The sequence below is a fragment of the Schistocerca serialis genome, chromosome 3 (assembly GCF_023864345.2).
Source record: "Schistocerca serialis cubense isolate TAMUIC-IGC-003099 chromosome 3, iqSchSeri2.2, whole genome shotgun sequence".
NCBI classification, from domain to species: Eukaryota; Metazoa; Arthropoda; class Insecta; order Orthoptera; family Acrididae; genus Schistocerca; species Schistocerca serialis.
In genome coordinates this window covers 971,418,345-971,490,433 of record NC_064640.1, presented here as the reverse complement: position 1 = coordinate 971,490,433, position 72,089 = coordinate 971,418,345, and positions in this window count along the sequence as shown.

Sequence of the window (72,089 nt, the reverse complement as noted above, 5' to 3'; positions counted from 1 at the left end):
AATACATCGGCAAACTCGAGAAGCTCACGGCAGGAGTACTGTGAAAGACATTAGGTTGACAGACAATGGCGTATCGCGTCAGGTGAACTGGCTAGAGGAAGCTTGAAAATGTGACTGTGGTAATACGGGGAGCAACTGACAGGAGTAACTATGACTCTCTTAAGGTAGCCAAATGCCTCGTCAACAGGCGAAATACATCGGCAATCTCGAGAAGCTCCCACCAGGAGTACTGTGACAGTCTATAGGTTGACAGAAAATGGCGTATCGCTTCAGGGGAACTGGCTAGTGGAACCTTGAAAATGTGACTGTGGTAAAATGGGGAGCAACTGACAGGAGTACTATGACTCTCTTAAGGTAGCCAAATGCCTCGTCAACAGGCGAAATACATCGGCAAACTCGAGAAGCTCACGGCAGGAGTACTGTGAAAGACATTAGGTTGACAGACAATGGCGTATCGCGTCAGGTGAACTGGCTAGAGGAAGCTTGAAAATGTGACTGTGGTAAAACGGGGAGCAACTGACAGGAGTAACTATGACTCTCTTAAGGTAACCAAATGCCTCGTCAACAGGCGAAATACATCGGCAAACTCGAGAAGCTCACGGCAGGAGTACTGTGAAAGACATTAGGTTGACAGACAATGGCGTATCGCGTCAGGTGAACTGGATAGAGGAAGCTTGAAAATGTGACTGTGGTAAAACGGGGAGCAACTGACAGGAGTAACTATGACTCTCTTAAGGTAGCCAAATGCCTCGTCAACCGGAGAAATACATCGGCAAACTCGAGAAGCTCCCACCAGGAGTACTGTGAAAGACATTAGGTTGACAGACAATGGCGTATCGCGTCAGGTGAACTGGCTAGAGGAAGCTTGAAAATGTGACTTAGGTAAAACGGGGAGCAACTGATAGGAGTAACTATGACTCTCTTAAGGTAGCCAAATGCCTCGTCAACCGGAGAAATACATCGGCAAACTCGAGAAGCTCCCATCAGGAGTGCTGTGAAACTCTTTAGGTTGACAGATAATGGCGTATCGCTTCAGTGGAACTGGCTAGTGGAACCTTGAAAATGTGACTGTGGTAAAACGGGGAGCAACTGACAGGAGTAACTATGACTCTCTTAAGGTAGCCAAATGCCTCGTCAACAGGCGAAATACATCGGCAAACTCGAGAAGCTCCCACCAGGAGTACTGTGACAGTCTATAGGTTGACAGATAATGGCGTATCGCTTCAGGGGAACTGGCTAGCGGAACCTTGAAAATGTGACTGTGGTAAAACGGGGAGCAACTAACAGGAGTAACTATGACTCTCTTAAGGTAGCCAAATGCCTCGTCAACAGGCGAAATATATCGGCAAACTCGAGAAGCTCCCTCCAGGAGTACTGTGACAGTCTATAGGTTGACAGATAATGGCGTATCGCTTCAAGGGAACTGGCTAGTGGAACCTTGAAAATGTGACTGTGGTAAAATGGGGAGCAACTGACAGGAGTACTATGACTCTCTTAAGGTAGCCAAATGACTCGTCAACAGGCGAAATACATCGGCAAACTCGAGAAGCTCACGGCAGGAGTACTGTGAAAGACATTAGGTTGACAGACAATGGCGTATCGCGTCAGGTGAACTGGCTAGAGGAAGCTTGAAAATATGACTGTGGTAAAACGGGGAGCAACTGACAGGAGTAACTATGACTCTCTTAAGGTAACCAAATGCCTCGTCAACAGGCGAAATACATCGGCAAACTCGAGAAGCTCACGGCAGGAGTACTGTGAAAGACATTAGGTTGACAGACAATGGCGTATCGCGTCAGGTGAACTGGATAGAGGAAGCTTGAAAATGTGACTGTGGTAAAACGGGGAGCAACTGACAGGAGTAACTATGACTCTCTTAAGGTAGCCAAATGCCTCGTCAACCATAGAAATACATCGGCAAACTCGAGAAGCTCCCACCAGGAGTACTGTGAAAGACATTAGGTTGACAGACAATGGCGTATCGCGTCAGGTGAACTGGCTAGAGGAAGCTTGAAAATGTGCCTTAGGTAAAACGGGGAGCAACTGATAGGAGTAACTATGACTCTCTTAAGGTAGCCAAATGCCTCGTCAACCGGAGAAATACATCGGCAAACTCGAGAAGCTCCCATCAGGAGTGCTGTGAAAGTCTTTAGGTTGACAGATAATGGCGTATCGCTTCAGTGGAACTGGCTAGTGGAAACTTGAAAATGTGACTGTGGTAAAACGGGGAGCAACTGACAGGAGTAACTATGACTCTCTTAAGTTAGCCAAATGCCTCGTCAACAGGCGAAATACATCGGCAATCTCGAGAAGCTCCCACCAGGAGTACTGTGACAGTCTATAGGTTGACAGATAATGGCGTATCGCTTCAGGGGAACTGGCTAGTGAAACCTTGAAAATGTGACTGTGGTAAAACGGGGAGCAACTGACAGGAGTAACTATGACTCTCTTAAGGTAGCCAAATGCCTCGTCAACAGGCGAAATACATCGGCAAACTCGAGAAGCTCACGGCAGGAGTACTGTGAAAGACATTAGGTTGACAGACAATGGCGTATCGCGTCAGGTGAACTGGCTAGAGGAAGCTTGAAAATGTGACTGTGGTAATACGGGGAGCAACTGACAGGAGTAACTATGACTCTCTTAAGGTAGCCAAATGCCTCGTCAACAGGCGAAATACATCGGCAATCTCGAGAAGCTCCCACCAGGAGTACTGTGACAGTCTATAGGTTGACAGAAAATGGCGTATCGCTTCAGGGGAACTGGCTAGTGGAACCTTGAAAATGTGACTGTGGTAAAATGGGGAGCAACTGACAGGAGTACTATGACTCTCTTAAGGTAGCCAAATGCCTCGTCAACAGGCGAAATACATCGGCAAACTCGAGAAGCTCACGGCAGGAGTACTGTGAAAGACATTAGGTTGACAGACAATGGCGTATCGCGTCAGGTGAACTGGCTAGAGGAAGCTTGAAAATGTGACTGTGGTAAAACGGGGAGCAACTGACAGGAGTAACTATGACTCTCTTAAGGTAACCAAATGCCTCGTCAACAGGCGAAATACATCGGCAAACTCGAGAAGCTCACGGCAGGAGTACTGTGAAAGACATTAGGTTGACAGACAATGGCGTATCGCGTCAGGTGAACTGGATAGAGGAAGCTTGAAAATGTGACTGTGGTAAAACGGGGAGCAACTGACAGGAGTAACTATGACTCTCTTAAGGTAGCCAAATGCCTCGTCAACCATAGAAATACATCGGCAAACTCGAGAAGCTCCCACCAGGAGTACTGTGAAAGACATTAGGTTGACAGACAATGGCGTATCGCGTCAGGTGAACTGGATAGAGGAAGCTTGAAAATGTGCCTTAGGTAAAACGGGGAGCAACTGATAGGAGTAACTATGACTCTCTTAAGGTAGCCAAATGCCTCGTCAACCGGAGAAATACATCGGCAAACTCGAGAAGCTCCCATCAGGAGTGCTGTGAAAGTCTTTAGGTTGACAGATAATGGCGTATCGCTTCAGTGGAACTGGCTAGTGGAACCTTGAAAATGTGACTGTGGTAAAACGGGGAGCAACTGACAGGAGTAACTATGACTCTCTTAAGTTAGCCAAATGCCTCGTCAACAGGCGAAATACATCGGCAATCTCGAGAAGCTCCCACCAGGAGTACTGTGACAGTCTATAGGTTGACAGATAATGGCGTATCGCTTCAGGGGAACTGGCTAGTGAAACCTTGAAAATGTGACTGTGGTAAAACGGGGAGCAACTGACAGGAGTAACTATGACTCTCTTAAGGTAGCCAAATGCCTCGTCAACAGGCGAAATACATCGGCAAACTCGAGAAGCTCACGGCAGGAGTACTGTGAAAGACATTAGGTTGACAGACAATGGCGTATTGCGGCAGGTGAACTGGCTAGAGGAAGCTTGAAAATGTGACTGTTGTAATACGGGGAGCAACTGACAGGAGTAACTATGACTCTCTTAAGGTAGCCAAATGCCTCGTCAACAGGCGAAATACATCGGCAATCTCGAGAAGCTCCCACCAGGAGTACTGTGACAGTCTATAGGTTGACAGAAAATGGCGTATCGCTTCAGGGGAACTGGCTAGTGGAACCTTGAAAATGTGACTGTGGTAAAATGGGGAGCAACTGACAGGAGTACTATGACTCTCTTAAGGTAGCCAAATGCCTCGTCAACAGGCGAAATACATCGGCAAACTCGAGAGTCTCACGGCAGGAGTACTGTGAAAGACATTAGGTTGACAGACAATGGCGTATCGCGTCAGGTGAACTGGCTAGAGGAAGCTTGAAAATGTGACTGTGGTAAAACGGGGAGCAACTGACAGGAGTAACTATGACTCTCTTAAGGTAACCAAATGCCTCGTCAACAGGCGAAATACATCGGCAAACTCGAGAAGCTCACGGCAGGAGTACTGTGAAAGACATTAGGTTGACAGACAATGGCGTATCGCGTCAGGTGAACTGGATAGAGGAAGCTTGAAAATGTGACTGTGGTAAAACGGGGAGCAACTGACAGGAGTAACTATGACTCTCTTAAGGTAGCCAAATGCCTCGTCAACCGGAGAAATACATCGGCAAACTCGTGAAGCTCCCACCAGGAGTACTGTGAAAGACATTAGGTTGACAGACAATGGCGTATCGCGTCAGGTGAACTGGCTAGAGGAAGCTTGAAAATGTGACTTAGGTAAAACGGGGAGCAACTGATAGGAGTAACTATGACTCTCTTAAGGTAGCCAAATGCCTCGTCAACCGGAGAAATACATCGGCAAACTCGAGAAGCTCCCATCAGGAGTGCTGTGAAACTCTTTAGGTTGACAGATAATGGCGTATCGCTTCAGTGGAACTGGCTAGTGGAAACTTGAAAATGTGACTGTGGTAAAACGGGGAGCAACTGACAGGAGTAACTATGACTCTCTTAAGTTAGCCAAATGCCTCGTCAACAGGCGAAATACATCGGCAATCTCGAGAAGCTCCCACCAGGAGTACTGTGACAGTCTATAGGTTGACAGATAATGGCGTATCGCTTCAGGGGAACTGGCTAGTGAAACCTTGAAAATGTGACTGTGGTAAAACGGGGAGCAACTGACAGGAGTAACTATGACTCTCTTAAGGTAGCCAAATGCCTCGTCAACAGGCGAAATACATCGGCAAACTCGAGAAGCTCACGGCAGGAGTACTGTGAAAGACATTAGGTTGACAGACAATGGCGTATCGCGTCAGGTGAACTGGCTAGAGGAAGCTTGAAAATGTGACTGTGGTAATACGGGGAGCAACTGACAGGAGTAACTATGACTCTCTTAAGGTAGCCAAATGCCTCGTCAACAGGCGAAATACATCGGCAATCTCGAGAAGCTCCCACCAGGAGTACTGTGACAGTCTATAGGTTGACAGAAAATGGCGTATCGCTTCAGGGGAACTGGCTAGTGGAACCTTGAAAATGTGACTGTGGTAAAATGGGGAGCAACTGACAGGAGTACTATGACTCTCTTAAGGTAGCCAAATGCCTCGTCAACAGGCGAAATACATCGGCAAACTCGAGAAGCTCACGGCAGGAGTACTGTGAAAGACATTAGGTTGACAGACAATGGCGTATCGCGTCAGGTGAACTGGCTAGAGGAAGCTTGAAAATGTGACTTAGGTAAAACGGGGAGCAACTGATAGGAGTAACTATGACTCTCTTAAGGTAGCCAAATGCCTCGTCAACCGGAGAAATACATCGGCAAACTCGAGAAGCTCCCATCAGGAGTGCTGTGAAACTCTTTAGGTTGACAGATAATGGCGTATCGCTTCAGTGGAACTGGCTAGTGGAAACTTGAAAATGTGACTGTGGTAAAACGGGGAGCAACTGACAGGAGTAACTATGACTCTCTTAAGTTAGCCAAATGCCTCGTCAACAGGCGAAATACATCGGCAATCTCGAGAAGCTCCCACCAGGAGTACTGTGACAGTCTATAGGTTGACAGATAATGGCGTATCGCTTCAGGGGAACTGGCTAGTGAAACCTTGAAAATGTGACTGTGGTAAAACGGGGAGCAACTGACAGGAGTAACTATGACTCTCTTAAGGTAGCCAAATGCCTCGTCAACAGGCGAAATACATCGGCAAACTCGAGAAGCTCACGGCAGGAGTACTGTGAAAGACATTAGGTTGACAGACAATGGCGTATCGCGTCAGGTGAACTGGCTAGAGGAAGCTTGAAAATGTGACTGTGGTAATACGGGGAGCAACTGACAGGAGTAACTATGACTCTCTTAAGGTAGCCAAATGCCTCGTCAACAGGCGAAATACATCGGCAATCTCGAGAAGCTCCCACCAGGAGTACTGTGACAGTCTATAGGTTGACAGAAAATGGCGTATCGCTTCAGGGGAACTGGCTAGTGGAACCTTGAAAATGTGACTGTGGTAAAATGGGGAGCAACTGACAGGAGTACTATGACTCTCTTAAGGTAGCCAAATGCCTCGTCAACAGGCGAAATACATCGGCAAACTCGAGAAGCTCACGGCAGGAGTACTGTGAAAGACATTAGGTTGACAGACAATGGCGTATCGCGTCAGGTGAACTGGCTAGAGGAAGCTTGAAAATGTGACTGTGGTAAAACGGGGAGCAACTGACAGGAGTAACTATGACTCTCTTAAGGTAACCAAATGCCTCGTCAACAGGCGAAATACATCGGCAAACTCGAGAAGCTCACGGCAGGAGTACTGTGAAAGACATTAGGTTGACAGACAATGGCGTATCGCGTCAGGTGAACTGGATAGAGGAAGCTTGAAAATGTGACTGTGGTAAAACGGGGAGCAACTGACAGGAGTAACTATGACTCTCTTAAGGTAGCCAAATGCCTCGTCAACCATAGAAATACATCGGCAAACTCGAGAAGCTCCCACCAGGAGTACTGTGAAAGACATTAGGTTGACAGACAATGGCGTATCGCGTCAGGTGAACTGGCTAGAGGAAGCTTGAAAATGTGCCTTAGGTAAAACGGGGAGCAACTGATAGGAGTAACTATGACTCTCTTAAGGTAGCCAAATGCCTCGTCAACAGGCGAAATACATCGGCAAACTCGAGAGTCTCACGGCAGGAGTACTGTGAAAGACATTAGGTTGACAGACAATGGCGTATCGCGTCAGGTGAACTGGCTAGAGGAAGCTTGAAAATGTGACTGTGGTAAAACGGGGAGCAACTGACAGGAGTAACTATGACTCTCTTAAGGTAACCAAATGCCTCGTCAACAGGCGAAATACATCGGCAAACTCGAGAAGCTCACGGCAGGAGTACTGTGAAAGACATTAGGTTGACAGACAATGGCGTATCGCGTCAGGTGAACTGGATAGAGGAAGCTTGAAAATGTGACTGTGGTAAAACGGGGAGCAACTGACAGGAGTAACTATGACTCTCTTAAGGTAGCCAAATGCCTCGTCAACCGGAGAAATACATCGGCAAACTCGTGAAGCTCCCACCAGGAGTACTGTGAAAGACATTAGGTTGACAGACAATGGCGTATCGCGTCAGGTGAACTGGCTAGAGGAAGCTTGAAAATGTGACTTAGGTAAAACGGGGAGCAACTGACAGGAGTAACTATGACTCTCTTAAGGTAGCCAAATGCCTCGTCAACCGGAGAAATACATCGGCAAACTCGAGAAGCTCCCATCAGGAGTGCTGTGAAACTCTTTAGGTTGACAGATAATGGCGTATCGCTTCAGTGGAACTGGCTAGTGGAAACTTGAAAATGTGACTGTGGTAAAACGGGGAGCAACTGACAGGAGTAACTATGACTCTCTTAAGTTAGCCAAATGCCTCGTCAACAGGCGAAATACATCGGCAATCTCGAGAAGCTCCCACCAGGAGTACTGTGACAGTCTATAGGTTGACAGATAATGGCGTATCGCTTCAGGGGAACTGGCTAGTGAAACCTTGAAAATGTGACTGTGGTAAAACGGGGAGCAACTGACAGGAGTAACTATGACTCTCTTAAGGTAGCCAAATGCCTCGTCAACAGGCGAAATACATCGGCAAACTCGAGAAGCTCACGGCAGGAGTACTGTGAAAGACATTAGGTTGACAGACAATGGCGTATCGCGTCAGGTGAACTGGCTAGAGGAAGCTTGAAAATGTGACTGTGGTAATACGGGGAGCAACTGACAGGAGTAACTATGACTCTCTTAAGGTAGCCAAATGCCTCGTCAACAGGCGAAATACATCGGCAATCTCGAGAAGCTCCCACCAGGAGTACTGTGACAGTCTATAGGTTGACAGAAAATGGCGTATCGCTTCAGGGGAACTGGCTAGTGGAACCTTGAAAATGTGACGTTGGTAAAATGGGGAGCAACTGACAGGAGTACTATGACTCTCTTAAGGTAGCCAAATGCCTCGTCAACAGGCGAAATACATCGGCAAACTCGAGAAGCTCACGGCAGGAGTACTGTGAAAGACATTAGGTTGACAGACAATGGCGTATCGCGTCAGGTGAACTGGCTAGAGGAAGCTTGAAAATGTGACTGTGGTAAAACGGGGAGCAACTGACAGAAGTAACTATGACTCTCTTAAGGTAACCAAATGCCTCGTCAACAGGCGAAATACATCGGCAAACTCGAGAAGCTCACGGCAGGAGTACTGTGAAAGACATTAGGTTGACAGACAATGGCGTATCGCGTCAGGTGAACTGGATAGAGGAAGCTTGAAAATGTGACTGTGGTAAAACGGGGAGCAACTGACAGGAGTAACTATGACTCTCTTAAGGTAGCCAAATGCCTCGTCAACCATAGAAATACATCGGCAAACTCGAGAAGCTCCCACCAGGAGTACTGTGAAAGACATTAGGTTGACAGACAATGGCGTATCGCGTCAGGTGAACTGGCTAGAGGAAGCTTGAAAATGTGCCTTAGGTAAAACGGGGAGCAACTGATAGGAGTAACTATGACTCTCTTAAGGTAGCCAAATGGCTCGTCAACCGGAGAAATACATCGGCAAACTCGAGAAGCTCCCATCAGGAGTGCTGTGAAAGTCTTTAGGTTGACAGATAATGGCGTATCGCTTCAGTGGAACTGGCTAGTGGAACCTTGAAAATGTGACTGTGGTAAAACGGGGAGCAACTGACAGGAGTAACTATGACTCTCTTAAGTTAGCCAAATGCCTCGTCAACAGGCGAAATACATCGGCAATCTCGAGAAGCTCCCACCAGGAGTACTGTGACAGTCTATAGGTTGACAGATAATGGCGTATCGCTTCAGGGGAACTGGCTAGTGAAACCTTGAAAATGTGACTGTGGTAAAACGGGGAGCAACTGACAGGAGTAACTATGACTCTCTTAAGGTAGCCAAATGCCTCGTCAACAGGCGAAATACATCGGCAAACTCGAGAAGCTCACGGCAGGAGTACTGTGAAAGACATTAGGTTGACAGACAATGGCGTATTGCGGCAGGTGAACTGGCTAGAGGAAGCTTGAAAATGTGACTGTTGTAATACGGGGAGCAACTGACAGGAGTAACTATGACTCTCTTAAGGTAGCCAAATGCCTCGTCAACAGGCGAAATACATCGGCAATCTCGAGAAGCTCCCACCAGGAGTACTGTGACAGTCTATAGGTTGACAGAAAATGGCGTATCGCTTCAGGGGAACTGGCTAGTGGAACCTTGAAAATGTGACTGTGGTAAAATGGGGAGCAACTGACAGGAGTACTATGACTCTCTTAAGGTAGCCAAATGCCTCGTCAACAGGCGAAATACATCGGCAAACTCGAGAGTCTCACGGCAGGAGTACTGTGAAAGACATTAGGTTGACAGACAATGGCGTATCGCGTCAGGTGAACTGGCTAGAGGAAGCTTGAAAATGTGACTGTGGTAAAACGGGGAGCAACTGACAGGAGTAACTATGACTCTCTTAAGGTAACCAAATGCCTCGTCAACAGGCGAAATACATCGGCAAACTCGAGAAGCTCACGGCAGGAGTACTGTGAAAGACATTAGGTTGACAGACAATGGCGTATCGCGTCAGGTGAACTGGATAGAGGAAGCTTGAAAATGTGACTGTGGTAAAACGGGGAGCAACTGACAGGAGTAACTATGACTCTCTTAAGGTAGCCAAATGCCTCGTCAACCGGAGAAATACATCGGCAAACTCGTGAAGCTCCCACCAGGAGTACTGTGAAAGACATTAGGTTGACAGACAATGGCGTATCGCGTCAGGTGAACTGGCTAGAGGAAGCTTGAAAATGTGACTTAGGTAAAACGGGGAGCAACTGATAGGAGTAACTATGACTCTCTTAAGGTAGCCAAATGCCTCGTCAACCGGAGAAATACATCGGCAAACTCGAGAAGCTCCCATCAGGAGTGCTGTGAAAGTCTTTAGGTTGACAGATAATGGCGTATCGCTTCTGTGGAACTGGCTAGTGGAACCTTGAAAATGTGACTGTGGTAAAACGGGGAGCAACTGACAGGAGTAACTATGACTCTCTTAAGTTAGCCAAATGCCTCGTCAACAGGCGAAATACATCGGCAATCTCGAGAAGCTCCCACCAGGAGTACTGTGACAGTCTATAGGTTGACAGATAATGGCGTATCGCTTCAGGGGAACTGGCTAGTGAAACCTTGAAAATGTGACTGTGGTAAAACGGGGAGCAACTGACAGGAGTAACTATGACTCTCTTAAGGTAGCCAAATGCCTCGTCAACAGGCGAAATACATCGGCAAACTCGAGAAGCTCACGGCAGGAGTACTGTGAAAGACATTAGGTTGACAGACAATGGCGTATTGCGTCAGGTGAACTGGCTAGAGGAAGCTTGAAAATGTGACTGTTGTAATACGGGGAGCAACTGACAGGAGTAACTATGACTCTCTTAAGGTAGCCAAATGCCTCGTCAACAGGCGAAATACATCGGCAATCTCGAGAAGCTCCCACCAGGAGTACTGTGACAGTCTATAGGTTGACAGAAAATGGCGTATCGCTTCAGGGGAACTGGCTAGTGGAACCTTGAAAATGTGACTGTGGTAAAATGGGGAGCAACTGACAGGAGTACTATGACTCTCTTAAGGTAGCCAAATGCCTCGTCAACAGGCGAAATACATCGGCAAACTCGAGAGTCTCACGGCAGGAGTACTGTGAAAGACATTAGGTTGACAGACAATGGCGTATCGCGTCAGGTGAACTGGCTAGAGGAAGCTTGAAAATGTGACTGTGGTAAAACGGGGAGCAACTGACAGGAGTAACTATGACTCTCTTAAGGTAACCAAATGCCTCGTCAACAGGCGAAATACATCGGCAAACTCGAGAAGCTCACGGCAGGAGTACTGTGAAAGACATTAGGTTGACAGACAATGGCGTATCGCGTCAGGTGAACTGGATAGAGGAAGCTTGAAAATGTGACTGTGGTAAAACGGGGAGCAACTGACAGGAGTAACTATGACTCTCTTAAGGTAGCCAAATGCCTCGTCAACCGGAGAAATACATCGGCAAACTCGAGAAGCTCCCACCAGGAGTACTGTGAAAGACATTAGGTTGACAGACAATGGCGTATCGCGTCAGGTGAACTGGCTAGAGGAAGCTTGAAAATGTGACTTAGGTAAAACGGGGAGCAACTGATAGGAGTAACTATGACTCTCTTAAGGTAGCCAAATGCCTCGTCAACCGGAGAAATACATCGGCAAACTCGAGAAGCTCCCATCAGGAGTGCTGTGAAAGTCTTTAGGTTGACAGATAATGGCGTATCGCTTCAGGGGAACTGGCTAGCGGAACCTTGAAATGTGACTGTGGTAAAACGGGGAGCAACTGACAGGAGTAACTATGACTCTCTTAAGGTAGCCAAATGCCTCGTCAACAGGCGAAATACATCGGCAAACTCGAAGAAGCTCCCACCAGGAGTACTGTGACAGTCTATAGGTTGACAGATAATGGCGTATCGCTTCAGGGGAACTGGCTAGCGGAACCTTGAAAATGTGACTGTGGTAAAACGGGGAGCAACTAACAGGAGTAACTATGACTCTCTTAAGGTAGCCAAATGCCTCGTCAACAGGCGAAATATATCGGCAAACTCGAGAAGCTCCCACCAGGAGTACTGTGACAGTCTATAGGTTGACAGATAATGGCGTATCGCTTCAGGGGAACTGGCTCGTGGAACGTTGAAAATGTGACTGTGGTAAAACGGGGAGCAACTGACAGGAGTAACTATGTCTCTCTTAAGGTAGCCAAATGCCTCGTCAACAGGCGAAATACATCGCCAATCTCGAGAACCTCCCACCAGGAGTACTGTGACAGTCTATAGGTTGACAGATAATGGCGTATCGCTTCAGGGGAACTGGCTAGTGAAACCTTGAAAATGTGACTGTGGTAAAACGGGGAGCAACTGACAGGAGTAACTATGACTCTCTTAAGGTAGCCAAATGCCTCGTCAACAGGCGAAATACATCGGCAAACTCGAGAAGCTCACGGCAGGAGTACTGTGAAAGACATTAGGTTGACAGACAATGGCGTATTGCGGCAGGTGAACTGGCTAGAGGAAGCTTGAAAATGTGACTGTTGTAATACGGGGAGCAACTGACAGGAGTAACTATGACTCTCTTAAGGTAGCCAAATGCCTCGTCAACAGGCGAAATACATCGGCAATCTCGAGAAGCTCCCACCAGGAGTACTGTGACAGTCTATAGGTTGACAGAAAATGGCGTATCGCTTCAGGGGAACTGGCTAGTGGAACCTTGAAAATGTGACTGTGGTAAAATGGGGAGCAACTGACAGGAGTACTATGACTCTCTTAAGGTAGCCAAATGCCTCGTCAACAGGCGAAATACATCGGCAAACTCGAGAGTCTCACGGCAGGAGTACTGTGAAAGACATTAGGTTGACAGACAATGGCGTATCGCGTCAGGTGAACTGGCTAGAGGAAGCTTGAAAATGTGACTGTGGTAAAACGGGGAGCAACTGACAGGAGTAACTATGACTCTCTTAAGGTAACCAAATGCCTCGTCAACAGGCGAAATACATCGGCAAACTCGAGAAGCTCACGGCAGGAGTACTGTGAAAGACATTAGGTTGACAGACAATGGCGTATCGCGTCAGGTGAACTGGATAGAGGAAGCTTGAAAATGTGACTGTGGTAAAACGGGGAGCAACTGACAGGAGTAACTATGACTCTCTTAAGGTAGCCAAATGCCTCGTCAACCGGAGAAATACATCGGCAAACTCGTGAAGCTCCCACCAGGAGTACTGTGAAAGACATTAGGTTGACAGACAATGGCGTATCGCGTCAGGTGAACTGGCTAGAGGAAGCTTGAAAATGTGACTTAGGTAAAACGGGGAGCAACTGATAGGAGTAACTATGACTCTCTTAAGGTAGCCAAATGCCTCGTCAACCGGAGAAATACATCGGCAAACTCGAGAAGCTCCCATCAGGAGTGCTGTGAAAGTCTTTAGGTTGACAGATAATGGCGTATCGCTTCTGTGGAACTGGCTAGTGGAACCTTGAAAATGTGACTGTGGTAAAACGGGGAGCAACTGACAGGAGTAACTATGACTCTCTTAAGTTAGCCAAATGCCTCGTCAACAGGCGAAATACATCGGCAATCTCGAGAAGCTCCCACCAGGAGTACTGTGACAGTCTATAGGTTGACAGATAATGGCGTATCGCTTCAGGGGAACTGGCTAGTGAAACCTTGAAAATGTGACTGTGGTAAAACGGGGAGCAACTGACAGGAGTAACTATGACTCTCTTAAGGTAGCCAAATGCCTCGTCAACAGGCGAAATACATCGGCAAACTCGAGAAGCTCACGGCAGGAGTACTGTGAAAGACATTAGGTTGACAGACAATGGCGTATCGCGTCAGGTGAACTGGCTAGAGGAAGCTTGAAAATGTGACTGTGGTAAAACGGGGAGCAACTGACAGGAGTAACTATGACTCTCTTAAGTTAGCCAAATGCCTCGTCAACAGGCGAAATACATCGGCAATCTCGAGAAGCTCCCACCAGGAGTACTGTGACAGTCTATAGGTTGACAGATAATGGCGTATCGCTTCAGGGGAACTGGCTAGTGAAACCTTGAAAATGTGACTGTGGTAAAACGGGGAGCAACTGACAGGAGTAACTATGACTCTCTTAAGGTAGCCAAATGCCTCGTCAACAGGCGAAATACATCGGCAAACTCGAGAAGCTCACGGCAGGAGTACTGTGAAAGACATTAGGTTGACAGACAATGGCGTATCGCGTCAGGTGAACTGGCTAGAGGAAGCTTGAAAATGTGACTGTGGTAATACGGGGAGCAACTGACAGGAGTAACTATGACTCTCTTAAGCTAGCCAAATGCCTCGTCAACAGGCGAAATACATCGGCAATCTCGAGAAGCTCCCACCAGGAGTACTGTGACAGTCTATAGGTTGACAGAAAATGGCGTATCGCTTCAGGGGAACTGGCTAGTGGAACCTTGAAAATGTGACTGTGGTAAAATGGGGAGCAACTGACAGGAGTACTATGACTCTCTTAAGGTAGCCAAATGCCTCGTCAACAGGCGAAATACATCGGCAAACTCGAGAAGCTCACGGCAGGAGTACTGTGAAAGACATTAGGTTGACAGACAATGGCGTATCGCGTCAGGTGAACTGGCTAGAGGAAGCTTGAAAATGTGACTGTGGTAAAACGGGGAGCAACTGACAGGAGTAACTATGACTCTCTTAAGGTAACCAAATGCCTCGTCAACAGGCGAAATACATCGGCAAACTCGAGAAGCTCACGGCAGGAGTACTGTGAAAGACATTAGGTTGACAGACAATGGCGTATCGCGTCAGGTGAACTGGATAGAGGAAGCTTGAAAATGTGACTGTGGTAAAACGGGGAGCAACTGACAGGAGTAACTATGACTCTCTTAAGGTAGCCAAATGCCTCGTCAACCATAGAAATACATCGGCAAACTCGAGAAGCTCCCACCAGGAGTACTGTGAAAGACATTAGGTTGACAGACAATGGCGTATCGCGTCAGGTGAACTGGCTAGAGGAAGCTTGAAAATGTGCCTTAGGTAAAACGGGGAGCAACTGATAGGAGTAACTATGACTCTCTTAAGGTAGCCAAATGCCTCGTCAACCGGAGAAATACATCGGCAAACTCGAGAAGCTCCCATCAGGAGTGCTGTGAAAGTCTTTAGGTTGACAGATAATGGCGTATCGCTTCAGTGGAACTGGCTAGTGGAACCTTGAAAATGTGACTGTGGTAAAACGGGGAGCAACTGACAGGAGTAACTATGACTCTCTTAAGTTAGCCAAATGCCTCGTCAACAGGCGAAATACATCGGCAATCTCGAGAAGCTCCCACCAGGAGTACTGTGACAGTCTATAGGTTGACAGATAATGGCGTATCGCTTCAGGGGAACTGGCTAGTGAAACCTTGAAAATGTGACTGTGGTAAAACGGGGAGCAACTGACAGGAGTAACTATGACTCTCTTAAGGTAGCCAAATGCCTCGTCAACAGGCGAAATACATCGGCAAACTCGAGAAGCTCACGGCAGGAGTACTGTGAAAGACATTAGGTTGACAGACAATGGCGTATTGCGTCAGGTGAACTGGCTAGAGGAAGCTTGAAAATGTGACTGTTGTAATACGGGGAGCAACTGACAGGAGTAACTATGACTCTCTTAAGGTAGCCAAATGCCTCGTCAACAGGCGAAATACATCGGCAATCTCGAGAAGCTCCCACCAGGAGTACTGTGACAGTCTATAGGTTGACAGAAAATGGCGTATCGCTTCAGGGGAACTGGCTAGTGGAACCTTGAAAATGTGACTGTGGTAAAATGGGGAGCAACTGACAGGAGTACTATGACTCTCTTAAGGTAGCCAAATGCCTCGTCAACAGGCGAAATACATCGGCAAACTCGAGAGTCTCACGGCAGGAGTACTGTGAAAGACATTAGGTTGACAGACAATGGCGTATCGCGTCAGGTGAACTGGCTAGAGGAAGCTTGAAAATGTGACTGTGGTAAAACGGGGAGCAACTGACAGGAGTAACTATGACTCTCTTAAGGTAACCAAATGCCTCGTCAACAGGCGAAATACATCGGCAAACTCGAGAAGCTCACGGCAGGAGTACTGTGAAAGACATTAGGTTGACAGACAATGGCGTATCGCGTCAGGTGAACTGGATAGAGGAAGCTTGAAAATGTGACTGTGGTAAAACGGGGAGCAACTGACAGGAGTAACTATGACTCTCTTAAGGTAGCCAAATGCCTCGTCAACAGGCGAAATATATCGGCAAACTCGAGAAGCTCCCACCAGGAGTACTGTGACAGTCTATAGGTTGACAGATAATGGCGTATCGCTTCAGGGGAACTGGCTCGTGGAACGTTGAAAATGTGACTGTGGTAAAACGGGGAGCAACTGACAGGAGTAACTATGACTCTCTTAAGGTAGCCAAATGCCTCGTCAACAGGCGAAATACATCGGCAATCTCGAGAAGCTCCCACCAGGAGTACTGTGACAGTCTATAGGTTGACAGATAATGGCGTATCGCTTCAGGGGAACTGGCTAGTGGAACCTTGAAAATGTGACTGTGGTAAAATGGGGAGCAACTGACAGGAGTACTATGACTCTCTTAAGGTAGCCAAATGCCTCGTCAACAGGCGAAATACATCGGCAAACTCGAGAAGCTCACGGCAGGAGTACTGTGAAAGACATTAGGTTGACAGACAATGGCGTATCGCGTCAGGTGAACTGGCTAGAGGAAGCTTGAAAATATGACTGTGGTAAAACGGGGAGCAACTGACAGGAGTAACTATGACTCTCTTAAGGTAACCAAATGCCTCGTCAACAGGCGAAATACATCGGCAAACTCGAGAAGCTCACGGCAGGAGTACTGTGAAAGACATTAGGTTGACAGACAATGGCGTATCGCGTCAGGTGAACTGCATAGAGGAAGCTTGAAAATGTGACTGTGGTAAAACGGGGAGCAACTGACAGGAGTAACTATGACTCTCTTAAGGTAGCCAAATGCCTCGTCAACCGGAGAAATACATCGGCAAACTCGAGAAGCTCCCACCAGGAGTACTGTGAAAGACATTAGGTTGACAGACAATGGCGTATCGCGTCAGGTGAACTGGCTAGAGGAAGCTTGAAAATGTGCCTTAGGTAAAACGGGGAGCAACTGATACGAGTAACTATGACTCTCTTAAGGTAACCAAATGCCTCGTCAACCGGAGAAATACATCGGCAAACTCGAGAAGCTCCCATCAGGAGTGCTGTGAAAGTCTTTAGGTTGACAGATAATGGCGTATCGCTTCAGTGGAACTGGCTAGTGGAACCTTGAAAATGTGACTGTGGTAAAACGGGGAGCAACTGACAGGAGTAACTATGACTCTCTTAAGTTAGCCAAATGCCTCGTCAACAGGCGAAATACATCGGCAAACTCGAGAAGCTCCCACCAGGAGTACTGTCACAGTCTATAGGTTGACAGATAATGGCGTATCGCTTCAGGGGAACTGGCTAGTGAAACCTTGAAAATGTGACTGTGGTAAAACGGGGAGCAACTGACAGGAGTAACTATGACTCTCTTAAGGTAGCCAAATGCCTCGTCAACAGGCGAAATACATCGGCAAACTCGAGAAGCTCACGGCAGGAGTACTGTGAAAGACATTAGGTTGACAGACAATGGCGTATCGCGTCAGGTGAACTGGCTAGAGGAAGCTTGAAAATGTGACTGTGGTAATACGGGGAGCAACTGACAGGAGTAACTATGACTCTCTTAAGGTAGCCAAATGCCTCGTCAACAGGCGAAATACATCGGCAATCTCGAGAAGCTCCCACCATGAGTACTGTGACAGTCTATAGGTTGACAGAAAATGGCGTATCGCTTCAGGGGAACTGGCTAGTGGAACCTCGAAAATGTGACTGTGGTAAAATGGGGAGCAACTGACAGGAGTACTATGACTCTCTTAAGGTAGCCAAATGCCTCGTCAACAGGCGAAATACATCGGCAAACTCGAGAAGCTCACGGCAGGAGTACTGTGAAAGACATTAGGTTGACAGACAATGGCGTATCGCGTCAGGTGAACTGGCTAGAGGAAGCTTGAAAATGTGACTGTGGTAAAACGGGGAGCAACTGACAGGAGTAACTATGACTCTCTTAAGGTAACCAAATGCCTCGTCAACAGGCGAAATACATCGGCAAACTCGAGAAGCTCACGGCAGGAGTACTGTGAAAGACATTAGGTTGACAGACAATGGCGTATCGCGTCAGGTGAACTGGATAGAGGAAGCTTGAAAATGTGACTGTGGTAAAACGGGGAGCAACTGACAGGAGTAACTATGACTCTCTTAAGGTAGCCAAATGCCTCGTCAACCGGAGAAATACATCGGCAAACTCGAGAAGCTCCCACCAGGAGTACTGTGAAAGACATTAGGTTGACAGACAATGGCGTATCGCGTCAGGTGAACTGGCTAGAGGAAGCTTGAAAATGTGACTTAGGTAAAACGGGGAGCAACTGATAGGAGTAACTATGACTCTCTTAAGGTAGCCAAATGCCTCGTCAACCGGAGAAATACATCGGCAAACTCGAGAAGCTCCCATCAGGAGTGCTGTGAAACTCTTTAGGTTGACAGATAATGGCGTATCGCTTCAGTGGAACTGGCTAGTGGAACCTTGAAAATGTGACTGTGGTAAAACGGGGAGCAACTGACAGGAGTAACTATGACTCTCTTAAGGTAGCCAAATGCCTCGTCAACAGGCGAAATACATCGGCAAACTCGAGAAGCTCCCACCAGGAGTACTGTGACAGTCTATAGGTTGACAGATAATGGCGTATCGCTTCAGGGGAACTGGCTAGCGGAACCTTGAAAATGTGACTGTGGTAAAACGGGGAGCAACTAACAGGAGTAACTATGACTCTCTTAAGGTAGCCAAATGCCTCGTCAACAGGCGAAATATATCGGCAAACTCGAGAAGCTCCCACCAGGAGTACTGTGACAGTCTATAGGTTGACAGATAATGGCGTATCGCTTCAGGGGAACTGTCTCGTGGAACGTTGAAAATGTGACTGTGGTAAAACGGGGAGCAACTGACAGGAGTAACTATGACTCTCTTAAGGTAGCCAAATGCCTCGTCAACAGGCGAAATACATCGGCAATCTCGAGAAGCTCCCACCAGGAGTACTGTGACAGTCTATAGGTTGACAGATAATGGCGTATCGCTTCAGGGGAACTGGCTAGTGGAACCTTGAAAATGTGACTGTGGTAAAATGGGGAGCAACTGACAGGAGTACTATGACTCTCTTAAGGTAGCCAAATGCCTCGTCAACAGGCGAAATACATCGGCAAACTCGAGAAGCTCACGGCAGGAGTACTGTGAAAGACATTAGGTTGACAGACAATGGCGTATCGCGTCAGGTGAACTGGCTAGAGGAAGCTTGAAAATATGACTGTGGTAAAACGGGGAGCAACTGACAGGAGTAACTATGACTCTCTTAAGGTAACCAAATGCCTCGTCAACAGGCGAAATACATCGGCAAACTCGAGAAGCTCACGGCAGGAGTACTGTGAAAGACATTAGGTTGACAGACAATGGCGTATCGCGTCAGGTGAACTGGATAGAGGAAGCTTGAAAATGTGACTGTGGTAAAACGGGGAGCAACTGACAGGAGTAACTATGACTCTCTTAAGGTAGCCAAATGCCTCGTCAACCGGAGAAATACATCGGCAAACTCGAGAAGCTCCCACCAGGAGTACTGTGAAAGACATTAGGTTGACAGACAATGGCGTATCGCGTCAGGTGAACTGGCTAGAGGAAGCTTGAAAATGTGCCTTAGGTAAAACGGGGAGCAACTGATACGAGTAACTATGACTCTCTTAAGGTAACCAAATGCCTCGTCAACCGGAGAAATACATCGGCAAACTCGAGAAGCTCCCATCAGGAGTGCTGTGAAAGTCTTTAGGTTGACAGATAATGGCGTATCGCTTCAGTGGAACTGGCTAGTGGAACCTTGAAAATGTGACTGTGGTAAAACGGGGAGCAACTGACAGGAGTAACTATGACTCTCTTAAGTTAGCCAAATGCCTCGTCAACAGGCGAAATACATCGGCAAACTCGAGAAGCTCCCACCAGGAGTACTGTCACAGTCTATAGGTTGACAGATAATGGCGTATCGCTTCAGGGGAACTGGCTAGTGAAACCTTGAAAATGTGACTGTGGTAAAACGGGGAGCAACTGACAGGAGTAACTATGACTCTCTTAAGGTAGCCAAATGCCTCGTCAACAGGCGAAATACATCGGCAAACTCGAGAAGCTCACGGCAGGAGTACTGTGAAAGACATTAGGTTGACAGACAATGGCGTATCGCGTCAGGTGAACTGGCTAGAGGAAGCTTGAAAATGTGACTGTGGTAATACGGGGAGCAACTGACAGGAGTAACTATGACTCTCTTAAGGTAGCCAAATGCCTCGTCAACAGGCGAAATACATCGGCAATCTCGAGAAGCTCCCACCATGAGTACTGTGACAGTCTATAGGTTGACAGAAAATGGCGTATCGCTTCAGGGGAACTGGCTAGTGGAACCTCGAAAATGTGACTGTGGTAAAATGGGGAGCAACTGACAGGAGTACTATGACTCTCTTAAGGTAGCCAAATGCCTCGTCAACAGGCGAAATACATCGGCAAACTCGAGAAGCTCACGGCAGGAGTACTGTGAAAGACATTAGGTTGACAGACAATGGCGTATCGCGTCAGGTGAACTGGCTAGAGGAAGCTTGAAAATGTGACTGTGGTAAAACGGGGAGCAACTGACAGGAGTAACTATGACTCTCTTAAGGTAACCAAATGCCTCGTCAACAGGCGAAATACATCGGCAAACTCGAGAAGCTCACGGCAGGAGTACTGTGAAAGACATTAGGTTGACAGACAATGGCGTATCGCGTCAGGTGAACTGGATAGAGGAAGCTTGAAAATGTGACTGTGGTAAAACGGGGAGCAACTGACAGGAGTAACTATGACTCTCTTAAGGTAGCCAAATGCCTCGTCAACCGGAGAAATACATCGGCAAACTCGAGAAGCTCCCACCAGGAGTACTGTGAAAGACATTAGGTTGACAGACAATGGCGTATCGCGTCAGGTGAACTGGCTAGAGGAAGCTTGAAAATGTGACTTAGGTAAAACGGGGAGCAACTGATAGGAGTAACTATGACTCTCTTAAGGTAGCCAAATGCCTCGTCAACCGGAGAAATACATCGGCAAACTCGAGAAGCTCCCATCAGGAGTGCTGTGAAACTCTTTAGGTTGACAGATAATGGCGTATCGCTTCAGTGGAACTGGCTAGTGGAACCTTGAAAATGTGACTGTGGTAAAACGGGGAGCAACTGACAGGAGTAACTATGACTCTCTTAAGGTAGCCAAATGCCTCGTCAACAGGCGAAATACATCGGCAAACTCGAGAAGCTCCCACCAGGAGTACTGTGACAGTCTATAGGTTGACAGATAATGGCGTATCGCTTCAGGGGAACTGGCTAGCGGAACCTTGAAAATGTGACTGTGGTAAAACGGGGAGCAACTAACAGGAGTAACTATGACTCTCTTAAGGTAGCCAAATGCCTCGTCAACAGGCGAAATATATCGGCAAACTCGAGAAGCTCCCACCAGGAGTACTGTGACAGTCTATAGGTTGACAGATAATGGCGTATCGCTTCAGGGGAACTGTCTCGTGGAACGTTGAAAATGTGACTGTGGTAAAACGGGGAGCAACTGACAGGAGTAACTATGACTCTCTTAAGGTAGCCAAATGCCTCGTCAACAGGCGAAATACATCGGCAATCTCGAGAAGCTCCCACCAGGAGTACTGTTACAGTCTATAGGTTGACAGATAATGGCGTATCGCTTCAGGGGAACTGGCTAGTGGAACCTTGAAAATGTGACTGTGGTAAAATGGGGAGCAACTGACAGGAGTACTATGACTCTCTTAAGGTAGCCAAATGCCTCGTCAACAGTCGAAATACATCGGCAAACTCGAGAAGCTCACGGCAGGAGTACTGTGAAAGACATTAGGTTGACAGACAATGGCGTATCGCGTCAGGTGAACTGGCTAGAGGAAGCTTGAAAATATGACTGTGGTAAAACGGGGAGCAACTGACAGGAGTAACTATGACTCTCTTAAGGTAACCAAATGCCTCGTCAACAGGCGAAATACATCGGCAAACTCGAGAAGCTCACGGCAGGAGTACTGTGAAAGACATTAGGTTGACAGACAATGGCGTATCGCGTCAGGTGAACTGGATAGAGGAAGCTTGAAAATGTGACTGTGGTAAAACGGGGAGCAACTGACAGGAGTAACTATGACTCTCTTAAGGTAGCCAAATGCCTCGTCAACCGGAGAAATACATCGGCAAACTCGAGAAGCTCCCACCAGGAGTACTGTGAAAGACATTAGGTTGACAGACAATGGCGTATCGCGTCAGGTGAAATGGCTAGAGGAAGCTTGAAAATGTGCCTTAGGTAAAACGGGGAGCAACTGATAGGAGTAACTATGACTCTCTTAAGGTAGCCAAATGCCTCGTCAACCGGAGAAATACATCGGCAAACTCGAGAAGCTCCCATCAGGAGTGCTGTGAAAGTCTTTAGGTTGACAGATAATGGCGTATCGCTTCAGTGGAACTGGCTAGTGGAACCTTGAAAATGTGACTGTGGTAAAACGGGGAGCAACTGACAGGAGTAACTATGACTCTCTTAAGTTAGCCAAATGCCTCGTCAACAGGCGAAATACATCGGCAAACTCGAGAAGCTCCCACCAGGAGTACTGTCACAGTCTATAGGTTGACAGATAATGGCGTATCGCTTCAGGGGAACTGGCTAGTGAAACCTTGAAAATGTGACTGTGGTAAAACGGGGAGCAACTGACAGGAGTAACTATGACTCTCTTAAGGTAGCCAAATGCCTCGTCAACAGGCGAAATACATCGGCAAACTCGAGAAGCTCACGGCAGGAGTACTGTGAAAGACATTAGGTTGACAGACAATGGCGTATCGCGTCAGGTGAACTGGCTAGAGGAAGCTTGAAAATGTGACTGTGGTAATACGGGGAGCAACTGACAGGAGTAACTATGACTCTCTTAAGGTAGCCAAATGCCTCGTCAACAGGCGAAATACATCGGCAATCTCGAGAAGCTCCCACCAGGAGTACTGTGACAGTCTATAGGTTGACAGAAAATGGCGTATCGCTTCAGGGGAACTGGCTAGTGGAACCTCGAAAATGTGACTGTGGTAAAATGGGGAGCAACTGACAGGAGTACTATGACTCTCTTAAGGTAGCCAAATGCCTCGTCAACAGGCGAAATACATCGGCAAACTCGAGAAGCTCACGGCAGGAGTACTGTGAAAGACATTAGGTTGACAGACAATGGCGTATCGCGTCAGGTGAACTGGCTAGAGGAAGCTTGAAAATGTGACTGTGGTAAAACGGGGAGCAACTGACAGGAGTAACTATGACTCTCTTAAGGTAACCAAATGCCTCGTCAACAGGCGAAATACATCGGCAAACTCGAGAAGCTCACGGCAGGAGTACTGTCAAAGACATTAGGTTGACAGACAATGGCGTATCGCGTCAGGTGAACTGGATAGAGGAAGCTTGAAAATGTGACTGTGGTAAAACGGGGAGCAACTGACAGGAGTAACTATGACTCTCTTAAGGTAGCCAAATGCCTCGTCAACCGGAGAAATACATCGGCAAACTCGAGAAGCTCCCACCAGGAGTACTGTGAAAGACATTAGGTTGACAGACAATGGCGTATCGCGTCAGGTGAACTGGCTAGAGGAAGCTTGAAAATGTGACTTAGGTAAAACGGGGAGCAACTGATAGGAGTAACTATGACTCTCTTAAGGTAGCCAAATGCCTCGTCAACCGGAGAAATACATCGGCAAACTCGAGAAGCTCCCATCAGGAGTGCTGTGAAACTCTTTAGGTTGACAGATAATGGCGTATCGCTTCAGTGGAACTGGCTAGTGGAACCTTGAAAATGTGACTGTGGTAAAACGGGGAGCAACTGACAGGAGTAACTATGACTCTCTTAAGGTAGCCAAATGCCTCGTCAACAGGCGAAATACATCGGCAAACTCGAGAAGCTCCCACCAGGAGTACTGTGACAGTCTATAGGTTGACAGATAATGGCGTATCGCTTCAGGGGAACTGGCTAGCGGAACCTTGAAAATGTGACTGTGGTAAAACGGGGAGCAACTAACAGGAGTAACTATGACTCTCTTAAGGTAGCCAAATGCCTCGTCAACAGGCGAAATATATCGGCAAACTCGAGAAGCTCCCACCAGGAGTACTGTGACAGTCTATAGGTTGACAGATAATGGCGTATCGCTTCAGGGGAACTGGCTCGTGGAACGTTGAAAATGTGACTGTGGTAAAACGGGGAGCAACTGACAGGAGTAACTATGACTCTCTTAAGGTAGCCAAATGCCTCGTCAACAGGCGAAATACATCGGCAATCTCGAGAAGCTCCCACCAGGAGTACTGTGACAGTCTATAGGTTGACAGATAATGGCGTATCGCTTCAGGGGAACTGGCTAGTGGAACCTTGAAAATGTGACTGTGGTAAAATGGGGAGCAACTGACAGGAGTACTATGACTCTCTTAAGGTAGCCAAATGCCTCGTCAACAGGCGAAATACATCGGCAAACTCGAGAAGCTCACGGCAGGAGTACTGTGAAAGACATTAGGTTGACAGACAATGGCGTATCGCGTCAGGTGAACTGGCTAGAGGAAGCTTGAAAATATGACTGTGGTAAAACGGGGAGCAACTGACAGGAGTAACTATGACTCTCTTAAGGTAACCAAATGCCTCGTCAACAGGCGAAATACATCGGCAAACTCGAGAAGCTCACGGCAGGAGTACTGTGAAAGACATTAGGTTGACAGACAATGGCGTATCGCGTCAGGTGAACTGGATAGAGGAAGCTTGAAAATGTGACTGTGGTAAAACGGGGAGCAACTGACAGGAGTAACTATGACTCTCTTAAGGTAGCCAAATGCCTCGTCAACCGGAGAAATACATCGGCAAACTCGAGAAGCTCCCACCAGGAGTACTGTGAAAGACATTAGGTTGACAGACAATGGCGTATCGCGTCAGGTGAAATGGCTAGAGGAAGCTTGAAAATGTGCCTTAGGTAAAACGGGGAGCAACTGATAGGAGTAACTATGACTCTCTTAAGGTAGCCAAATGCCTCGTCAACCGGAGAAATACATCGGCAAACTCGAGAAGCTCCCATCAGGAGTGCTGTGAAAGTCTTTAGGTTGACAGATAATGGCGTATCGCTTCAGTGGAACTGGCTAGTGGAACCTTGAAAATGTGACTGTGGTAAAACGGGGAGCAACTGACAGGAGTAACTATGACTCTCTTAAGTTAGCCAAATGCCTCGTCAACAGGCGAAATACATCGGCAATCTCGAGAAGCTCCCACCAGGAGTACTGTGACAGTCTATAGGTTGACAGATAATGGCGTATCGCTTCAGGGGAACTGGCTAGTGAAACCTTGAAAATGTGACTGTGGTAAAACGGGGAGCAACTGACAGGAGTAACTATGACTCTCTTAAGGTAGCCAAATGCCTCGTCAACAGGCGAAATACATCGGCAAACTCGAGAAGCTCACGGCAGGAGTACTGTGAAAGACATTAGGTTGACAGGCAATGGCGTATCGCGTCAGGTGAACTGGCTAGAGGAAGCTTGAAAATGTGACTGTGGTAATACGGGGAGCAACTGACAGGAGTAACTATGACTCTCTTAAGGTAGCCAAATGCCTCGTCAACAGGCGAAATACATCGGCAATCTCGAGAAGCTCCCACCAGGAGTACTGTGACAGTCTATAGGTTGACAGAAAATGGCGTATCGCTTCAGGGGAACTGGCTAGTGGAACCTTGAAAATGTGACTGTGGTAAAATGGGGAGCAACTGACAGGAGTACTATGACTCTCTTAAGGTAGCCAAATGCCTCGTCAACAGGCGAAATACATCGGCAAACTCGAGAAGCTCACGGCAGGAGTACTGTGAAAGACATTAGGTTGACAGACAATGGCGTATCGCGTCAGGTGAACTGGCTAGAGGAAGCTTGAAAATGTGCCTGTGGTAAAACGGGGAGCAACTGACAGGAGTAACTATGACTCTCTTAAGGTAACCAAATGCCTCGTCAACAGGCGAAATACATCGGCAAACTCGAGAAGCTCACGGCAGGAGTACTGTGAAAGACATTAGGTTGACAGACAATGGCGTATCGCGTCAGGTGAACTGGATAGAGGAAGCTTGAAAATGTGACTGTGGTAAAACGGGGAGCAACTGACAGGAGTAACTATGACTCTCTTAAGGTAGCCAAATGCCTCGTCAACCGGAGAAATACATCGGCAAACTCGAGAAGCTCCCACCAGGAGTACTGTGAAAGACATTAGGTTGACAGACAATGGCGTATCGCGTCAGGTGAACTGGCTAGAGGAAGCTTGAAAATGTGACTTAGTTAAACGGGGAGCAACTGATAGGAGTAACTATGACTCTCTTAAGGTAACCAAATGCCTCGTCAACCGGAGAAATACATCGGCAAACTCGAGAAGCTCCCATCAGGAGTGCTGTGAAAGTCTTTAGGTTGACAGATAATGGCGTATCGCTTCAGTGGAACTGGCTAGTGGAACCTTGAAAATGTGACTGTGGTAAAACGGGGAGCAACTGACAGGAGTAACTATGACTCTCTTAAGGTAGCCAAATGCCTCGTCAACAGGCGAAATACATCGGCAAACTCGAGAAGCTCCCACCAGGAGTACTGTTACAGTCTATAGGTTGACAGATAATGGCGTATCGCTTCAGGGGAACTGGCTAGCGGAACCTTGAAAATGTGACTGTGGTAAAACGGGGAGCAACTGACAGGAGTAACTATGACTCTCTTAAGGTAGCCAAATGCCTCGTCAACAGGCGAAATACATCGGCAAACTCGAAGAAGCTCCCACCAGGAGTACTGTGACAGTCTATAGGTTGACAGATAATGGCGTATCGCTTCAGGGGAACTGGCTAGCGGAACCTTGAAAATGTGACTGTGGTAAAACGGGGAGCAACTAACAGGAGTAACTATGACTCTCTTAAGGTAGCCAAATGCCTCGTCAACAGGCGAAATATATCGGCAAACTCGAGAAGCTCCCACCAGGAGTACTGTGACAGTCTATAGGTTGACAGATAATGGCGTATCGCTTCAGGGGAACTGGCTCGTGGAACGTTGAAAATGTGACTGTGGTAAAACGGGGAGCAACTGACAGGAGTAACTATGTCTCTCTTAAGGTAGCCAAATGCCTCGTCAACAGGCGAAATACATCGGCAATCTCGAGAAGCTCCCACCAGGAGTACTGTGACAGTCTATAGGTTGACAGATAATGGCGTATCGCTTCAGGGGAACTGGCTAGTGGAACCTTGAAAATGTGACTGTGGTAAAATGGGGAGCAACTGACAGGAGTACTATGACTCTCTTAAGGTAGCCAAATGCCTCGTCAACAGGCGAAATACATCGGCAAACTCGAGAAGCTCACGGCAGGAGTACTGTGAAAGACATTAGGTTGACAGACAATGGCGTATCGCGTCAGGTGAACTGGCTAGAGGAAGCTTGAAAATGTGACTGTGGTAAAACGGGGAGCAACTGACAGGAGTAACTATGACTCTCTTAAGGTAGCCAAATGCCTCGTCAACACACGAAATACATCGGCAAACTCGAAGAAGCTCCCACCAGGAGTACTGTGACAGTCTATAGGTTGACAGATAATGGCGTATCGCTTCAGGGGAACTGGCTAGCGGAACCTTGAAAATGTGATTGTGGTAAAACGGGGAGCAACTGACAGGAGTAACTATGACTCTCTTAAGGTAGCCAAATGCCTCGTCAACAGGCGAAATACATCGGCAATCTCGAGAAGCTCCCACCAGGAGTACTGTGACAGTCTATAGGTTGACAGATAATGGCGTATCGCTTCAGGGGAACTGGCTAGCGGAACCTTGAAAATGTGACTGTGGTAAAACGGGGAGCAACTAACAGGAGTAACTATGACTCTCTTAAGGTAGCCAAATGCCTCGTCAACAGGCGAAATATATCGGCAAACTCGAGAAGCTCCCACCAGGAGTACTGTGACAGTCTATAGGTTGACAGATAATGGCGTATCGCTTCAGGGGAACTGGCTCGTGGAACGTTGAAAATGTGACTGTGGTAAAACGGGGAGCAACTGACAGGAGTAACTATGTCTCTCTTAAGGTAGCCAAATGCCTCGTCAACAGGCGAAATACATCGGCAATCTCGAGAAGCTCCCACCAGGAGTACTGTGACAGTCTATAGGTTGACAGATAATGGCGTATCGCTTCAGGGGAACTGGCTAGTGGAACCTTGAAAATGTGACTGTGGTAAAATGGGGAGCAACTGACAGGAGTACTATGACTCTCTTAAGGTAGCCAAATGCCTCGTCAACAGGCGAAATACATCGGCAAACTCGAGAAGCTCACGGCAGGAGTACTGTGAGAGACATTAGGTTGACAGACAATGGCGTATCGCGTCAGGTGAACTGGCTAGAGGAAGCTTGAAAATGTGACTGTGGTAAAACGGGGAGCAACTGACAGGAGTAACTATGACTCTCTTAAGGTAGCCAAATGCCTCGTCAACACACGAAATACATCGGCAAACTCGAAGAAGCTCCCACCAGGAGTACTGTGACAGTCTATAGGTTGACAGATAATGGCGTATCGCTTCAGGGGAACTGGCTAGCGGAACCTTGAAAATGTGACTGTGGTAAAACGGGGAGCAACTGACAGGAGTAACTATGACTCTCTTAAGGTAGCCAAATGCCTCGTCAACAGGCGAAATACATCGGCAATCTCGAGAAGCTCCCACCAGGAGTACTGTGACAGTCTATAGGTTGACAGATAATGGCGTATCGCTTCAGGGGAACTGGCTAGCGGAACCTTGAAAATGTGACTGTGGTAAAACGGGGAGCAACTAACAGGAGTAACTATGACTCTCTTAAGGTAGCCAAATGCCTCGTCAACAGGCGAAATATATCGGCAAACTCGAGAAGCTCCCACCAGGAGTACTGTGACAGTCTATAGGTTGACAGATAATGGCGTATCGCTTCAGGGGAACTGGCTCGTGGAACGTTGAAAATGTGACTGTGGTAAAACGGGGAGCAACTGACAGGAGTAACTATGACTCTCTTAAGGTAGCCAAATGCCTCGTCAACAGGCGAAATACATCGGCAATCTCGAGAAGCTCCCACCAGGAGTACTGTGACAGTCTATAGGTTGACAGATAATGGCGTATCGCTTCAGGGGAACTGGCTAGTGGAACCTTGAAAATGTGACTGTGGTAAAATGGGGAGCAACTGACAGGAGTACTATGACTCTCTTAAGGTAGCCAAATGCCTCGTCAACAGGCGAAATACATCGGCAAACTCGAGAAGCTCACGGCAGGAGTACTGTGAAAGACATTAGGTTGACAGACAATGGCGTATCGCGTCAGGTGAACTGGCTAGAGGAAGCTTGAAAATATGACTGTGGTAAAACGGGGAGCAACTGACAGGAGTAACTATGACTCTCTTAAGGTAACCAAATGCCTCGTCAACAGGCGAAATACATCGGCAAACTCGAGAAGCTCACGGCAGGAGTACTGTGAAAGACATTAGGTTGACAGACAATGGCGTATCGCGTCAGGTGAACTGGCTAGAGGAAGCTTGAAAATGTGCCTTAGGTAAAACGGGGAGCAACTGATAGGAGTAACTATGACTCTCTTAAGGTAGCCAAATGCCTCGTCAACCGGAGAAATACATCGGCAAACTCGAGAAGCTCCCATCAGGAGTGCTGTGAAAGTCTTTAGGTTGACAGATAATGGCGTATCGCTTCAGTGGAACTGGCTAGTGGAACCTTGAAAATGTGACTGTGGTAAAACGGGGAGCAACTGACAGGTGTAACTATGACTCTCTTAAGTTAGCCAAATGCCTCGTCAACAGGCGAAATACATCGGCAATCTCGAGAAGCTCCCACCAGGAGTACTGTGACAGTCTATAGGTTGACAGATAATGGCGTATCGCTTCAGGGGAACTGGCTAGTGAAACCTTGAAAATGTGACTGTGGTAAAACGGGGAGCAACTGACAGGAGTAACTATGACTCTCTTAAGGTAGCCAAATGCCTCGTCAACAGGCGAAATACATCGGCAAACTCGAGAAGCTCACGGCAGGAGTACTGTGAAAGACATTAGGTTGACAGACAATGGCGTATCGCGTCAGGTGAACTGGCTAGAGGAAGCTTGAAAATGTGACTGTGGTAATACGGGGAGCAACTGACAGGAGTAACTATGACTCTCTTAAGGTAGCCAAATGCCTCGTCAACAGGCGAAATACATCGGCAATCTCGAGAAGCTCCCACCAGGAGTACTGTGACAGTCTATAGGTTGACAGAAAATGGCGTATCGCTTCAGGGGAACTGGCTAGTGGAACCTTGAAAATGTGACTGTGGTAAAATGGGGAGCAACTGACAGGAGTACTATGACTCTCTTAAGGTAGCCAAATGCCTCGTCAACAGGCGAAATACATCGGCAAACTCGAGAAGCTCACGGCAGGAGTACTGTGAAAGACATTAGGTTGACAGACAATGGCGTATCGCGTCAGGTGAACTGGCTAGAGGAAGCTTGAAAATGTGACTGTGGTAAAACGGGGAGCAACTGACAGGAGTAACTATGACTCTCTTAAGGTAACCAAATGCCTCGTCAACAGGCGAAATACATCGGCAAACTCGAGAAGCTCACGGCAGGAGTACTGTGAAAGACATTAGGTTGACAGACAATGGCGTATCGCGTCAGGTGAACTGGATAGAGGAAGCTTGAAAATGTGACTGTGGTAAAACGGGGAGCAACTGACAGGAGTAACTATGACTCTCTTAAGGTAGCCAAATGCCTCGTCAACCGGAGAAATACATCGGCAAACTCGAGAAGCTCCCACCAGGAGTACTGTGAAAGACATTAGGTTGACAGACAATGGCGTATCGCGTCAGGTGAACTGGCTAGAGGAAGCTTGAAAATGTGACTTAGGTAAAACGGGGAGCAACTGATAGGAGTAACTATGACTCTCTTAAGGTAACCAAATGCCTCGTCAACCGGAGAAATACATCGGCAAACTCGAGAAGCTCCCATCAGGAGTGCTGTGAAAGTCTTTAGGTTGACAGATAATGGCGTATCGCTTCAGTGGAACTGGCTAGTGGAACCTTGAAAATGTGACTGTGGTAAAACGGGGAGCAACTGACAGGAGTAACTATGACTCTCTTAAGGTAGCCAAATGCCTCGTCAACAGGCGAAATACATCGGCAAACTCGAGAAGCTCCCACCAGGAGTACTGTTACAGTCTATAGGTTGACAGATAATGGCGTATCGCTTCAGGGGAACTGGCTAGCGGAACCTTGAAAATGTGACTGTGGTAAAACGGGGAGCAACTGACAGGAGTAACTATGACTCTCTTAAGGTAGCCAAATGCCTCGTCAACAGGCGAAATACATCGGCAAACTCGAAGAAGCTCCCACCAGGAGTACTGTGACAGTCTATAGGTTGACAGATAATGGCGTATCGCTTCAGGGGAACTGGCTAGCGGAACCTTGAAAATGTGACTGTGGTAAAACGGGGAGCAACTAACAGGAGTAACTATGACTCTCTTAAGGTAGCCAAATGCCTCGTCAACAGGCGAAATATATCGGCAAACTCGAGAAGCTCCCACCAGGAGTACTGTGACAGTCTATAGGTTGACAGATAATGGCGTATCGCTTCAGGGGAACTGGCTCGTGGAACGTTGAAAATGTGACTGTGGTAAAACGGGGAGCAACTGACAGGAGTAACTATGTCTCTCTTAAGGTAGCCAAATGCCTCGTCAACAGGCGAAATACATCGGCAATCTCGAGAAGCTCCCACCAGGAGTACTGTGACAGTCTATAGGTTGACAGATAATGGCGTATCGCTTCAGGGGAACTGGCTAGTGGAACCTTGAAAATGTGACTGTGGTAAAATGGGGAGCAACTGACAGGAGTACTATGACTCTCTTAAGGTAGCCAAATGCCTCGTCAACAGGCGAAATACATCGGCAAACTCGAGAAGCTCACGGCAGGAGTACTGTGAAAGACATTAGGTTGACAGACAATGGCGTATCGCGTCAGGTGAACTGGCTAGAGGAAGCTTGAAAATGTGACTGTGGTAAAACGGGGAGCAACTGACAGGAGTAACTATGACTCTCTTAAGGTAGCCAAATGCCTCGTCAACACACGAAATACATCGGCAAACTCGAAGAAGCTCCCACCAGGAGTACTGTGACAGTCTATAGGTTGACAGATAATGGCGTATCGCTTCAGGGGAACTGGCTAGCGGAACCTTGAAAATGTGACTGTGGTAAAACGGGGAGCAACTGACAGGAGTAACTATGACTCTCTTAAGGTAGCCAAATGCCTCGTCAACAGGCGAAATACATCGGCAATCTCGAGAAGCTCCCACCAGGAGTACTGTGACAGTCTATAGGTTGACAGATAATGGCGTATCGCTTCAGGGGAACTGGCTAGTGGAACCTTGAAAATGTGACTGTGGTAAAATGGGGAGCAACTGACAGGAGTACTATGACTCTCTTAAGGTAGCCAAATGCCTCGTCAACAGGCGAAATACATCGGCAAACTCGAGAAGCTCACGGCAGGAGTACTGTGAAAGACATTAGGTTGACAGACAATGGCGTATCGCGTCAGGTGAACTGGCTAGAGGAAGCTTGAAAATATGACTGTGGTAAAACGGGGAGCAACTGACAGGAGTAACTATGACTCTCTTAAGGTAACCAAATGCCTCGTCAACAGGCGAAATACATCGGCAAACTCGAGAAGCTCACGGCAGGAGTACTGTGAAAGACATTAGGTTGACAGACAATGGCGTATCGCGTCAGGTGAACTGGCTAGAGGAAGCTTGAAAATGTGCCTTAGGTAAAACGGGGAGCAACTGATAGGAGTAACTATGACTCTCTTAAGGTAGCCAAATGCCTCGTCAACCGGAGAAATACATCGGCAAACTCGAGAAGCTCCCATCAGGAGTGCTGTGAAAGTCTTTAGGTTGACAGATAATGGCGTATCGCTTCAGTGGAACTGGCTAGTGGAACCTTGAAAATGTGACTGTGGTAAAACGGGGAGCAACTGACAGGTGTAACTATGACTCTCTTAAGTTAGCCAAATGCCTCGTCAACAGGCGAAATACATCGGCAATCTCGAGAAGCTCCCACCAGGAGTACTGTGACAGTCTATAGGTTGACAGATAATGGCGTATCGCTTCAGGGGAACTGGCTAGTGAAACCTTGAAAATGTGACTGTGGTAAAACGGGGAGCAACTGACAGGAGTAACTATGACTCTCTTAAGGTAGCCAAATGCCTCGTCAACAGGCGAAATACATCGGCAAACTCGAGAAGCTCACGGCAGGAGTACTGTGAAAGACATTAGGTTGACAGACAATGGCGTATCGCGTCAGGTGAACTGGCTAGAGGAAGCTTGAAAATGTGACTGTGGTAATACGGGGAGCAACTGACAGGAGTAACTATGACTCTCTTAAGGTAGCCAAATGCCTCGTCAACAGGCGAAATACATCGGCAATCTCGAGAAGCTCCCACCAGGAGTACTGTGACAGTCTATAGGTTGACAGAAAATGGCGTATCGCTTCAGGGGAACTGGCTAGTGGAACCTTGAAAATGTGACTGTGGTAAAATGGGGAGCAACTGACAGGAGTACTATGACTCTCTTAAGGTAGCCAAATGCCTCGTCAACAGGCGAAATACATCGGCAAACTCGAGAAGCTCACGGCAGGAGTACTGTGAAAGACATTAGGTTGACAGACAATGGCGTATCGCGTCAGGTGAACTGGCTAGAGGAAGCTTGAAAATGTGACTGTGGTAAAACGGGGAGCAACTGACAGGAGTAACTATGACTCTCTTAAGGTAACCAAATGCCTCGTCAACAGGCGAAATACATCGGCAAACTCGAGAAGCTCACGGCAGGAGTACTGTGAAAGACATTAGGTTGACAGACAATGGCGTATCGCGTCAGGTGAACTGGATAGAGGAAGCTTGAAAATGTGACTGTGGTAAAACGGGGAGCAACTGACAGGAGTAACTATGACTCTCTTAAGGTAGCCAAATGCCTCGTCAACCGGAGAAATACATCGGCAAACTCGAGAAGCTCCCACCAGGAGTACTGTGAAAGACATTAGGTTGACAGACAATGGCGTATCGCGTCAGGTGAACTGGCTAGAGGAAGCTTGAAAATATGACTGTGGTAAAACGGGGAGCAACTGACAGGAGTAACTATGACTCTCTTAAGGTAACCAAATGCCTCGTCAACAGGCGAAATACATCGGCAAACTCGAGAAGCTCACGGCAGGAGTACTGTGAAAGACATTAGGTTGACAGACAATGGCGTATCGCGTCAGGTGAACTGGCTAGAGGAAGCTTGAAAATGTGCCTTAGGTAAAACGGGGAGCAACTGATAGGAGTAACTATGACTCTCTTAAGGTAGCCAAATGCCTCGTCAACCGGAGAAATACATCGGCAAACTCGAGAAGCTCCCATCAGGAGTGCTGTGAAAGTCTTTAGGTTGACAGATAATGGCGTATCGCTTCAGTGGAACTGGCTAGTGGAACCTTGAAAATGTGACTGTGGTAAAACGGGGAGCAACTGACAGGTGTAACTATGACTCTCTTAAGTTAGCCAAATGCCTCGTCAACAGGCGAAATACATCGGCAATCTCGAGAAGCTCCCACCAGGAGTACTGTGACAGTCTATAGGTTGACAGATAATGGCGTATCGCTTCAGGGGAACTGGCTAGTGAAACCTTGAAAATGTGACTGTGGTAAAACGGGGAGCAACTGACAGGAGTAACTATGACTCTCTTAAGGTAGCCAAATGCCTCGTCAACAGGCGAAATACATCGGCAAACTCGAGAAGCTCACGGCAGGAGTACTGTGAAAGACATTAGGTTGACAGACAATGGCGTATCGCGTCAGGTGAACTGGCTAGAGGAAGCTTGAAAATGTGACTGTGGTAATACGGGGAGCAACTGACAGGAGTAACTATGACTCTCTTAAGGTAGCCAAATGCCTCGTCAACAGGCGAAATACATCGGCAATCTCGAGAAGCTCCCACCAGGAGTACTGTGACAGTCTATAGGTTGACAGAAAATGGCGTATCGCTTCAGGGGAACTGGCTAGTGGAACCTTGAAAATGTGACTGTGGTAAAATGGGGAGCAACTGACAGGAGTACTATGACTCTCTTAAGGTAGCCAAATGCCTCGTCAACAGGCGAAATACATCGGCAAACTCGAGAAGCTCACGGCAGGAGTACTGTGAAAGACATTAGGTTGACAGACAATGGCGTATCGCGTCAGGTGAACTGGCTAGAGGGAGCTTGAAAATGTGACTGTGGTAAAACGGGGAGCAACTGACAGGAGTAACTATGACTCTCTTAAGGTAACCAAATGCCTCGTCAACAGGCGAAATACATCGGCAAACTCGAGAAGCTCACGGCAGGAGTACTGTGAAAGACATTAGGTTGACAGACAATGGCGTATCGCGTCAGGTGAACTGGATAGAGGAAGCTTGAAAATGTGACTGTGGTAAAACGGGGAGCAACTGACAGGAGTAACTATGACTCTCTTAAGGTAGCCAAATGCCTCGTCAACCGGAGAAATACATCGGCAAACTCGAGAAGCTCCCACCAGGAGTACTGTGAAAGACATTAGGTTGACAGACAATGGCGTATCGCGTCAGGTGAACTGGCTAGAGGAAGCTTGAAAATGTGACTTAGGTAAAACGGGGAGCAACTGATAGGAGTAACTATGACTCTCTTAAGGTAACCAAATGCCTCGTCAACCGGAGAAATACATCGGCAAACTCGAGAAGCTCCCATCAGGAGTGCTGTGAAAGTCTTTAGGTTGACAGATAATGGCGTATCGCTTCAGTGGAACTGGCTAGTGGAACCTTGAAAATGTGACTGTGGTAAAACGGGGAGCAACTGACAGGAGTAACTATGACTCTCTTAAGGTAGCCAAATGCCTCGTCAACAGGCGAAATACATCGGCAAACTCGAGAAGCTCCCACCAGGAGTACTGTTACAGTCTATAGGTTGACAGATAATGGCGTATCGCTTCAGGGGAACTGGCTAGCGGAACCTTGAAAATGTGACTGTGGTAAAACGGGGAGCAACTGACAGGAGTAACTATGACTCTCTTAAGGTAGCCAAATGCCTCGTCAACATGCGAAATACATCGGCAAACTCGAAGAAGCTCCCACCAGGAGTACTGTGACAGTCTATAGGTTGACAGATAATGGCGTATCGCTTCAGGGGAACTGGCTAGCGGAACCTTGAAAATGTGACTGTGGTAAAACGGGGAGCAACTAACAGGAGTAACTATGACTCTCTTAAGGTAGCCAAATGCCTCGTCAACAGGCGAAATATATCGGCAAACTCGAGAAGCTCCCACCAGGAGTACTGTGACAGTCTATAGGTTGACAGATAATGGCGTATCGCTTCAGGGGAACTGGCTCGTGGAACGTTGAAAATGTGACTGTGGTAAAACGGGGAGCAACTGACAGGAGTAACTATGTCTCTCTTAAGGTAGCCAAATGCCTCGTCAACAGGCGAAATACATCGGCAATCTCGAGAAGCTCCCACCAGGAGTACTGTGACAGTCTATAGGTTGACAGATAATGGCGTATCGCTTCAGGGGAACTGGCTAGTGGAACCTTGAAAATGTGACTGTGGTAAAATGGGGAGCAACTGACAGGAGTACTATGACTCTCTTAAGGTAGCCAAATGCCTCGTCAACAGGCGAAATACATCGGCAAACTCGAGAAGCTCACGGCAGGAGTACTGTGAAAGACATTAGGTTGACAGACAATGGCGTATCGCGTCAGGTGAACTGGCTAGAGGAAGCTTGAAAATGTGACTGTGGTAAAACGGGGAGCAACTGACAGGAGTAACTATGACTCTCTTAAGGTAGCCAAATGCCTCGTCAACACACGAAATACATCGGCAAACTCGAAGAAGCTCCCACCAGGAGTACTGTGATAGTCTATAGGTTGACAGATAATGGCGTATCGCTTCAGGGGAACTGGCTAGCGGAACCTTGAAAATGTGACTGTGGTAAAACGGGGAGCAACTGACAGGAGTAACTATGACTCTCTTAAGGTAGCCAAATGCCTCGTCAACAGGCGAAATACATCGGCAATCTCGAGAAGCTCCCACCAGGAGTACTGTGACAGTCTATAGGTTGACAGATAATGGCGTATCGCTTCAGGGGAACTGGCTAGTGGAACCTTGAAAATGTGACTGTGGTAAAATGGGGAGCAACTGACAGGAGTACTATGACTCTCTTAAGGTAGCCAAATGCCTCGTCAACAGGCGAAATACATCGGCAAACTCGAGAAGCCCACGGCAGGAGTACTGTGAAAGACATTAGGTTGACAGACAATGGCGTATCGCGTCAGGTGAACTGGCTAGAGGAAGCTTGAAAATGTGACTGTGGTAAAACGGGGAGCAACTGACAGGAGTAACTATGACTCTCTTAAGGTAACCAAATGCCTCGTCAACAGGCGAAATACATCGGCAAACTCGAGAAGCTCACGGCAGGAGTACTGTGAAAGACATTAGGTTGACAGACAATGGCGTATCGCGTCAGGTGAACTGGATAGAGGAAGCTTGAAAATGTGACTGTGGTAAAACGGGGAGCAACTGACAGGAGTAACTATGACTCTCTTAAGGTAGCCAAAGGCCTCGTCAACCGGAGAAATACATCGGCAAACTCGAGAAGCTCCCACCAGGAGTACTGTGAAAGACATTAGGTTGACAGACAATGGCGTATCGCGTCAGGTGAACTGGCTAGAGGAAGCTTGAAAATGTGACTTAGGTAAAACGGGGAGCAACTGATAGGAGTAACTATGACTCTCTTAAGGTAGCCAAATGCCTCGTCAACCGGAGAAACACATCGGCAAACTCGAGAAGCTCCCATCAGGAGTGCTGTGAAAGTCTTTAGGTTGACAGATAATGGCGTATCGCTTATGTGGAACTGGCTAGTGGAACCTTGAAAATGTGACTGTGGTAAAACGGGGAGCAACTGACAGGAGTAACTATGACTCTCTTAAGGTAGCCAAATGCCTCGTCAACAGGCGAAATACATCGGCAAACTCGAGAAGCTCCCACCAGGAGTACTGTTACAGTCTATAGGTTGACAGATAATGGCGTATCGCTTCAGGGGAACTGGCTAGCGGAACCTTGAAAATGTGACTGTGGTAAAACGGGGAGCAACTGACAGGAGTAACTATGACTCTCTTAAGGTAGCCAAATGCCTCGTCAACAGGCGAAATACATCGGCAAACTCGAAGAAGCTCCCACCAGGAGTACTGTGACAGTCTATAGGTTGACAGATAATGGCGTATCACTTCAAGGGAACTGGCTAGCGGAACCTTGAAAATGTGACTGTGGTAAAACGGGGAGCAACTAACAGGAGTAACTATGACTCTCTTAAGGTAGCCAAATGCCTCGTCAACAGGCGAAATATATCGGCAAACTCGAGAAGCTCCCACCAGGAGTACTGTGACAGTCTATAGGTTGACAGATAATGGCGTATCGCTTCAGGGGAACTGGCTCGTGGAACGTTGAAAATGTGACTGTGGTAAAACGGGGAGCAACTGACAGGAGTAACTATGTCTCTCTTAAGGTAGCCAAATGCCTCGTCAACAGGCGAAATACATCGGCAATCTCGAGAAGCTCCCACCAGGAGTACTGTGACAGTCTATAGGTTGACAGATAATGGCGTATCGCTTCAGGGGAACTGGCTAGTGGAACCTTGAAAATGTGACTGTGGTAAAATGGGGAGCAACTGACAGGAGTACTATGACTCTCTTAAGGTAGCCAAATGCCTCGTCAACAGGCGAAATACATCGGCAAACTCGAGAAGCTCACGGCAGGAGTACTGTGAAAGACATTAGGTTGACAGACAATGGCGTATCGCGTCAGGTGAACTGGCTAGAGGAAGCTTGAAAATGTGACTGTGGTAAAACGGGGAGCAACTGACAGGAGTAACTATGACTCTCTTAAGGTAGCCAAATGCCTCGTCAACACACGAAATACATCGGCAAACTCGAAGAAGCTCCCACCAGGAGTACTGTGACAGACTATAGGTTGACAGATAATGGCGTATCGCTTCAGGGGAACTGGCTAGCGGAACCTTGAAAATGTGACTGTGGTAAAACGGGGAGCAACTAACAGGAGTAACTATGACTCTCTTAAGGTAGCCAAATGCCTCGTCAACAGGCGAAATATATCGGCAAACTCGAGAAGCTCCCACCAGGGGTACTGTGACAGTCTATAGGTTGACAGATAATGGCGTATCGCTTCAGGGGAACTGGCTCGTGGAACGTTGAAAATGTGACTGTGGTAAAACGGGGAGCAACTGACAGGAGTAACTATGACTCTCTTAAGGTAGCCAAATGCCTCGTCAACAGGCGAAATACATCGGCAATCTCGAGAAGCTCCTACCAGGAGTACTGTGACAGTCTATAGGTTGACAGATAATGGCGTATCGCTTCAGGGGAACTGGCTAGTGGAACCTTGAAAATGTGACTGTGGTAAAATGGGGAGCAACTGACAGGAGTACTATGACTCTCTTAAGGTAGCCAAATGCCTCGTCAACAGGCGAAATACATCGGCAAACTCGAGAAGCTCACGGCAGGAGTACAGTGAAAGACATTAGGTTGACAGACAGTGGCGTATCGCGTCAGGTGAACTGGCTAGAGGAAGCTTGAAAATATGACTGTGGTAAAACGGGGAGCAACTGACAGGAGTAACTATGACTCTCTTAAGGTAACCAAATGCCTCGTCAACAGGCGAAATACATCGGCAAACTCGAGAAGCTCACGGCAGGAGTACTGTGAAAGACATTAGGTTGACAGACAATGGCGTATCGCGTCAGGTGAACTGGATAGAGGAAGCTTGAAAATGTGACTGTGGTAAAACGGGGAGCAACTGACAGGAGTAACTATGACTCTCTTAAGGTAGCCAAATGCCTCGTCAACCGGAGAAATACATCGGCAAACTCGAGAAGCTCCCACCAGGAGTACTGTGAAAGACATTAGGTTGACAGACAATGGCGTATCGCGTCAGGTGAACTGGCTAGAGGAAGCTTGAAAATGTGACTTAGGTAAAACGGGGAGCAAATGATAGGAGTAACTATGACTCTCTTAAGGTAGCCAAATGCCTCGTCAACCGGAGAAATACATCGGCAAACTCGAGAAGCTCCCATCAGGAGTGCTGTGAAAGTCTTTAGGTTGACAGATAATGGCGTATCGCTTCAGTGGAACTGGCTAGTGGAACCTTGAAAATGTGACTGTGGTAAAACGGGGAGCAACTGACAGGAGTAACTATGACTCTCTTAAGTTAGCCAAATGCCTCGTCAACAGGCGAAATATATCGGCAATCTCGAGAAGCTCCCACCAGGAGTACTGTGACAGTCTATAGGTTGACAGATAATGGCGTATCGCTTCAGGGGAACTGGCTAGTGAAACCTTGAAAATGTGACTGTGGTAAAACGGGGAGCAACTGACAGGAGTAACTATGACTCTCTTAAGGTAGCCAAATGCCTCGTCAACAGGCGAAATACATCGGCAAACTCGAGAAGCTCACGGCAGGAGTACTGTGAAAGACATTAGGTTGACAGACAATGGCGTATCGCGTCAGGTGAACTGGCTAGAGGAAGCTTGAAAATGTGACTGTGGTAAAACGGGGAGCAACTGACAGGAGTAACTATGACTCTCTTAAGGTAGCCAAATGGCTCGTCAACACACGAAATACATCGGCAAACTCGAAGAAGCTCCCACCAGGAGTACTGTGACAGTCTATAGGTTGACAGATAATGGCGTATCGCTTCAGGGGAACTGGCTAGCGGAACCTTGAAAATGTGACTGTGGTAAAACGGGGAGCAACTAACAGGAGTAACTATGACTCTCTTAAGGTAGCCAAATGCCTCGTCAACAGGCGAAATATATCGGCAAACTCGAGAAGCTCCCACCAGGAGTACTGTGACAGTCTATAGGTTGACAGATAATGGCGTATCGCTTCAGGGGAACTGGCTCGTGGAACATTGAAAATGTGACTGTGGTAAAACGGGGAGCAACTGACAGGAGTAACTATGACTCTCTTAAGGTAGCCAAATGCCTCGTCAACAGGCGAAATACATCGGAAATCTCGAGAAGCTCCCACCAGGAGTACTGTGACAGTCTATAGGTTGACAGATAATGGCGTATCGCTTCAGGGGAACTGGCTAGTGGAACCTTGAAAATGTGACTGTGGTAAAATGGGGAGCAACTGACAGGAGTACTATGACTCTCTTAAGGTAGCCAAATGCCTCGTCAACAGGCGAAATACATCGGCAAACTCGAGAAGCTCACGGCAGGAGTACTGTGAAAGACATTAGGTTGACAGACAATGGCGTATCGCGTCAGGTGAACTGGATAGAGGAAGCTTGAAAATGTGACTGTGGTAAAACGGGGAGCAACTGACAGGAGTAACTATGACTCTCTTAAGGTAGCCAAATGCCTCGTCAACCGGAGAAATACATCGGCAAACTCGAGAAGCTCCCACCAGGAGTACTGTGAAAGACATTAGGTTGACAGACAATGGCGTATCGCGTCAGGTGAACTGGCTAGAGGAAGCTTGAAAATGTGACTTAGGTAAAACGGGGAGCAACTGATAGGAGTAACTATGACTCTCTTAAGGTAGCCAAATGCCTCGTCAACCGGAGAAATACATCGGCAAACTCGAGAAGCTCCCATCAGGAGTGCTGTGAAAGTCTTTAGGTTGACAGATAATGGCGTATCGCTTCAGTGGAACTGGCTAGTGGAACCTTGAAAATGTGACTGTGGTAAAACGGGGAGCAACTGACAGGAGTAACTATGACTCTCTTAAGTTAGCCAAATGCCTCGTCAACAGGCGAAATATATCGGCAATCTCGAGAAGCTCCCACCAGGAGTACTGTGACAGTCTATAGGTTGACAGATAATGGCGTATCGCTTCAGGGGAACTGGCTAGTGAAACCTTGAAAATGTGACTGTGGTAAAACGGGGAGCAACTGACAGGAGTAACTATGACTCTCTTAAGGTAGCCAAATGCCTCGTCATCAGGCGAAATACATCGGCAAACTCGAGAAGCTCACGGCAGGAGTACTGTGAAAGACATTAGGTTGACAGACAATGGCGTATCGCGTCAGGTGAACTGGCTAGAGGAAGCTTGAAAATGTGACTGTGGTAAAACGGGGAGCAACTGACAGGAGTAACTATGACTCTCTTAAGGTAGCCAAATGCCTCGTCAACACACGAAATACATCGGCAAACTCGAAGAAGCTCCCACCAGGAGTACTGTGACAGTCTATAGGTTGACAGATAATGGCGTATCGCTTCAGGGGAACTGGCTAGCGGAACCTTGAAAATGTGACTGTGGTAAAACGGGGAGCAACTAACAGGAGTAACTATGACTCTCTTAAGGTAGCCAAATGCCTCGTCAACAGGCGAAATATATCGGCAAACTCGAGAAGCTCCCACCAGGAGTACTGTGACAGTCTATAGGTTGACAGATAATGGCGTATCGCTTCAGGGGAACTGGCTCGTGGAACATTGAAAATGTGACTGTGGTAAAACGGGGAGCAACTGACAGGAGTAACTATGACTCTCTTAAGGTAGCCAAATGCCTCGTCAACAGGCGAAATATATCGGCAAACTCGAGAAGCTCCCACCAGGAGTACTGTGACAGTCTATAGGTTGACAGATAATGGCGTATCGCTTCAGGGGAACTGGCTCGTGGAACATTGAAAATGTGACTGTGGTAAAACGGGGAGCAACTGACAGGAGTAACTATGACTCTCTTAAGGTAGCCAAATGCCTCGTCAACAGGCGAAATACATCGGAAATCTCGAGAAGCTCCCACCAGGAGTACTGTGACAGTCTATAGGTTGACAGATAATGGCGTATCGCTTCAGGGGAACTGGCTAGTGGAACCTTGAAAATGTGACTGTGGTAAAATGGGGAGCAACTGACAGGAGTACTATGACTCTCTTAAGGTAGCCAAATGCCTCGTCAACAGGCGAAATACATCGGCAAACTCGAGAAGCTCACGGCAGGAGTACTGTGAAAGACATTAGGTTGACAGACAATGGCGTATCGCGTCAGGTGAACTGGATAGAGGAAGCTTGAAAATGTGACTGTGGTAAAACGGGGAGCAACTGACAGGAGTAACTATGACTCTCTTAAGGTAGCCAAATGCCTCGTCAACCGGAGAAATACATCGGCAAACTCGAGAAGCTCCCACCAGGAGTACTGTGAAAGACATTAGGTTGACAGACAATGGCGTATCGCGTCAGGTGAACTGGCTAGAGGAAGCTTGAAAATGTGACTTAGGTAAAACGGGGAGCAACTGATAGGAGTAACTATGACTCTCTTAAGGTAGCCAAATGCCTCGTCAACCGGAGAAATACATCGGCAAACTCGAGAAGCTCCCATCAGGAGTGCTGTGAAAGTCTTTAGGTTGACAGATAATGGCGTATCGCTTCAGTGGAACTGGCTAGTGGAACCTTGAAAATGTGACTGTGGTAAAACGGGGAGCAACTGACAGGAGTAACTATGACTCTCTTAAGTTAGCCAAATGCCTCGTCAACAGGCGAAATATATCGGCAATCTCGAGAAGCTCCCACCAGGAGTACTGTGACAGTCTATAGGTTGACAGATAATGGCGTATCGCTTCAGGGGAACTGGCTAGTGAAACCTTGAAAATGTGACTGTGGTAAAACGGGGAGCAACTGACAGGAGTAACTATGACTCTCTTAAGGTAGCCAAATGCCTCGTCATCAGGCGAAATACATCGGCAAACTCGAGAAGCTCACGGCAGGAGTACTGTGAAAGACATTAGGTTGACAGACAATGGCGTATCGCGTCAGGTGAACTGGCTAGAGGAAGCTTGAAAATGTGACTGTGGTAAAACGGGGAGCAACTGACAGGAGTAACTATGACTCTCTTAAGGTAGCCAAATGCCTCGTCAACACACGAAATACATCGGCAAACTCGAAGAAGCTCCCACCAGGAGTACTGTGACAGTCTATAGGTTGACAGATAATGGCGTATCGCTTCAGGGGAACTGGCTAGCGGAACCTTGAAAATGTGACTGTGGTAAAACGGGGAGCAACTAACAGGAGTAACTATGACTCTCTTAAGGTAGCCAAATGCCTCGTCAACAGGCGAAATATATCGGCAAACTCGAGAAGCTCCCACCAGGAGTACTGTGACAGTCTATAGGTTGACAGATAATGGCGTATCGCTTCAGGGGAACTGGCTCGTGGAACATTGAAAATGTGACTGTGGTAAAACGGGGAGCAACTGACAGGAGTAACTATGACTCTCTTAAGGTAGCCAAATGCCTCGTCAACAGGCGAAATACATCGGCAATCTCGAGAAGCTCCCACCAGGAGTACTGTGACAGTCTATAGGTTGACAGATAATGGCGTATCGCTTCAGGGGAACTGGCTAGTGGAACCTTGAAAATGTGACTGTGGTAAAATGGGGAGCAACTGACAGGAGTACTATGACTCTCTTAAGGTAGCCAAATGCCTCGTCAACAGGCGAAATACATCGGCAAACTCGAGAAGCTCACGGCAGGAGTACTGTGAAAGACATTAGGTTGACAGACAATGGCGTATCGCGTCAGGTGAACTGGCTAGAGGAAGCTTGAAAATATGACTGTGGTAAAACGGGGAGCAACTGACAGGAGTAACTATGACTCTCTTAAGGTAACCAAATGCCTCGTCAACAGGCGAAATACATCGGCAAACTCGAGAAGCTCACGGCAGGAGTACTGTGAAAGACATTAGGTTGACAGACAATGGCGTATCGCGTCAGGTGAACTGGCTAGAGGAAGCTTGAAAATGTGACTGTGGTAAAACGGGGAGCAACTGACAGGAGTAACTATGACTCTCTTAAGGTAGCCAAATGCCTCGTCAACCGGTGAAATACATCGGCAAACTCGAGAAGCTCCCACCAGGAGTACTGTGAAAGACATTAGGTTGACAGACAATGGCGTATCGCGTCAGGTGAACTGGCTAGAGGAAGCTTGAAAATGTGACTTAGGTAAAACGGGGAGCAACTGATAGGAGTAACTATGACTCTCTTAAGGTAGCCAAATGCCTCGTCAACCGGAGAAATACATCGGCAAACTCGAGAAGCTCCCATCAGGAGTGCTGTGAAAGTCTTTAGGTTGACAGATAATGGCGTATCGCTTCAGTGGAACTGGCTAGTGGAACCTTGAAAATGTGACTGTGGTAAAACGGGGAGCAACTGACCGGAGTAACTATGACTCTCTTAAGGTAGCCAAATGCCTCGTCAACAGGCGAAATGCATCGGCAAACTCGAGAAGCTCCCACCAGGAGTAGTGTTACAGTCTATAGGTTGACAGATAATGGCGTATCGCTTCAGGGGAACTGGCTAGCGGAACCTTGAAAATGTGACAGTGGTAAAACGGGGAGCAACTGACAGGAGTAACTATGACTCTCTTAAGGTAGCCAAATGCCTCGTCAACAGGCGAAATACATCGGCAAACTCGAAGAAGCTCCCACCAGGAGTACTGTGACAGTCTATAGGTTGACAGATAATGGCGTATCGCTTCAGGGGAACTGGCTAGCGGAACCTTGAAAATGTGACTGTGGTAAAACGGGGAGCAACTAACAGGAGTAACTATGACTCTCTTAAGGTAGCCAAATGCCTCGTCAACAGGCGAAATATATCGGCAAACTCGAGAAGCTCCCACCAGGAGTACTGTGACAGTCTATAGGTTGACAGATAATGGCGTATCGCTTCAGGGGAACTGGCTCGTGGAATGTTGTGGTAAAACGGGGAGCAACTGACAGGAGTAACTATGTCTCTCTTAAGGTAGCCAAATGCCTCGTCAACAGGCGAAATACATCGGCAATCTCGAGAAGCTCCCACCAGGAGTACTGTGACAGTCTATAGGTTGACAGATAATGGCGTATCGCTTCAGGGGAACTGGCTAGTGGAACCTTGAAAATGTGACTGTGGTAAAATGGGGAGCAACTGACAGGAGTACTATGACTCTCTTAAGGTAGCCAAATGCCTCGTCAACAGGCGAAATACATCGGCAAACTCGAGAAGCTCACGGCAGGAGTACTGTGAAAGACATTAGGTTGACAGACAATGGCGTATCGCGTCAGGTGAACTGGCTAGAGGAAGCTTGAAAATGTGACTGTGGTAAAACGGGGAGCAACTGACAGGAGTAACTATGACTCTCTTAAGGTAGCCAAATGCCTCGTCAACACACGAAATACATCGGCAAACTCGAGAAGCTCCCACCAGGAGTACTGTGAAAGACATTAGGTTGACAGACAATGGCGTATCGCGTCAGGTGAACTGGCTAGAGGAAGCTTGAAAATGTGACTTAGGTAAAACGGGGAGCAACTGATAGGAGTAACTATGACTCTCTTAAGGTAGCCAAATGCCTCGTCAACCGGAGAAATACATCGGCAAACTCGAGAAGCTCCCATCAGGAGTGCTGTGAAAGTCTTTAGGTTGACAGATAATGGCGTATCGCTTCAGTGGAACTGGCTAGTGGAACCTTGAAAATGTGACTGTGGTAAAACGGGGAGCAACTGACAGGAGTAACTATGACTCTCTTAAGTTAGCCAAATGCCTCGTCAACAGGCGAAATATATCGGCAATCTCGAGAAGCTCCCACCAGGAGTACTGTGACAGTCTATAGGTTGACAGATAATGGCGTATCGCTTCAGGGGAACTGGCTAGTGAAACCTTGAAAATGTGACTGTGGTAAAACGGGGAGCAACTGACAGGAGTAACTATGACTCTCTTAAGGTAGCCAAATGCCTCGTCAACAGGCGAAATACATCGGCAAACTCGAGAAGCTCACGGCAGGAGTACTGTGAAAGACATTAGGTTGACAGACAATGGCGTATCGCGTCAGGTGAACTGGCTAGAGGAAGCTTGAAAATGTGACTGTGGTAAAACGGGGAGCAACTGACAGGAGTAACTATGACTCTCTTAAGGTAGCCAAATGGCTCGTCAACACACGAAATACATCGGCAAACTCGAAGAAGCTCCCACCAGGAGTACTGTGACAGTCTATAGGTTGACAGATAATGGCGTATCGCTTCAGGGGAACTGGCTCGTGGAACATTGAAAATGTGACTGTGGTAAAACGGGGAGCAACTGACAGGAGTAACTATGACTCTCTTAAGGTAGCCAAATGCCTCGTCAACAGGCGAAATACATCGGCAATCTCGAGAAGCTCCCACCAGGAGTACTGTGACAGTCTATAGGTTGACAGATAATGGCGTATCGCTTCAGGGGAACTGGCTAGTGGAACCTTGAAAATGTGACTGTGGTAAAATGGGGAGCAACTGACAGGAGTACTATGACTCTCTTAAGGTAGCCAAATGCCTCGTCAACAGGCGAAATACATCGGCAAACTCGAGAAGCTCACGGCAGGAGTACTGTGAAAGACATTAGGTTGACAGACAATGGCGTATCGCGTCAGGTGAACTGGCTAGAGGAAGCTTGAAAATATGACTGTGGTAAAATGGGGAGCAACTGACAGGAGTAACTATGACTCTCTTAAGGTAACCAAATGCCTCGTCAACAGGCGAAATACATCGGCAAACTCGAGAAGCTCACGGCAGGAGTACTGTGAAAGACATTAGGTTGACAGACAATGGCGTATCGCGTCAGGTGAACTGGATAGAGGAAGCTTGAAAATGTGACTGTGGTAAAACGGGGAGCAACTGACAGGAGTAACTATGACTCTCTTAAGGTAGCCAAATGCCTCGTCAACCGGAGAAATACATCGGCAAACTCGAGAAGCTCCCACCAGGAGTACTGTGAAAGACATTAGGTTGACAGACAATGGCGTATCGCGTCAGGTGAACTGGCTAGAGGAAGCTTGAAAATGTGACTTAGGTAAAACGGGGAGCAACTGATAGGAGTAACTATGACTCTCTTAAGGTAGCCAAATGCCTCGTCAACCGGAGAAATACATCGGCAAACTCGAGAAGCTCCCATCAGGAGTGCTGTGAAAGTCTTTAGGTTGACAGATAATGGCGTATCGCTTCAGTGGAACTGGCTAGTGGAACCTTGAAAATGTGACTGTGGTAAAACGGGGAGCAACTGACAGGAGTAACTATGACTCTCTTAAGTTAGCCAAATGCCTCGTCAACAGGCGAAATATATCGGCAATCTCGAGAAGCTCCCACCAGGAGTACTGTGACAGTCTATAGGTTGACAGATAATGGCGTATCGCTTCAGGGGAACTGGCTAGTGAAACCTTGAAAATGTGACTGTGGTAAAACGGGGAGCAACTGACAGGAGTAACTATGACTCTCTTAAGGTAGCCAAATGCCTCGTCAACAGGCGAAATACATCGGCAAACTCGAGAAGCTCACGGCAGGAGTACTGTGAAAGACATTAGGTTGACAGACAATGGCGTATCGCGTCAGGTGAACTGGCTAGAGGAAGCTTGAAAATGTGACTGTGGTAAAACGGGGAGCAACTGACAGGAGTAACTATGACTCTCTTAAGGTAGCCAAATGCCTCGTCAACACACGAAATACATCGGCAAACTCGAAGAAGCTCCCACCAGGAGTACTGTGACAGTCTATAGGTTGACAGATAATGGCGTATCGCTTCAGGGGAACTGGCTAGCGGAACCTTGAAAATGTGACTGTGGTAAAACGGGGAGCAACTAACAGGAGTAACTATGACTCTCTTAAGGTAGCCAAATGCCTCGTCAACAGGCGAAATATATCGGCAAACTCGAGAAGCTCCCACCAGGAGTACTGTGACAGTCTATAGGTTGACAGATAATGGCGTATCGCTTCAGGGGAACTGGCTCGTGGAACATTGAAAATGTGACTGTGGTAAAACGGGGAGCAACTGACAGGAGTAACTATGACTCTCTTAAGGTAGCCAAATGCCTAGTCAACAGGCGAAAGACATCGGCAATCTCGAGAAGCTCCCACCAGGAGTACTGTGACAGTCTATAGGTTGACAGATAATGGCGTATCGCTTCAGGGGAACTGGCTAGTGGAACCTTGAAAATGTGACTGTGGTAAAATGGGGAGCAACTGACAGGAGTACTATGACTCTCTTAAGGTAGCCAAATGCCTCGTCAACAGGCGAAATACATCGGCAAACTCGAGAAACTCACGGCAGGAGTACTGTGAAAGACATTAGGTTGACAGACAATGGCGTATCGCGTCAGGTGAACTGGCTAGAGGAAGCTTGAAAATATGACTGTGGTAAAACGGGGAGCAACTGACAGGAGTAACTATGACTCTCTTAAGGTAACCAAATGCCTCGTCAACAGGCGAAATACATCGGCAAACTCGAGAAGCTCACGGCAGGAGTACTGTGAAAGACATTAGGTTGACAGACAATGGCGTATCGCGTCAGGTGAACTGGCTAGAGGAAGCTTGAAAATGTGACTGTGGTAAAACGGGGAGCAACTGACAGGAGTAACTATGACTCTCTTAAGGTAGCCAAATGCCTCGTCAACCGGAGAAATACATCGGCAAACTCGAGAAGCTCCCACCAGGAGTACTGTGAAAGACATTAGGTTGACAGACAATGGCGTATCGCGTCAGGTGAACTGGCTAGAGGAAGCTTGAAAATGTGACTTAGGTAAAACGGGGAGCAACTGATAGGAGTAACTATGACTCTCTTAAGGTAGCCAAATGCCTCGTCAACCGGAGAAATACATCGGCAAACTCGAGAAGCTCCCATCAGGAGTGCTGTGAAAGTCTTTAGGTTGACAGATAATGGCGTATCGCTTCAGTGGAACTGGCTAGTGGAACCTTGAAAATGTGACTGTGGTAAAACGGGGAGCAACTGACAGGAGTAACTATGACTCTCTTAAGGTAGCCAAATGCCTCGTCAACAGGCGAAATGCATCGGCAAACTCGAGAAGCTCCCACCAGGAGTAGTGTTACAGTCTATAGGTTGACAGATAATGGCGTATCGCTTCAGGGGAACTGGCTAGCGGAACCTTGAAAATGTGACAGTGGTAAAACGGGGAGCAACTGACAGGAGTAACTATGACTCTCTTAAGGTAGCCAAATGCCTCGTCAACAGGCGAAATACATCGGCAAACTCGAAGAAGCTCCCACCAGGAGTACTGTGACAGTCTATAGGTTGACAGATAATGGCGTATCGCTTCAGGGGAACTGGCTAGCGGAACCTTGAAAATGTGACTGTGGTAAAACGGGGAGCAACTAACAGGAGTAACTATGACTCTCTTAAGGTAGCCAAATGCCTCGTCAACAGGCGAAATACATCGGCAAACTCGAGAAGCTCCCACCAGGAGTACTGTGACAGTCTATAGGTTGACAGATAATGGCGTATCGCTTCAGGGGAACTGGCTAGTGGAACCTTGAAAATGTGACTGTGGTAAAATGGGGAGCAACTGACAGGAGTACTATGACTCTCTTAAGGTAGCCAAATGCCTCGTCAACAGGCGAAATACATCGGCAAACTCGAGAAGCTCACGGCAGGAGTACTGTGAAAGACATTAGGTTGACAGACAATGGCGTATCGCGTCAGGTGAACTGGCTAGAGGAAGCTTGAAAATATGACTGTGGTAAAACGGGGAGCAACTGACAGGAGTAACTATGACTCTCTTAAGGTAACCAAATGCCTCGTCAACAGGCGAAATACATCGGCAAACTCGAGAAGCTCACGGCAGGAGTACTGTGAAAGACATTAGGTTGACAGACAATGGCGTATCGCGTCAGGTGAACTGGATAGAGGAAGCTTGAAAATGTGACTGTGGTAAAACGGGGAGCAACTGACAGGAGTAACTATGACTCTCTTAAGGTAGCCAAATGCCTCGTCAACCGGAGAAATACATCGGCAAACTCGAGAAGCTCCCACCAGGAGTAATGTGAAAGACATTAGGTTGACAGACAATGGCGTATCGCGTCAGGTGAACTGGCTAGAGGAAGCTTGAAAATGTGACTTAGGTAAAACGGGGAGCAACTGATAGGAGTAACTATGACTCTCTTAAGGTAGCCAAATGCCTCGTTAACCGGAGAAATACATCGGCAAACTCGAGAAGCTCCCATCAGGAGTGCTGTGAAAGTCTTTAGGTTGACAGATAATGGCGTATCGCTTCAGTGGAACTGGCTAGTGTAACCTTGAAAATGTGACTGTGGTAAAACGGGGAGCAACTGACAGGAGTAACTATGACTCTCTTAAGTTAGCCAAATGCCTCGTCAACAGGCGAAATATATCGGCAATCTCGAGAAGCTCCCACCAGGAGTACTGTGACAGTCTATAGGTTGACAGATAATGGCGTATCGCTTCAGGGGAACTGGCTAGTGAAACCTTGAAAATGTGACTGTGGTAAAACGGGGAGCAACTGACAGGAGTAACTATGACTCTCTTAAGGTAGCCAAATGCCTCGTCAACAGGCGAAATACATCGGCAAACTCGAGAAGCTCACGGCAGGAGTACTGTGAAAGACATTAGGTTGACAGACAATGGCGTATCGCGTCAGGTGAACTGGCTAGAGGAAGCTTGAAAATGTGACTGTGGTAAAACGGGGAGCAACTGACAGGAGTAACTATGACTCTCTTAAGGTAGCCAAATGCCTCGTCAACACACGAAATACATCGGCAAACTCGAAGAAGCTCCCACCAGGAGTACTGTGACAGTCTATAGGTTGACAGATAATGGCGTATCGCTTCAGGGGAACTGGCTAGCGGAACCTTGAAAATGTGACTGTGGTAAAACGGGGAGCAACTAACAGGAGTAACTATGACTCTCTTAAGGTAGCCAAATGCCTCGTCAACAGGCGAAATATATCGGCAAACTCGAGAAGCTCCCACCAGGAGTACTGTGACAGTCTATAGGTTGACAGATAATGGCGTATCGCTTCAGGGGAACTGGCTCGTGGAACAATGAAAATGTGACTGTGGTAAAACGGGGAGCAACTGACAGGAGTAACTATGACTCTCTTAAGGTAGCCAAATGCCTCGTCAACAGGCGAAATACATCGGCAATCTCGAGAAGCTCCCACCAGGAGTACTGTGACAGTCTATAGGTTGACAGATAATGGCGTATCGCTTCAGGGGAACTGGCTAGTGGAACCTTGAAAATGTGACTGTGGTAAAATGGGGAGCAACTGACAGGAGTACTATGACTCTCTTAAGGTAGCCAAATGCCTCGTCAACAGGCGAAATACATCGGCAAACTCGAGAAGCTCACGGCAGGAGTACTGTGAAAGACATTAGGTTGACAGACAATGGCGTATCGCGTCAGGTGAACTGGCTAGAGGAAGCTTGAAAATATGACTGTGGTAAAACGGGGAGCAACTGACAGGAGTAACTATGACTCTCTTAAGGTAACCAAATGCCTCGTCAACAGGCGAAATACATCGGCAAACTCGAGAAGCTCACGGCAGGAGTACTGTGAAAGACATTAGGTTGACAGACAATGGCGTATCGCGTCAGGTGAACTGGCTAGAGGAAGCTTGAAAATGTGACTGTGGTAAAACGGGGAGCAACTGACAGGAGTAACTATGACTCTCTTAAGGTAGCCAAATGCCTCGTCAACCGGAGAAATACATCGGCAAACTCGAGAAGCTCCCACCAGGAGTACTGTGAAAGACATTAGGTTGACAGACAATGGCGTATCGCGTCAGGTGAACTGGCTAGAGGAAGCTTGAAAATGTGACTTAGGTAAAACGGGGAGCAACTGATAGGAGTAACTATGACTCTCTTAAGATAGCCAAATGCCTCGTCAACCGGAGAAATACATCGGCAAACTCGAGAAGCTCCCATCAGGAGTGCTGTGAAAGTCTTTAGGTTGACAGATAATGGCGTATCGCTTCAGTGGAACTGGCTAGTGGAACCTTGAAAATGTGACTGTGGTAAAACGGGGAGCAACTGACAGGAGTAACTATGACTCTCTTAAGGTAGCCAAATGCCTCGTCAACAGGCGAAATGCATCGGCAAACTCGAGAAGCTCCCACCAGGAGTAGTGTTACAGTCTATAGGTTGACAGATAATGGCGTATCGCTTCAGGGGAACTGGCTAGCGGAACCTTGAAAATGTGACAGTGGTAAAACGGGGAGCAACTGACAGGAGTAACTATGACTCTCTTAAGGTAGCCAAATGCCTCGTCAACAGGCGAAATACATCGGCAAACTCGAAGAAGCTCCCACCAGGAGTACTGTGACAGTCTATAGGTTGACAGATAATGGCGTATCGCTTCAGGGGAACTGGCTAGCGGAACCTTGAAAATGTGACTGTGGTAAAACGGGGAGCAACTAACAGGAGTAACTATGACTCTCTTAAGGTAGCCAAATGCCTCGTCAACAGGCGAAATATATCGGCAAACTCGAGAAGCTCCCACCAGGAGTACTGTGACAGTCTATAGGTTGACAGATAATGGCGTATCGCTTCAGGGGAACTGGCTCGTGGAATGTTGTGGTAAAACGGGGAGCAACTGACAGGAGTAACTATGTCTCTCTTAAGGTAGCCAAATGCCTCGTCAACAGGCGAAATACATCGGCAATCTCGAGAAGCTCCCACCAGGAGTACTGTGACAGTCTATAGGTTGACAGATAATGGCGTATCGCTTCAGGGGAACTGGCTAGTGGAACCTTGAAAATGTGACTGTGGTAAAATGGGGAGCAACTGACAGGAGTACTATGACTCTCTTAAGGTAGCCAAATGCCTCGTCAACAGGCGAAATACATCGGCAAACTCGAGAAGCTCACGGCAGGAGTACTGTGAAAGACATTAGGTTGACAGACAATGGCGTATCGCGTCAGGTGAACTGGCTAGAGGAAGCTTGAAAATGTGACTGTGGTAAAACGGGGAGCAACTGACAGGAGTAACTATGACTCTCTTAAGGTAGCCAAATGCCTCGTCAACACACGAAATACATCGGCAAACTCGAAGAAGCTCCCACCAGGAGTACTGTGACAGTCTATAGGTTGACAGATAATGGCGTATCGCTTCAGGGGAACTGGCTAGCGGAACCTTGAAAATGTGACTGTGGTAAAACGGGGAGCAACTAACAGGAGTAACTATGACTCTCTTAAGGTAGCCAAATGCCTCGTCAACAGGCGAAATATATCGGCAAACTCGAGAAGCTCCCACCAGGAGTACTGTGACAGTCTATAGGTTGACAGATAATGGCGTATCGCTTCAAGGGAACTGGCTCGTGGAACGTTGAAAATGTGACTGTGGTAAAACGGGGAGCAACTGACAGGAGTAACTATGACTCTCTTAAGGTAGACTAATGCCTCGTCAACAGGCGAAATACATCGGCAATCTCGAGAAGCTCCCACCAGGAGTACTGTGACAGTCTATAGGTTGACAGATAATGGCGTATCGCTTCAGGGGAACTGGCTAGTGGAACCTTGAAAATGTGACTGTGGTAAAATGGGGAGCAACTGACAGGAGTACTATGACTCTCTTAAGGTAGCCAAATGCCTCGTCAACAGGCGAAATACATCGGCAAACTCGAGAAGCTCACGGCAGGAGTACTGTGAAAGACATTAGGTAGACAGACAATGGCGTATCGCGTCAGGTGAACTGGCTAGAGGAAGCTTGAAAATATGACTGTGGTAAAACGGGGAGCAACTGACAGCAGTAACTATGACTCTCTTAAGGTAACCAAATGCCTCGTCAACAGGCGAAATACATCGGCAAACTCGAGAAGCTCACGGCAGGAGTACTGTGAAAGACATTAGGTTGACAGACAATGGCGTATCGCGTCAGGTGAACTGGATAGAGGAAGCTTGAAAATGTGACTGTGGTAAAACGGGGAGCAACTGACAGGAGTAACTATGACTCTCTTAAGGTAGCCAAATGCCTCGTCAACCGGAGAAATACATCGGCAAACTCGAGAAGCTCCCACCAGGAGTACTGTGAAAGACATTAGGTTGACAGACAATGGCGTATCGCGTCAGGTGAACTGGATAGAGGAAGCTTGAAAATGTGACTGTGGTAAAACGGGGAGCAACTGACAGGAGTAACTATGACTCTCTTAAGGTAGCCAAATGCCTCGTCAACACACGAAATACATCGGCAAACTCGAAGAAGCTCCCACCAGGAGTACTGTGACAGTCTATAGGTTGACAGATAATGGCGTATCGCTTCAGGGGAACTGGCTAGCGGAACCTTGAAAATGTGACTGTGGTAAAACGGGGAGCAACTAACAGGAGTAACTATGACTCTCTTAAGGTAGCCAAATGCCTCGTCAACAGGCGAAATATATCGGCAAACTCGAGAAGCTCCCACCAGGAGTACTGTGACAGTCTATAGGTTGACAGATAATGGCGTATCGCTTCAGGGGAACTGGCTCGTGGAACAATGAAAATGTGACTGTGGTAAAACGGGGAGCAACTGACAGGAGTAACTATGACTCTCTTAAGGTAGCCAAATGCCTCGTCAACAGGCGAAATACATCGGCAATCTCGAGAAGCTCCCACCAGGAGTACTGTGACAGTCTATAGGTTGACAGATAATGGCGTATCGCTTCAGGGGAACTGGCTAGTGGAACCTTGAAAATGTGACTGTGGTAAAATGGGGAGCAACTGACCGGAGTACTATGACTCTCTTAAGGTAGCCAAATGCCTCGTCAACAGGCGAAATACATCGGCAAACTCGAGAAGCTCACGGCAGGAGTACTGTGAAAGACATTAGGTTGACAGACAATGGCGTATCGCGTCAGGTGAACTGGCTAGAGGAAGCTTGAAAATATGACTGTGGTAAAACGGGGAGCAACTGACAGGAGTAACTATGACTCTCTTAAGGTAACCAAATGCCTCGTCAACAGGCGAAATACATCGGCAAACTCGAGAAGCTCACGGCAGGAGTACTGTGAAAGACATTAGGTTGACAGACAATGGCGTATCGCGTCAGGTGAACTGGCTAGAGGAAGCTTGAAAATGTGACTGTGGTAAAACGGGGAGCAACTGACAGGAGTAACTATGACTCTCTTAAGGTAGCCAAATGCCTCGTCAACCGGAGAAATACATCGGCAAACTCGAGAAGCTCCCACCAGGAGTACTGTGAAAGACATTAGGTTGACAGACAATGGCGTATCGCGTCAGGTGAACTGGATAGAGGAAGCTTGAAAATGTGACTGTGGTAAAACGGGGAGCAACTGACAGGAGTAACTATGACTCTCTTAAGGTAGCCAAATGCCTCGTCAACCGGAGAAATACATCGGCAAACTCGAGAAGCTCCCACCAGGAGTACTGTGAAAGACATTAGGTTGACAGACAATGGCGTATCGCGTCAGGTGAACTGGATAGAGGAAGCTTGAAAATGTGACTGTGGTAAAACGGGGAGCAACTGACAGGAGTAACTATGACTCTCTTAAGGTAGCCAAATGCCTCGTCAACACACGAAATACATCGGCAAACTCGAAGAAGCTCCCACCAGGAGTACTGTGACAGTCTATAGGTTGACAGATAATGGCGTATCGCTTCAGGGGAACTGGCTAGCGGAACCTTGAAAATGTGACTGTGGTAAAACGGGGAGCAACTAACAGGAGTAACTATGACTCTCTTAAGGTAGCCAAATGCCTCGTCAACAGGCGAAATATATCGGCAAACTCGAGAAGCTCCCACCAGGAGTACTGTGACAGTCTATAGGTTGACAGATAATGGCGTATCGCTTCAGGGGAACTGGCTCGTGGAACAATGAAAATGTGACTGTGGTAAAACGGGGAGCAACTGACAGGAGTAACTATGACTCTCTTAAGGTAGCCAAATGCCTCGTCAACAGGCGAAATACATCGGCAATCTCGAGAAGCTCCCACCAGGAGTACTGTGACAGTCTATAGGTTGACAGATAATGGCGTATCGCTTCAGGGGAACTGGCTAGTGGAACCTTGAAAATGTGACTGTGGTAAAATGGGGAGCAACTGACCGGAGTACTATGACTCTCTTAAGGTAGCCAAATGCCTCGTCAACAGGCGAAATACATCGGCAAACTCGAGAAGCTCACGGCAGGAGTACTGTGAAAGACATTAGGTTGACAGACAATGGCGTATCGCGTCAGGTGAACTGGCTAGAGGAAGCTTGAAAATATGACTGTGGTAAAACGGGGAGCAACTGACAGGAGTAACTATGACTCTCTTAAGGTAACCAAATGCCTCGTCAACAGGCGAAATACATCGGCAAACTCGAGAAGCTCACGGCAGGAGTACTGTGAAAGACATTAGGTTGACAGACAATGGCGTATCGCGTCAGGTGAACTGGCTAGAGGAAGCTTGAAAATGTGACTGTGGTAAAACGGGGAGCAACTGACAGGAGTAACTATGACTCTCTTAAGGTAGCCAAATGCCTCGTCAACCGGAGAAATACATCGGCAAACTCGAGAAGCTCCCACCAGGAGTACTGTGAAAGACATTAGGTTGACAGACAATGGCGTATCGCGTCAGGTGAACTGGCTAGAGGAAGCTTGAAAATGTGACTTAGGTAAAACGGGGAGCAACTGATAGGAGTAACTATGACTCTCTTAAGATAGCCAAATGCCTCGTCAACCGGAGAAATACATCGGCAAACTCGAGAAGCTCCCATCAGGAGTGCTGTGAAAGTCTTTAGGTTGACAGATAATGGCGTATCGCTTCAGTGGAACTGGCTAGTGGAACCTTGAAAATGTGACTGTGGTAAAACGGGGAGCAACTGACAGGAGTAACTATGACTCTCTTAAGGTAGCCAAATGCCTCGTCAACAGGCGAAATGCATCGGCAAACTCGAGAAGCTCCCACCAGGAGTAGTGTTACAGTCTATAGGTTGACAGATAATGGCGTATCGCTTCAGGGGAACTGGCTAGCGGAACCTTGAAAATGTGACAGTGGTAAAACGGGGAGCAACTGACAGGAGTAACTATGACTCTCTTAAGGTAGCCAAATGCCTCGTCAACAGGCGAAATACATCGGCAAACTCGAAGAAGCTCCCACCAGGAGTACTGTGACAGTCTATAGGTTGACAGATAATGGCGTATCGCTTCAGGGGAACTGGCTAGCGGAACCTTGAAAATGTGACTGTGGTAAAACGGGGAGCAACTAACAGGAGTAACTATGACTCTCTTAAGGTAGCCAAATGCCTCGTCAACAGGCGAAATATATCGGCAAACTCGAGAAGCTCCCACCAGGAGTACTGTGACAGTCTATAGGTTGACAGATAATGGCGTATCGCTTCAGGGGAACTGGCTCGTGGAATGTTGTGGTAAAACGGGGAGCAACTGACAGGAGTAACTATGTCTCTCTTAAGGTAGCCAAATGCCTCGTCAACAGGCGAAATACATCGGCAATCTCGAGAAGCTCCCACCAGGAGTACTGTGACAGTCTATAGGTTGACAGATAATGGCGTATCGCTTCAGGGGAACTGGCTAGTGGAACCTTGAAAATGTGACTGTGGTAAAATGGGGAGCAACTGACAGGAGTACTATGACTCTCTTAAGGTAGCCAAATGCCTCGTCAACAGGCGAAATACATCGGCAAACTCGAGAAGCTCACGGCAGGAGTACTGTGAAAGACATTAGGTTGACAGACAATGGCGTATCGCGTCAGGTGAACTGGCTAGAGGAAGCTTGAAAATGTGACTGTGGTAAAACGGGGAGCAACTGACAGGAGTAACTATGACTCTCTTAAGGTAGCCAAATGCCTCGTCAACACACGAAATACATCGGCAAACTCGAAGAAGCTCCCACCAGGAGTACTGTGACAGTCTATAGGTTGACAGATAATGGCGTATCGCTTCAGGGGAACTGGCTAGCGGAACCTTGAAAATGTGACTGTGGTAAAACGGGGAGCAACTAACAGGAGTAACTATGACTCTCTTAAGGTAGCCAAATGCCTCGTCAACAGGCGAAATATATCGGCAAACTCGAGAAGCTCCCACCAGGAGTACTGTGACAGTCTATAGGTTGACAGATAATGGCGTATCGCTTCAAGGGAACTGGCTCGTGGAACGTTGAAAATGTGACTGTGGTAAAACGGGGAGCAACTGACAGGAGTAACTATGACTCTCTTAAGGTAGACTAATGCCTCGTCAACAGGCGAAATACATCGGCAATCTCGAGAAGCTCCCACCAGGAGTACTGTGACAGTCTATAGGTTGACAGATAATGGCGTATCGCTTCAGGGGAACTGGCTAGTGGAACCTTGAAAATGTGACTGTGGTAAAATGGGGAGCAACTGACAGGAGTACTATGACTCTCTTAAGGTAGCCAAATGCCTCGTCAACAGGCGAAATACATCGGCAAACTCGAGAAGCTCACGGCAGGAGTACTGTGAAAGACATTAGGTAGACAGACAATGGCGTATCGCGTCAGGTGAACTGGCTAGAGGAAGCTTGAAAATATGACTGTGGTAAAACGGGGAGCAACTGACAGCAGTAACTATGACTCTCTTAAGGTAACCAAATGCCTCGTCAACAGGCGAAATACATCGGCAAACTCGAGAAGCTCACGGCAGGAGTACTGTGAAAGACATTAGGTTGACAGACAATGGCGTATCGCGTCAGGTGAACTGGATAGAGGAAGCTTGAAAATGTGACTGTGGTAAAACGGGGAGCAACTGACAGGAGTAACTATGACTCTCTTAAGGTAGCCAAATGCCTCGTCAACCGGAGAAATACATCGGCAAACTCGAGAAGCTCCCACCAGGAGTACTGTGAAAGACATTAGGTTGACAGACAATGGCGTATCGCGTCAGGTGAACTGGCTAGAGGAAGCTTGAAAATGTGACTTAGGTAAAACGGGGAGCAACTGATAGGAGTAACTATGACTCTCTTAAGGTAGCCAAATGCCTCGTCAACCGGAGAAATACATCGGCAAACTCGAGAAGCTCCCATCAGGAGTGCTGTGAAAGTCTTTAGGTTGACAGATAATGGCGTATCGCTTCAGTGAAACTGGCTAGTGGAACCTTGAAAATGTGACTGTGGTACAACGGGGAGCAACTGACAGGAGTAACTATGACTCTCTTAAGTTAGCCAAATGCCTCGTCAACAGGCGAAATACATCGGCAAACTCGAGAAGCTCCCACCAGGAGTACTGTGACAGTCTATAGGTTGACAGATAATGGCGTATCGCTTCAGGGGAACTGGCTCGTGGAACGTTGAAAATGTGACTGTGGTAAAACGGGGAGCAACTGACAGGAGTAACTATGACTCTCTTAAGGTAGCCAAATGCCTCGTCAACAGGCGAAATACATCGGCAAACTCGAAAAGCTCACGGCAGGAGTACTGTGAAAGACATTAGGTTGACAGACAATGGCGTATCGCGTCAGGTGAACTGGCTAGAGGAAGCTTGAAAATATGACTGTGGTAAAACGGGGAGCAACTGACAGGAGTAACTATGACTCTCTTAAGGTAACCAAATGCCTCGTCAACAGGCGAAATACATCGGCAAACTCGAGAAGCTCACGGCAGGAGTACTGTGAAAGACATTAGGTTGACAGACAATGGCGTATCGCGTCAGGTGAACTGGATAGAGGAAGCTTGAAAATGTGACTGTGGTAAAACGGGGAGCAACTGACAGGAGTAACTATGACTCTCTTAAGGTAGCCAAATGCCTCGTCAACCGGAGAAATACATCGGCAAACTCGAGAAGCTCCCACCAGAAGTACTGTGAAAGACATTAGGTTGACAGACAATGGCGTATCGCGTCAGGTGAACTGGCTAGAGGAAGCTTGAAAATGTGACTTAGGTAAAACGGGGAGCAACTGATAGGAGTAACTATGACTCTCTTAAGGTAGCCAAATGCCTCGTCAACCGGAGAAATACATCGGCAAACTCGAGAAGCTCCCATCAGGAGTGCTGTGAAAGTCTTTAGGTTGACAGATAATGGCGTATCGCTTCAGTGGAACTGGCTAGTGGAACCTTGAAAATGTGACTGTGGTAAAACGGGGAGCAACTGACAGGAGTAACTATGACTCTCTTAAGTTAGCCAAATGCCTCGTCAACAGGCGAAATATATCGGCAATCTCGAGAAGCTCCCACCAGGAGTACTGTGACAGTCTATAGGTTGACAGATAATGGCGTATCGCTTCAGGGGAACTGGCTAGTGGAACCTTGAAAATGTGACTGTGGTAAAATGGGGAGCAACTGACAGGAGTACTATGACTCTCTTAAGGTAGCCAAATGCCTCGTCAACAGGCGAAATACATCGGCAAACTCGAGAAGCTCACGGCAGGAGTACTGTGAAAGACATTAGGTTGACAGACAATGGCGTATCGCGTCAGGTGAACTGGCTAGAGGAAGCTTGTAAATATGACTGTGGTAAAACGGGGAGCAACTGACACGAGTAACTATGACTCTCTTAAGGTAACCAAATGCCTCGTCAACAGGCGAAATACATCGGCAAACTCGAGAAGCTCACGGCAGGAGTACTGTGAAAGACATTAGGTTGACAGACAATGGCGTATCGCGTCAGGTGAACTGGATAGAGGAAGCTTGAAAATGTGACTGTGGTAAAACGGGGAGCAACTGACAGGAGTAACTATGACTCTCTTAAGGTAGCCAAATGCCTCGTCAACCGGAGAAATACATCGGCAAACTCGAGAAGCTCCCACCAGGAGTACTGTGAAAGACATTAGGTTGACAGACAATGGCGTATCGCGTCAGGTGAACTGGCTAGAGGAAGCTTGAAAATGTGACTTAGGTAAAACGGGGAGCAACTGATAGGAGTAACTATGACTCTCTTAAGGTAGCCAAATGCCTCGTCAACCGGAGAAATACATCGGCAAACTCGAGAAGCTCCCATCAGGAGTGCTGTGAAAGTCTTTAGGTTGACAGATAATGGCGTATCGCTTCAGTGGAACTGGCTAGTGGAACCTTGAAAATGTGACTGTGGTAAAACGGGGAGCAACTGACAGGAGTAACTATGACTCTCTTAAGTTAGCCAAATGCCTCGTCAACAGGCGAAATACATCGGCAATCTCGAGAAGCTCCCACCAGGAGTACTGTGACAGTCTATAGGTTGACAGATAATGGCGTATCGCTTCAGGGGAACTGGCTAGTGAAACCTTGAAAATGTGACTGTGGTAAAACGGGGAGCAACTGACAGGAGTAACTATGACTCTCTTAAGGTAGCCAAATGCCTCGTCAACAAGCGAAATACATCGGCAAACTCGAGAAGCTCACGGCAGGAGTACTGTGAAAGACATTAGGTTGACAGACAATGGCGTATCGCGTCAGGTGAACTGGCTAGAGGAAGCTTGAAAATGTGACTGTGGTAAAACGGGGAGCAACTGACAGGAGTAACTATGACTCTCTTAAGGTAGCCAAATGCCTCGTCAACACACGAAATACATCGGCAAACTCGAAGAAGCTCCCACCAGGAGTACTGTGACAGTCTATAGGTTGACAGATAATGGCGTATCGCTTCAGGGGAACTGGCTAGCGGAACCTTGAAAATGTGACTGTGGTAAAACGGGGAGCAACTGACAGGAGTAACTATGACTCTCTTAAGGTAGCCAAATGCCTCGTCAACAGGCGAAATATATCGGCAATCTCGAGAAGCTCCCACCAGGAGTACTGTGACAGTCTATAGGTTGACAGATAATGGCGTATCGCTTCAGGGGAACTGGCTAGTGGAACCTTGAAAATGTGACTGTGGTAAAATGGGGAGCAACTGACAGGAGTACTATGACTCTCTTAAGGTAGCCAAATGCCTCGTCAACAGGCGAAATACATCGGCAAACTCGAGAAGCTCACGGCAGGAGTACTGTGAAAGACATTAGGTTGACAGACAATGGCGTATCGCGTCAGGTGAACTGGCTAGAGGAAGCTTGAAAATATGACTGTGGTAAAACGGGGAGCAACTGACAGGAGTAACTATGACTCTCTTAAGGTAACCAAATGCCTCGTCAACAGGCGAAATACATCGGCAAACTCGAGAAGCTCACGGCAGGAGTACTGTGAAAGACATTAGGTTGACAGACAATGGCGTATCGCGTCAGGTGAACTGGATAGAGGAAGCTTGAAAATGTGACTGTGGTAAAACGGGGAGCAACTGACAGGAGTAACTATGACTCTCTTAAGGTAGCCAAATGCCTCGTCAACCGGAGAAATACATCGGCAAACTCGAGAAGCTCCCACCAGGAGTACTGTGAAAGACATTAGGTTGACAGACAATGGCGTATCGCGTCAGGTGAACTGGCTAGAGGAAGCTTGAAAATGTGACTTAGGTAAAACGGGGAGCAACTGATAGGAGTAACTATGACTCTCTTAAGGTAGCCAAAGGCCTCGTCAACGGGAGAAATACATCGGCAAACTCGAGAAGCTCCCATCAGGAGTGCTGTGAAAGTCTTTAGGTTGACAGATAATGGCGTATCGCTTCAGTGGAACTGGCTAGTGGAACCTTGAAAATGTGACTGTGGTAAAACGGGGAGCAACTGACAGGAGTAACTATGACTCTCTTAAGTTAGCCAAATGCCTCGTCAACAGGCGAAATACATCGGCAATCTCGAGAAGTTCCCACCAGGAGTACTGTGACAGTCTATAGGTTGACAGATAATGGCGTATCGCTTCAGGGGAACTGGCTAGCGGAACCTTGAAAATGTGACTGTGGTAAAACGGGGAGCAACTAACAGGAGTAACTATGACTCTCTTAAGGTAGCCAAATGCCTCGTCAACAGGCGAAATACATCGGCAAACTCGAGAAGCTCCCACCAGGAGTACTGTGACAGTCTATAGGTTGACAGATAATGGCGTATCGCTTCAGGGGAACTGGCTCGTGGAACGTTGAAAATGTGACTGTGGTAAAACGGGGAGCAACTGACAGGAGTAACTATGACTCTCTTAAGGTAGCCAAATGCCTCGTCAACAGGCGAAATACATCGGCAATCTCGAGAAGCTCCCACCAGGAGTACTGTGACAGTCTATAGGTTGACAGATAATGGCGTATCGCTTCAGGGGAACTGGCTAGTGGAACCTTGAAAATGTGACTGTGGTAAAATGGGGAGCAACTGACAGGAGTACTATGACTCTCTTAAGGTAGCCAAATGCCTCGTCAACAGGCGAAATACATCGGCAAACTCGAGAAGCTCACGGCAGGAGTACTGTGAAAGACATTAGGTTGACAGACAATGGCGTACCGCGTCAGGTGAACTGGCTAGAGGAAGCTTGAAAATATGACTGTGGTAAAACGGGGAGCAACTGACAGGAGTAACTATGACTCTCTTAAGGTAACCATGTCCCTCGTCAACAGGCGAAATACATCGGCAAACTCGAGAAGCTCACGGCAGGAGTACTGTGAAAGACATTAGGTTGACAGACAATGGCGTATCGCGTCAGGTGAACTGGATAGAGGAAGCTTGAAAATGTGACTGTGGTAAAACGGGGAGCAACTGACAGGAGTAACTATGACTCTCTTAAGGTAGCCAAATGCCTCGTCAACCGGAGAAATACATCGGCAAACTCGAGAAGCTCCCACCAGGAGTACTGTGAAAGACATTAGGTTGACAGACAATGGCGTATCGCGTCAGGTGAACTGGCTAGAGGAAGCTTGAAAATGTTTTAGGTAAAACGGGGAGCAACTGATAGGAGTAACTATGACTCTCTTAAGGTAGCCAAATGCCTCGTCAACGGGAGAAATACATCGGCAAACTCGAGAAGCTCCCATCAGGAGTGCTGTGAAAGTCTTTAGGTTGACAGATAATGGCGTATCGCTTCAGTGGAACTGGCTAGTGGAACCTTGAAAATGTGACTGTGGTAAAACGGGGAGCAACTGACAGGAGTAACTATGACTCTCTTAAGTTAGCCAAATGCCTCGTCAACAGGCGAAATACATCGGCAATCTCGAGAAGCTCCCACCAGGAATACTGTGACAGTCTATAGGTTGACAGATAATGGCGTATCGCTTCAGGGGAACTGGCTAGTGAAACCTTGAAAATGTGACTGTGGTAAAACGGGGAGCAACTGACAGGAGTAACTATGACTCTCTTAAGGTAGCCAAATGCCTCGTCAACAGGCGAAATACATCGGCAAACTCGAGAAGCTCACGGCAGGAGTACTGTGAAAGACATTAGGTTGACAGACAATGGCGTATCGCGTCAGGTGAACTGGCTAGAGGAAGCTTGAAAATGTGACTGTGGTAATACGGGGAGCAACTGACAGGAGTAACTATGACTCTCTTAAGGTAGCCAAATGCCTCGTCAACAGGCGAAATACATCGGCAATCTCGAGAAGCTCCCACCAGGAGTACTGTGACAGTCTATAGGTTGACAGATAATGGCGTATCGCTTCAGGGGAACTGGCTAGCGGAACCTTGAAAATGTGACTGTGGTAAAACGGGGAGCAACTAACAGGAGTAACTATGACTCTCTTAAGGTAGCCAAATGCCTCGTCAACAGGCGAAATATATCGGCAAACTCGAGAAGCTCCCACCAGGAGTACTGTGACAGTCTATAGGTTGACAGATAATGGCGTATCGCTTCAGGGGAACTGGCTCGTGGAACGTTGAAAATGTGACTGTGGTAAAACGGGGAGCAACTGACAGGAGTAACTATGACTCTCTTAAGGTAGCCAAATGCCTCGTCAACAGGCGAAATACATCGGCAATCTCGAGAAGCTCCCACCAGGAGTACTGTGACAGTCTATAGGTTGACAGATAATGGCGTATCGCTTCAGGGGAACTGGCTAGTGGAACCTTGAAAATGTGACTGTGGTAAAATGGGGAGCAACTGACAGGAGTACTATGACTCTCTTAAGGTAGCCAAATGCCTCGTCAACAGGCGAAATACATCGGCAAACTCGAGAAGCTCACGGCAGGAGTACTGTGAAAGACATTAGGTTGACAGACAATGGCGTATCGCGTCAGGTGAACTGGCTAGAGGAAGCTTGAAAATATGACTGTGGTAAAACGGGGAGCAACTGACAGGATTAACTATGACTCTCTTAAGGTAACCAAATGCCTCGTCAACAGGCGAAATACATCGGCAAACTCGAGAAGCTCACGGCAGGAGTACTGTGAAAGACATTAGGTTGACAGACAATGGCGTATCGCGTCAGGTGAACTGGATAGAGGAAGCTTGAAAATGTGACTGTGGTAAAACGGGGAGCAACTGACAGGAGTAACTATGACTCTCTTAAGGTAGCCAAATGCCTCGTCAACCGGAGAAATACATCGGCAAACTCGAGAAGCTCCCACCAGGAGTACTGTGAAAGACATTAGGTTGACAGACAATGGCGTATCGCGTCAGGTGAACTGGCTAGAGGAAGCTTGAAAATGTGACTTAGGTAAAACGGGGAGCAACTGATAGGAGTAACTATGACTCTCTTAAGGTAGCCAAATGCCTCGTCAACGGGAGAAATACATCGGCAATCTCGAGAAGCTCCCACCAGGAGTACTGTGACAGTCTATAGGTTGACAGATAATGGCGTATCGCTTCAGGGGAACTGGCTAGTGGAACCTTGAAAATGTGACTGTGGTAAAACGGGGAGCAACTGACAGGAGTAACTATGACTCTCTTAAGTTAGCCAAATGCCTCGTCAACAGGCGAAATACATCGGCAATCTCGAGAAGCTCCCACCAGGAGTACTGTGACAGTCTATAGGTTGACAGATAATGGCGTATCGCTTCAGGGGAACTGGCTAGTGAAATCTTGAAAATGTGACTGTGGTAAAACGGGGAGCAACTGACAGGAGTAACTATGACTCTCTTAAGGTAGCCAAATGCCTCGTCAACAGGCGAAATACATCGGCAAACTCGAGAAGCTCACGGCAGGAGTACTGTGAAAGACATTAGGTTGACAGACAATGGCGTATCGCGTCAGGTGAACTGGCTAGAGGAAGCTTGAAAATGTGACTGTGGTAATACGGGGAGCAACTGACAGGAGTAACTATGACTCTCTTAAGGTAGCCAAATGCCTCGTCAACAGGCGAAATACATCGGCAATCTCGAGAAGCTCCCACCAGGAGTACTGTGACAGTCTATAGGTTGACAGAAAATGGCGTATCGCTTCAGGGGAACTGGCTAGTGGAACCTTGAAAATGTGACTGTGGTAAAATGGGGAGCAACTGACAGGAGTACTATGACTCTCTTAAGGTAGCCAAATGCCTCGTCAACAGGCGAAATACATCGGCAAACTCGAGAAGCTCACGGCAGGAGTACTGTGAAAGACATTAGGTTGACAGACAATGGCGTATCGCGTCAGGTGAACTGGCTAGAGGAAGCTTGAAAATGTGACTATGGTAAAACGGGGAGCAACTGACAGGAGTAACTATGACTCTCTTAAGGTAACCAAATGCCTCGTCAACAGGCGAAATACATCGGCAAACTCGAGAAGCTCACGGCAGGAGTACTGTGAAAGACATTAGGTTGACAGACAATGGCGTATCGCGTCAGGTGAACTGGATAGAGGAAGCTTGAAAATGTGACTGTGGTAAAACGGGGAGCAACTGACAGGAGTAACTATGACTCTCTTAAGGTAGCCAAATGCCTCGTCAACAGGCGAAATACATCGGCAAACTCGAGAAGCTCACGGCAGGAGTACTGTGAAAGACATTAGGTTGACAGACAATGGCGTATCGCGTCAGGTGAACTGGCTAGAGGAAGCTTGAAAATGTGACTGTGGTAATACGGGGAGCAACTGACAGGAGTAACTATGACTCTCTTAAGGTAGCCAAATGCCTCGTCAACAGGCGAAATACATCGGCAATCTCGAGAAGCTCCCACCAGGAGTACTGTGACAGTCTATAGGTTGACAGAAAATGGCGTATCGCTTCAGGGGAACTGGCTAGTGGAACCTTGAAAATGTGACTGTGGTAAAATGGGGAGCAACTGACAGGAGTACTATGACTCTCTTAAGGTAGCCAAATGCCTCGTCAACAGGCGAAATACATCGGCAAACTCGAGAAGCTCACGGCAGGAGTACTGTGAAAGACATTAGGTTGACAGACAATGGCGTATCGCGTCAGGTGAACTGGCTAGAGGAAGCTTGAAAATGTGACTGTGGTAAAACGGGGAGCAACTGACAGGAGTAACTATGACTCTCTTAAGGTAGCCAAATGCCTCGTCAACAGGCGAAATACATCGGCAAACTCGAGAAGCTCACGGCAGGAGTACTGTGAAAGACATTAGGTTGACAGACAATGGCGTATCGCGTCAGGTGAACTGGCTAGAGGAAGCTTGAAAATGTGACTGTGGTAATACGGGGAGCAACTGACAGGAGTAACTATGACTCTCTTAAGGTAGCCAAATGCCTCGTCAACAGGCGAAATACATCGGCAATCTCGAGAAGCTCCCACCAGGAGTACTGTGACAGTCTATAGGTTGACAGAAAATGGCGTATCGCTTCAGGGGAACTGGTTAGTGGAACCTTGAAAATGTGACTGTGGTAAAATGGGGAGCAACTGACAGGAGTACTATGACTCTCTTAAGGTAGCCAAATGCCTCGTCAACAGGCGAAATACATCGGCAAACTCGAGAAGCTCACGGCAGGAGTACTGTGAAAGACATTAGGTTGACAGACAATGGCGTATCGCGTCAGGTGAACTGGCTAGAGGAAGCTTGAAAATGTGACTGTGGTAAAACGGGGAGCAACTGACAGGAGTAACTATGACTCTCTTAAGGTAACCAAATGCCTCGTCAACAGGCGAAATACATCGGCAAACTCGAGAAGCTCACGGCAGGAGTACTGTGAAAGACATTAGGTTGACAGACAATGGCGTATCGCGTCAGGTGAACTGGATAGAGGAAGCTTGAAAATGTGACTGTGGTAAAACGGGGAGCAACTGATAGGAGTAACTATGACTCTCTTAAGGTAGCCAAATGCCTCGTCAACAGGCGAAATACATCGGCAAACTCGAGAAGCTCACGGCAGGAGTACTGTGAAAGACATTAGGTTGACAGACAATGGCGTATCGCGTCAGGTGAACTGGCTAGAGGAAGCTTGAAAATGTGACTGTGGTAATACGGGGAGCAACTGACAGGAGTAACTATGACTCTCTTAAGGTAGCCAAATGCCTCGTCAACAGGCGAAATACATCGGCAATCTCGAGAAGCTCCCACCAGGAGTACTGTGACAGTCTATAGGTTGACAGAAAATGGCGTATCGCTTCAGGGGAACTGGCTAGTGGAACCTTGAAAATGTGACTGTGGTAAAATGGGGAGCAACTGACAGGAGTACTATGACTCTCTTAAGGTAGCCAAATGCCTCGTCAACAGGCGAAATACATCGGCAAACTCGAGAAGCTCACGGCAGGAGTACTGTGAAAGACATTAGGTTGACAGACAATGGCGTATCGCGTCAGGTGAACTGGCTAGAGGAAGCTTGAAAATGTGACTGTGGTAAAACGGGGAGCAACTGACAGGAGTAACTATGACTCTCTTAAGGTAACCAAATGCCTCGTCAACAGGCGAAATACATCGGCAAACTCGAGAAGCTCACGGCAGGAGTACTGTGAAAGACATTAGGTTGACAGACAATGGCGTATCGCGTCAGGTGAACTGGATAGAGGAAGCTTGAAAATGTGACTGTGGTAAAACGGGGAGCAACTGACAGGAGTAACTATGACTCTCTTAAGGTAGCCAAATGTCTCGTCAACCGGAGAAATACATCGGCAAACTCGAGAAGCTCCCACCAGGAGTACTGTGAAAGACATTAGGTTGACAGACAATGGCGTATCGCGTCAGGTGAACTGGCTAGAGGAAGCTTGAAAATGTGACTTAGGTAAAACGGGGAGCAACTGATAGGAGTAACTATGACTCTCTTAAGGTAGCCAAATGCCTCGTCAACCGGAGAAATACATCGGCAAACTCGAGAAGCTCCCATCAGGAGTGCTGTGAAAGTCTTTAGGTTGACATATAATGGCGTATCGCTTCAGTGGAACTGGCTAGTGGAACCTTGAAAATGTGACTGTGGTAAAACGGGGAGCAACTGACAGGAGTAACTATGACTCTCTTAAGGTAGCCAAATGCCTCGTCAACAGGCGAAATACATCGGCAAACTCGAGAAGCTCACGGCAGGAGTACTGTGACAGTCTATAGGTTGACAGATAATGGCGTATCGCTTCAGGGGAACTGGCTAGCGGAACCTTGAAAATGTGACTGTGGTAAAATGGGGAGCAACTAACAGGAGTAACTATGACTCTCTTAAGGTAGCCAAATGCCTCGTCAACAGGCGAAATACATCGGCAAACTCGAGAAGCTCACGGCAGGAGTACTGTGAAAGACATTAGGTTGACAGACAATGGCGTATCGCGTCAGGTGAACTGGCTAGAGGAAGCTTGAAAATATGACTGTGGTAAAACGGGGAGCAACTGACAGGAGTAACTATGACTCTCTTAAGGTAACCAAATGCCTCGTCAACAGGCGAAATACATCGGCAAACTCGAGAAGCTCACGGCAGGAGTACTGTGAAAGACATTAGGTTGACAGACAATGGCGTATCGCGTCAGGTGAACTGGATAGAGGAAGCTTGAAAATGTGACTGTGGTAAAACGGGGAGCAACTGACAGGAGTAACTATGACTCTCTTAAGGTAGCCAAATGCCTCGTCAACCGGAGAAATACATCGGCAAACTCGACAAGCTCCCACCAGGAGTACTGTGAAAGACATTAGGTTGACAGACAATGGCGTATCGCGTCAGGTGAACTGGCTAGAGGAAGCTTGAAAATGTGACTTAGGTAAAACGGGGAGCAACTGATAGGAGTAACTATGACTCTCTTAAGGTAGCCAAATGCCTCGTCAACCGGAGAAATACATCGGCAAACTCGAGAAGCTCCCATCAGGAGTGCTGTGAAAGTCTTTAGGTTGACATATAATGGCGTATCGCTTCAGTGGAACTGGCTAGTGGAACCTTGAAAATGTGACTGTGGTAAAACGGGGAGCAACTGACAGGAGTAACTATGACTCTCTTAAGGTAGCCAAATGCCTCGTCAACAGGCGAAATACATCGGCAAACTCGAGAAGCTCACGGCAGGAGTACTGTGACAGTCTATAGGTTGACAGATAATGGCGTATCGCTTCAGGGGAACTGGCTAGCGGAACCTTGAAAATGTGACTGTGGTAAAATGGGGAGCAACTAACAGGAGTAACTATGACTCTCTTAAGGTAGCCAAATGCCTCGTCAACAGGCGAAATACATCGGCAAACTCGAGAAGCTCACGGCAGGAGTACTGTGAAAGACATTAGGTTGACAGACAATGGCGTATCGCGTCAGGTGAACTGGCTAGAGGAAGCTTGAAAATATGACTGTGGTAAAACGGGGAGCAACTGACAGGAGTAACTATGACTCTCTTAAGGTAACCAAATGCCTCGTCAACAGGCGAAATACATCGGCAAACTCGAGAAGCTCACGGCAGGAGTACTGTGAAAGACATTAGGTTGACAGACAATGGCGTATCGCGTCAGGTGAACTGGATAGAGGAAGCTTGAAAATGTGACTGTGGTAAAACGGGGAGCAACTGACAGGAGTAACTATGACTCTCTTAAGGTAGCCAAATGCCTCGTCAACCGGAGAAATACATCGGCAAACTCGACAAGCTCCCACCAGGAGTACTGTGAAAGACATTAGGTTGACAGACAATGGCGTATCGCGTCAGGTGAACTGGCTAGAGGAAGCTTGAAAATGTGACTGTGGTAAAACGGGGAGCAACTGATAGGAGTAACTATGACTCTCTTAAGGTAGCCAAATGCCTCGTCAACCGGGGAAATACATCGGCAAACTCGAGAAGCTCCCATCAGGAGTGCTGTGAAAGTCTTTAGGTTGACAGATAATGGCGTATCGCTTCAGTGGAACTGGCTAGTGGAACCTTGAAAATGTGACTGTGGTAAAACGGGGAGCAACTGACAGGAGTAACTATGACTCTCTTAAGTTAGCCAAATGCCTCGTCAACAGGCGAAATACATCGGCAATCTCGAGAAGCTCCCACCAGGAGTACTGTGACAGTCTATAGGTTGACAGATAATGGCGTATCGCTTCAGGGGAACTGGCTAGTGAAACCTTGAAAATGTGACTGTGGTAAAACGGGGAGCAACTGACAGGAGTAACTA